General features: G+C 41.7%; 2 protein-coding genes and 1 long non-coding RNA gene across 4 annotated transcripts; 1 reads left to right on the top strand and 2 right to left on the bottom strand.

Moving 5' to 3' along the window:
* The first annotated feature begins 623 nt into the window (after window positions 1-623).
* Window positions 624-34,154, top strand: LOC134213445 (transmembrane protein 184C). Its single transcript, XM_062692504.1, has 5 exons — window positions 624-1,342; window positions 30,891-30,927; window positions 31,005-31,282; window positions 31,346-31,552; window positions 31,953-34,154. The coding sequence occupies exons 1-5, from the start codon at window positions 1,077-1,079 to the stop codon at window positions 32,917-32,919; spliced, it is 1,755 nt and encodes a 584-aa protein (XP_062548488.1). The 5' UTR covers window positions 624-1,076; the 3' UTR covers window positions 32,920-34,154.
* Window positions 18,439-23,582, bottom strand: LOC134217758 (uncharacterized). Its single transcript, XR_009981153.1, has 3 exons — window positions 23,248-23,582; window positions 22,639-23,084; window positions 18,439-18,743 (listed from the first exon to the last, which is right to left on the bottom strand). It is a non-coding gene; the product is annotated as an uncharacterized LOC134217758 (long non-coding RNA).
* Window positions 34,155-43,116: 8,962 nt separating the features above from the next.
* Window positions 43,117-56,939, bottom strand: LOC134217757 (phosphorylated adapter RNA export protein). 2 transcript variants are annotated; one of them, XM_062696565.1, is made up of 7 exons: window positions 56,552-56,939; window positions 44,681-45,306; window positions 44,463-44,572; window positions 44,310-44,401; window positions 43,982-44,246; window positions 43,635-43,736; window positions 43,117-43,577 (listed from the first exon to the last, which is right to left on the bottom strand). In XM_062696565.1, exons 1-7 carry the CDS (start codon window positions 56,633-56,635, stop codon window positions 43,435-43,437), a joined length of 1,422 nt encoding a protein of 473 aa, XP_062552549.1. In that variant the 5' UTR covers window positions 56,636-56,939; the 3' UTR covers window positions 43,117-43,434. The 2 variants fall into 2 exon arrangements, with proteins under 2 accessions (XP_062552549.1, XP_062552550.1); XM_062696566.1 differs by having other exon boundaries at window positions 44,463-44,560; window positions 56,552-56,938.
* Between the last annotated feature and the right edge of the window lie 4,009 nt (window positions 56,940-60,948).

The raw sequence follows: 60,948 nt of genomic DNA, 5'->3' as shown, positions 1-60,948 counted from the left end.
TGATTCAAGCGTCGATGGGCGTGTGGCCTATACATGGGGTGGGTGTTACACTTTTTTTTAACAAACTGAAAATATTTCATAAGATTGTCGTATGAAATGCATTCCATTAGATAATCGTATGAAAATCAATACATTTTCTTGTGGCGAAATTTCAAAAGAGAAACGTATGATGTTCTTACGACCAGTATCCTCAGTGTGCCGGCCTCTCGTCCCCGACGTCCATGGTTCGGACCCAGGCTGCCGCACTGTACTTTTTTTAAATGAAAATAATCATTCATAAGGCAACATATTGAAATTCATACCGATTCCTTGTGGCAAATTTTCATAAGGGGTTTGATTGAAAATCATACGACCATTTTCCTCAGTGAATTAAATTATGTTTTAATATTTTAATAATAATTTTTAAATAGACGTCCTGATCCCTCGCATGCCGGGTGAAATAAAAAAAAACACCCAGCTCTTTTTGTTTTCGCACTGCCAAATAAATACTTTCCGTGTATTCGATCTCATAGTTTTCGACCTTTAGGATAATTCCTTTTGTTGTTTTGATGGTGAGAGAACCTGTCATTTTCATTGCGCCGAGAGAGGAAGCAAAAAGTCATACTCTTGAAAACAAAATAATTGCATCGCAAAAAAAAACAAACAAGTTTGATCAGAATCGTCGAACGTATCTGATGCGAATGCATTTTAATTTAACAAAAAAAAAGCAATCGAATAATATTGTGGTTTATTGTGTGCATTGTGTGTTACGTATAGCAAAGTTCATCAATTTCATTGCATTGTTAAAAAGTGAATGCATTTATTTGTGAAGTTCGTAAAGTGTAGTTTGGAAAATAAATTGGAACAACAGCCAACAGGAAAAGAGAAAATTTACAGCTGCGAAAAAAATATTTGGGTAGCAGCCGTGTGAAAAAAATACAAAACAAATGCCCTTAGAAGAAAATGAAAGTTACGCGAGAATGGCGATCAATTGAATGCGAAGACAGGTTCCTTCAAGAAATGATAATTTAAGGACGTTCTCAAAGTAATAATCAAATTACCACAAAAAATAAAACAAGTGCGTTCGAGGGGGAGGAATGTGTTCACCGACTGTGCTGCAGGGTTGCTGCTCCCAATGGCGTACCTGGATCCGGCCATTTCTGACCGCCGTGTACGTCTTGTTTGTGATCATCGTAGTGCCGCTGCTGATCGTCAACTCTGTCAAAGATGGCTTCTCCCGGAAAGATCAGCTCATTCTCATCGGAGGGCTGTTTGTCCTTTCGGCCATACCCATTTCTATACGGCAAATTACACAACATATTGTACATTTTACGAAGCCAATCCTGCAGAAACCCATCGTCAGGTACGTAAAAATATCAGTCTTTTGCTGACGTGATTTGTTGTGCATGAGACAGTTCGACTTGTTTGCTTTTAAAACAGGCGTATCAAGGTTCACGAACATGGAAGTGCAGTTAAAATGTTATGATGAAACTGGAAAACTGAAAATCAAAATCCAATATATCCGATGAAATGGCATTTCGTAACCGTTTTGTACATACATATTTGCAGCAATTGATTTTGTTCGATAAGAGTTATCTAAAGAATGACCTAATATATCACCTTCCTACACCTATGCTGGTTTCGATATAGATGCCCATTGCTTTTGGTTTGTTACGGTGGTGGCAAAGGTTAAATGCGATATTAGAATTTGATATGCATTCGCTTCAACTGAGGAATGGAATAATAAATTTTTATTGATAGTCAATGCCATTGTGCCGAATTATTTTATTCTTTTCTTGGCATTACTTGAAGACGTTGAAGACAGTCCTGATTTCTAAACAGCAAACTGTCTGCTCTTGTTTACTTACTAAAGTAAACTCTTTCGGCGGTTCGCACTGATAAGGCTTCACTCACCAACTCAGACAAGTATACACACCCTCAGCTATTGTGAATTATTCTTGTTTTTCATGTCTTATATGATCAATTGCAACAATAGACGTAATAAACTATTTATTACCTCCAATACTGCAAAATATTGCTTCAGTGAAGATATTGGCCATAGTTTCCATCGTGTGTCAAATGTAAATTTGTAATTTGTAATTTATTAGTAATAACGTAAACCTGGTACTTATAAACTATTTTTCAGGTCAAGGAAGATGTATGACGCTGTACTTTGGCTGCCGTACCAAGTTCGTGTCTTTGCAAATTGTTACGATTTATTTTCTATGAGCAGGTCACATCATGTTTGTGGAAGTGATAATGATTATGAACCAAATGACTATATATCATCTACATGAGATAATGCTATTTTCTGTGGCTTATCAACTCCCACTGAAGCTAAGACACAGCCCTGCAAGGTCATTAGAACATTTATAATGTTAGCTGATAATTTATATTTATTGACTCGCATTGCATTATCTCATAAAAAAGATGGTATTTTATTTTTATGCTTTGCTTTGTCCGGTTGAACTGGATTGAAATATGAATCATACATGTTGTTATTGCTAGACATTAGGTCGATTCATCTGATTATTTCGTTTATTGTACAATCTCTTCGAAAAAGAGTAACAAAAATGCCAATCGACGCAACGCAACAAATTAAGCATATATGTAGCATATGCATTTTGTATGCTTTATGCATGCTTGTTACATATTGATCTATCAATACAGCAATATCCCGATTTTATCACCGCCCTGGTGGTTGGGGTGATAAAACAGGGTATGTGACAAAATTGTAAAAAAAATATTTTCAATTTTTTAATTCATTCCACAAATATGTATCATTTTATGCCTTGGAAAAGCCAAATACGTGAACGGTACCCGTTATTTCTTGTCGAAATTGGTTACAGAATATTTCCTAGGTACTCAAAAGTCGTTCGTAATAACAGGCATTGCAATTAATCCCATCATTCGATCTTCTGAGCAAAGATACTGATGATATGAAGGGATATCGATCTTAGTTATCTATCTGCTCAGTAAACAAAGTGCAAGGTGTGTTGTTAAATTCAACTTATCGTTTTTTGATGAGTTTGCTGATGTTGTCACAAGGATGTCGTGCTACACGATAAAAAGTTCATTTGCATCCACCATGCAACACATCAATCCATCGTAGGGTGGATTGTGATGGGCTGATGGTAAATAGCAGTACACGGAACCGCGAAACAACTTACTTTACGGTTCCTTTCACTCAAATCTGCCCTTGCGTGGAAGAAGTCAAAAATAAGTAAAATGCGAAAAAATCCGGTGAGTACTTTGCCTTTACTCCCGTGTTGAATTTTCACCCACTATGAAGTTTCACCAACTCAAATTTATGTTATTTTCACTCACTCGAGACTATGATGAAAACAACTCAAATTTAGCTTCTTCCACGGAGCAGCACACGTTGGGTCGATGCAGCTCTGTTTGTTTATAATATCATTCATGAGAGGGAGTGAGAAAACTACCTAATATTGAGTTAAAAATTTGAACTTCGTACTCAAAAATGAGTGCTTTAAACTTTTTTTTTAGGTTCTTTATTTTTTCTGTGTACAGAAAAAGAAGGCATCACATATTTTGACAGTTCGTTTGTTTTCACCGGAATAGAGAGCAGAATGAAAGTTGTTTCGCGCTAATAGAGCTTCAAATACTCGGTTGAATTCCACTATCCTTTATAAATTGAATAGTTACGACTTGCACCTACCTAACAAGGAGCGGAATACTTACATAAGGTAGGCAACTGTAACATTTCTTGCTAGTTTTAAAAATGTAACAAACATATTTTAGGGCTCTTATCACTGCAGAACTTCTTGAGAGTTTCATGCATTCCCAGCCGAGCAAAGATGCTTCGCCAGAGATTGTGATTCGCTCCGTTGCCACAACTTCAGGCCACTTCAAATGTGCGTCCACTCCGTTGAATAGACCAGCAAAATCAACGTGAACACGCTTCCATGAACTCATCGGTCTTGGCCACGGAACCGGTGCTGCTTTTGGTGGACATTTTGTTACGGAAGCACAACATTTACAGGCATTGACGTACTGGGCGTTTTGAAGCAACTGCTAGATGGGAGCTTATCAACTTTATGGCCATGGAGAAAGCATTGCAGAGGATGGCAGATATTCATCTTCAATTTCCACCACATCTCTACTACTCGAAAAGATGAACCAACAATGGGGACCCCATGTCCGTAAGCCCTACTTCCATTAGGAACACGAAGATTTAATGCCTGTACCATTTTAGCTACCTATTCGAAAAAAGAATTAATTGAAAAGCTTCAAGATATCTCCGAAACCAGTATGAGATTGTTCAAACGCTATAATCAGCTCATGTTATTTTTATGATTTAATGGAAATGGTAACTAACCCATATATATTTGAAATAAATATCAAAAAATCCATCGGTAATCTAACATCTATCTTTCCAAAAATATCGGCAGGAATTCTAGAAATTCTTTCGGCACTCGTTCCAACAATTCCTTGAGGATTTTTTTTGTAATACCGCCGTCGGGGGTGACTAGGGGGAATGGGTCAGCGCTCTCACCGACAATGTGGAGGTTGGATAACAAAATCGTTCTAAAAGGTCTCTTATAATTTAGTACTCTTGCCAGATACATTTAATCTATTCTACAAGCAAACTATGTAGTTGAAACAGTGATCCATTCTCACCCCCATTTGACCCATTGTCACCCCCGACGACGGTATCTTCGAAAAATCTGCTAATACTAAGGACACACCTGTGGTACTTGTGCCATAGTACAAGAGAACAAGAAAGTTATTCCAAGACTATCTTTGATAAAGACCGTGGTACTTATACCACCAGTGTGTCATTAGTATAAGATTACATTTGGAAAATCATCTCCGAAAATACTTTCAGAAACCATTACTCACAAAATCCATCGGTAATTTCTTTAAGAGTTTCTTCATAAATTCCTTCTGGAATCCTTATTGGCAATATAAGGAAAACTCCTTCCAATATTTTCTTTAAACTTGCTTTGAAAATAGTACCAATTATTTCTACGAAAATTCTTCCAGGATTTTTTACCATTACTTCTTCACGAATTCTTTCGAAAATTCATCAGGAATACCTCCGGAAGTTTCCAGTGACTCCTGCAAGAGCTCGTGTATGTATCCTCGAAAGAATTCTTGGAGCAAATCCCGAAGAAACTAATTGAAAAATGCTTGGAGGAAGCTGTGGAAAAATTCCTTCAAAAGATCCTTCGGAAACAACTCCGGGGGAAACTTAGAGAATTCCTCAGGAAGATCTTTAGGAAATTTAGCCAGGCAATCATTTGGAAAAACCTTCGGAAATTCCTCCGAGAGATCCTTAGAAAATTTTCATTACGAATTCCATTGAGCGTTTCTCCGGAAAATCATTCTGGAATTTCTTTTTAAATTCCTTAGGAAACTCCTCTGAAATATCCTCCGGGAGATCATTAGGTAATGTATCCTGAAGATCCTCAAAGCATTTCTCTGGGAGAATTCAGGAAGATCCTTTGGAAATTGACTCAAGGAATCTTTTCTTCGGAAAATCCTTCGGAAATTCCCCCAGGAAGTCTTTCTGGAAATTCTGTGGAAAATCTTTCACGAATTCCAGCGGGAGTTCTTCCTGTAATCATTTCGAAAATTCCTTGGAGAACTTCTTCGAGAATTTCTCTGGGATATCCTCCGGAAATTCTTCAGGGAATTCTTTCTAGGCATTCCGTGGGCAATTCGCTAAATTCCTCTGAGAGTTCAATCCGAATTTTTCCGGAAGATTCTTCAGGAATTCCTCAGAAACTATATCCAGCGATTTATCTGAAGGTTCCTCCAGGAATTCCTCCAGAATTTCTTTCAAGATTTCCTCAAGGAATTTCTCCGAAAGATCCTACAGGAATGTCTGCGAAAGTTTCTTTAGGAATACCTCAGGAAACTCCTTCAGGAATTCCCACGGAAGTTTCTTCAGGAATTCTTCCTCTAGTTTTTTAGAAGTTCATTTATTCCAGAAATTCCTCCACAAATTCCTCCGGAAGTTTCTCTGGAAAAAGTTCCTCCAGGAATTCCTCCGGAAAAAGTTTCTCCAGGAATTCCTCCGGAAAAAGTTCCCCCAGGAATTCCTCCGGAAAAAGTTCCTCCAGGAATTCCTCCGGAAAAAGTTCCTCCAGGAATTCCTCCGGAAAAAGTTCCTCCAGGAATTCCTCCGGAAGTTCCTCCAGGAATTCATCCAGAAAAAGTTCCTCCAGGAATTCCTCCGGAAAAAGTTCCACCAGGAATTCCTCCGGAAAAAGTTCCTCCAGGAATTCCTCCGGAAAAAGTTCCTCCAGGAATTCCTCCGGAAAAAGTTCCTCCAGGAATTCCTCCGGAAGTTCCTCCAGGAATTCATCCAGAAAAAGTTCCTCCAGGAATTCCTCCGGAAAAAGTTCCACCAGGAATTCCTCCGGAAAAAGTTCCTCCAGGAATTCCTCCGGAAAAAGTTCCTCCAGGAATTCCTCCGGAAAAAGTTCCTCCAGGAATTCCTCCGGAAAAAGTTCCTACAGGAATTCCTCCGGAAAAAGTTCCTCCAGGAATTCCTCCGGAAAAAGTTCCTCCAGGAATTCCTCCGGGAAAAGTTCCTCCAGGAATTCCTCCGGAAAAAGTTCCTCCAGGAATTCCTCCGGAAAAAGTTCCTCCAGGAATTCCTCCGGGAAAAGTTCCTTCAGGAATTCCTACGGAAGAAGTTCCTCCAGGAATTCCTCCGGAAAAAGTTCCTCCAGGAATTCCTCCGGAAAAAGTTCCTCCAGGAATTCCTCCGGAAAAAGTTCCTCCAGGAATTCCTCCGGAAAAAGTTCCTCCAGGAATTCCTCCGGAAAAAGTTCCTCCAGGAATTCCTCCGGAAAAAGTTCCTCCAGGAATTCCTCCGGAAAAAGTTCCTCCAGGAATTCCTCCGGCAGTTCCTCCAGGAGTTCCTCCGGAAGTTCCTCCAGGAGTTCCTCCGGAAGTTCCTCTACGAATTCCTCCGGAAGTTCCTCCAGGAATTCCTCCTGAAATTCTTCCAGAAATTCCTTCGGAAGTTCCACCAGGAATTCCTCCGGAAGTTCCTCCAGGAATTCCTCCGGAAGTTCCTCCAGGAATTCCTCCGGAAGTTCCTCCAGGAATTCCTCCGGAAGTTCCTCCAGGAATTCCTCCGGAAGTTCCTCCAGGAATTCCTCCGGAAGTTCCTCCAGGAATTCCTCCGGAAGTTTCTCCAGGAATTCCTCCGGAAGTTCCTCCAGGAATTCCTCCGGAAGTTCCTCCAGGAATTCCTCCGGAAGTTCCTCCAGGAATTCCTCCGGAAGTTCCTCCAGGAATTCCTCCGGAAGTTCCTCCAGGAATTCCTCCTGAAGTTCTTCCAGGAATTCCTCCTGAAGTTCCTCCAGGAATTAGTTCGGCAATTCCTCCAGGAATTCCTCCGGAAGTTCCTCCAAGAATTCCTCCGGAAGTTCCTCCAGGAATTCCTCCGGAAGTTCCTCCAGGAATTCCTCCGGAAGTTCTTTCAGGAATTCCTCCTGAAGTTCATCCAGGAATTAGTTCGGCAATTCCTCCAGGAATTCCTCCGGAAGTTCCTCCAAGAATTCCTCCGGAAGTTCCTCCAGGAATTCCTCCAGAAGTTCCTCCAGGAATTCCTCCGGAAGTTCTTTCAGGAATTCCTCCTGAAGTTCCTCCAGGAATTAGTTCGGCAATTCCTCCAGGAATTCCTCCGGAAGTTCCTCCAGGAATTCCTCCCGAAGTTTCTCCAGGAATTCCTCCGGAAGATCCTCCAGGAATTCCTCCGGAAGTTCCTCCAGGAATTCCTCCTAAAATTCTTCCAGGAATTCTCTCGGAAGTTCCTCCAGGAATTCCTCCGGAAGTTCCTCCAGGAATTCCTCCGGAAGTTCCTCCAGGAATTCCTCCGGAAGTTCCTCCAGGAGTTCCTCCGGAAGTTCCTCCAGGAGTTCCTCCGGAAGTTCCTCCAGGATTTCATCCGGAAGATCCTCCAGAAATTCTTCCGGAAGTTCCTCCAGGAATTCCTCCTGAAATTCTTCCAGGAATTCCTTCGGAAGTTCCTCCAGGAATTCCTCCGGAAGTTCCTCCAGGAATTCCTCCGGAAGTTCCTCCAGGAATTCCTCCCGAAGTTCCTCCAGGAATTCCTCCTGAAGTTCCTCCAGGAATTAGTTCGGCAGTTCCTCCAGGAATTCCTCCGGAAGTTCCTCCAAGAAATCCTCCGGAAGTTCCTCCAGGAATTCCTCTGGAAGTTCCTCCAGCAACTCCTCCGGAAGTTCCTCCAGCTATTGCTCCGGAAGGTCCTCAAGGAGTTCCTCCGGAAGTTCCTCAAGGAATTCCTCCGGAAGTTCCTCCAGGAATTCCTCCGGAAGTTCCTCCAGGAATTCCTCCGGAAGTTCCTCCAGGAATTCCTCCTGAAGTTTCTCCAGGAATTCCTCCGGAAGTTTCTCCAGGAATTCCTCCGGAAGTTCCTCCAGGAAATCCTCCGGAAGTTTCTCCAGGAATTTTTACGAAAGTTCCTCTAGGTATTCCTTCGGAAGTTCCTCCAGGAATTCCTCCGAAAGTTCTTCCAGAAATTCCTCTGGAAGTTCCTCTAGGAATTCCTCCGGAAGTTTCTTCAGGAATTCTTCCGGAAGTCCCTCCAGGGATTCCTCCGAAAATCGCTTCAGGAACTCCTCAGGTAATTCTTTCAGGAATTCCTCAGATTATTCTTTCAGGAATTCCTTGCTCCGAATTCCACCAGGAAATCTTCCGGAAATTCCTACAGGAATTCCTCCAGAAATTCCTCTGGAAATTCTTCAAGGAAATCATCCAGAAATTCCTCCAGGAAATCCTACGAAAATTCCTTTGGAAAATCCTCCGAAATTTCCTCCAAGAGTTCTTCTTAGAATTCGTCATGGAATTCCTCCTGAAATTCCTATGAGACTTTCTCCAGGAATTCCTCCAAGACCAAAGACATACTGTCACATATGCGTGCGCGAACGCGTCTTAGCACTCGTGAAGTGGAATATCAGCAAAAGGATTCCATTTGTCTTGGACGCGTTTGCTCACGCGACAGTATGTCATCGGTCCAAGACATTCTCCAGGAATTCTTCCGAAAATTGCTCCAGGATTTCCTTTGGGACTTCCTCCTGGAATTCCTTCGGGAATCCCTCATGGAATTCATTCTAGAATTCCTCAAGGAACTCGTTAGGAAATTCCTGGAGAACCTCTAAAAAAATCCCAGTAGAATATTTCCCGTTGGATTATCTGAAGAATTTCCAGATTTCCAGGACTTTGCCTTTACTCTGGAAATTTGACTGATCATTCGAATATTCCGTTGAGATGTCCTCCAAGAAATCCTTTGGAAATTCTTCTGAGAATTCCTCCAGGAACTACTCCGGGAATTCGTTAGGGAGTTCCTCTGAGAATTTCTTAGAGCATTCCTCAAGGAATTCCTCTAAGAATTCCTTCGGGAATTTTTCTGGGAAATCATCTGTGAATTCCTTCAGGAATTCCTGCGGAAATTCATCCAGGATTTCCACCGGGAATTCCTTCGAGAATTCCGTTAGAATTCCTTCAGGAATTTCTTCTGGAACATCTCCAGGAATTCCTCCTGAAAATACTCCGGGAATTCCTTCAGGAATTGCTCTGGGAATTCCTCCTTGAATTCCTTCAAGAATTCCTCTTGAAATTCCTCCGGAAATTACACGTTGAATTCCGCCATGAATTTTTTCTGCAATTCATCCGGAGATTCCTCCAGGAGTTTCTCCGGAAATTCCTCCTGGAATTGCTCTGGAAATTCCTACAGGAATTCCTCTGGAAATTCCTACAGGAATTCCTCCGAAAATTCCTCCAGGAATTCTTGCCTCCACCAGAAATTCCTCCAGGAATTCTTGCCTCCACCAGAAATTCCTCCAGGAATTCTTGCCTCCACCAGAAATTCCTCCGGGAGTTCCTTCGGGAATGCATATGTGAATTGCACCAGGAAATCCCCCGGAACTCCTCCCGGAATTTCTCCGGAAATTCCTCCAGGCATTAAGGCTGCCTTACACCTCAGGAAAATTTTCCGCCGGAATTTGATCCCCGTGTATTTTAAAGGGGGCCGGGATTTTTATTTTCCGTGCCCAAATCCCGAAAACATCGCATATGCAAAAATCCATTGGGAATAAATCCGCGGACCAAATTCCCGAGGTGTGAGGCTACCTTTAATCCGAAAATTTCCTCTTTCAGGAATTTCTCCGGAAATTCCTTCCTTCAGGAATTTCTCCGGAAAATCCTTCTCTAGAAATTGCTCCGGAAATTAATCCAGGAATTCCCCAAGAAATTCCCCCAGAAATTCTCCCCAGAATTCCTTCGGAAATTTCTCCGGGAGTTCCAATGGGAATTCCTACATGAATTCCAGAATTCCCGTGAAATTTCCGGAGGAATTCTCGAAGCAATTCCTGCAGGAATCCATGGGAAAATTCTTGAAAAAATTTCCGGAGAAACTATGGAGGAATTCTGAAGGAATTTCCGGGGAAATTCTTGGAGAAAATCCCGTGAAATTTCCTGGCGGAATTTTCGGAGAAATTTCCGAAGGAACTCCCGGAGGAATTCCCGAAGAAGTTCTTGGAGGAATTTCTGGAGGAATTCTTGTAGGTAAATCCTCCATACCTCTGCCATACAGGAATTCCTTCATGAATACCTCCGAGAATTTCTTACGAAATTCCCCCGGATATTCCTACGGGAATTCCTCCAGGAATTCCCTCTGGAATTTCTCCAGGAATTCTATTGGGAATTTCTCCTGGAATCTCTATGGTAGTTTATCCGGAGATTCCTTTGGGAAGTCCTCCATTATTCCTTTTAAAATTCCTCCGGGAATTCCTTTGCAATTCCTACAAGAATTCCTTAGATAAATCTTCCAGGAATTGCTTTGGAAAGTCGTATAGGAACTCCTTTGAGAATTCCTCCGGAAATTCCTTTGGGGATTCCTCCGGGAATTCTTTCGGGAATTCCTCCGAATAATTTTTCGAGAATTCCTTAGGGAATTTCTCCGAGAATTCCTTGGATAATTTCTTTGGGAATTTCATGGGGAATTCCTTGGGGAATGCCTCTTCAGCCGGGAAATCCTACGAAAATTCTATTGAGAATTCCTCCGGGTACTCTTGTTGGGGGGGGAGGGTATAATTCTTTCAAGAATTCCTAGGTAATTTTTCTCGGGAATTCCGTCTTGAGTTTTTGCTGGAATTCCTCCGAAAACTCTTTAGGGAATTTCTTACAGAGGATCTTCCGGAGGAATTGCTAGAGGAACTTCCGGACGAATTCCTAGATGAACTTCCGGAGGAATTGGTTAAGGTACTTCCGGTAGAATTCTTAGAAGAACTTCCAGAGGAATTCATAAAGGAACTTCCGGAAGAATTCCTTGAGGAACTTTCGGAGGAATTGCTGAAGAAACTTCCGGAGGAATTACTAGAGGAACTTCCAGAGGAATTGCTAGAGGAACTTCCGGACGAATTCCTAGATGAACTTCCGGAGGAATTGGTTAAGGTACTTCCGGTAGAATTCTTAGAAGAACTTCCAGAGGAATTCATAAAGGAACTTCCGGAAGAATTTCTTGAGGAACTTTCGGAGGAATTGCTGAAGAAACTTCCGGAGGAATTGCTAGAGGAACTTCCAGAGGAATTCCCAGAGGAACTTCCGGAGGAATTTCTGGAGGAACTTCCGGAGGAATACCTGGAGGAACTTCCAGAGGAATTCCTGGAGGAACTTCCGAAGGAATTCCTGGAGGAACTTCCAGAGGAATTCCTGGAGGAACCTCCGGAGGAATTCTTGGAGGAACTTCCGGAGGAATTCCTGGAGGAACTTCCGGAGGAATTCCTGGAGGAACTTCCGGAGGAATTCCTGGAGGAACTTCCGGAGGAATTCCTGGAGGAACTTCCGGAGGAATTCCTGGAGGAACTTCCGGAGGAATTCCTGGAGGAACTTCCGGAGGAATTCCTGGAGGAACTTCCGGAGGAATTCCTGGAGGAACTTCCGGAGGAATTCCTGGAGGAACTTCCGGAGGAATTCCTGGAGGAACTTCCGGAGGAATTCCTGGAGGAACTTCCGGAGGAATTCCTGGAGGAACTTCCGGAGGAATTGGTTAAGGTACTTCCGGAAGAATTGGTTAAGGTACTTCCGGAAGAATTCCTAGAAGAACTTCCAGAGGAATTCATAGAGGAACTTCCGGAAGAGTTTATTGAGGAACTTCTGGAGGATTTCCTAGAGGAACTTCCGGAGGAATTCCAGGACGAACTTTCGGACAAATTCCTAGAGGAATTTCCTCAGGAATTCGTAGAGGAACTTCTGGAGGAATTCCTAGAGGAGCTTCCGGACGATTTCCTAGAGGAACTTCCGGAGGAATCCCTAGAGGAACTTCCGGAGGAATTCCTGGAGGAACTTCCGGAGGAATTCCTGGAGGAACTTCCGGAGGAATTCCTGGAGGAACTTCCGGAGGAATTCCTGGAGGAACTTCCGGAGGAATTCCTGGAGAAACTTCCGGAGGAATTCCTGGAGGAACTTCCGGAGGAATTCCTGGAGGAACTTCCGGAGGAATTCCTGGAGGAACTTCCGGAGGAATTCCTGGAGGAACTTCCGGAGGAATTCCTGGAGGAACTTCCGGAGGAATTTCTGGAGGAACTTCCGAAGGAATTCCTGGAGGAACTTCCGGAGGAATTCCTGGAGGAATTTCCGGAGGAATTCCTGGAGGAATTTCCGGAGGAATTCCTGGAGGAACTTCCGGAGGAATTCCTGGAGGAACTTCCGGAGGGATTCCTGGAGGAACTTCCGGAGGGATTCCTGGAGGAACTTCCGGAGGGATTCCTGGAGGAACTTCCGGAGGAATTCCTGGACGAACTTCCGGAGGAATTCCTGGAGAAACTTCTGGAGGAATTCTTAGAGGAACTTCCGGAGGAATTCCTGGACGAACTTTCGGAGAAATTCCTAGACTAATTTCCGGAGGAATTCGTAGAGGAACTTCCGGATGATTTCCTGGAGGAACTTCCGGAGGAATTCCTGGAGGAACTTCCGGAGGAATTCCTGGAGGAACTTCCGGAGGAATTCCTGGAGGAACTTCCGGAGGAATTCCTGGAGGAACTTCCGGAGGAATTCCTGGAAAAACTTCCGGAGGAATTCGTAGAGGAACTTCCGGAGGAACTTCCGCATGAATTCCTGGAGGAACTTCCGGAAGAATTCCTGGAGGAACTTCCGGAGGAATTCCTGGAGGAACTTCCGGACGATTTCCAGGAGAAACTTCCGGGCGAATTCCTGGAGGAATTTCCGGAGGAATTTCTGGAAGAATTTCCGGAGGAATTTCTGGAGGAACTTCCGGAGGTATTTCTAGAGGAACTTCCGGACGAACTCCTGGAGGAACTTCCAGATGAATTTCTGGAGGAACTTCCGGGCGAATTCCTGAAGGAATTTCCGGAGGACTTCCTAGAAGAATGTGGGTTTCGTGGCCGTGCGGTTAGCGACGTCATTCGCCCAGGAGCATGTGCTATGGAGTGCCGGTTCGATTCCCTCCCCGGTAAGGAGGAAACTTTCCGTGATACGGAAAATCTTTCACTGGTTTACTGGGTGTAATGTGTCATGTCCTTTGTCTCATGCTAGGTGTTAAGTATTCAGTCTGTACGACCTTTGGTCGAAGATGGTGTCCCTGTCTTTATTGAGAAGAAATAAAAAAAATCGTTGATGAACTTCCGGAAGAATTTCCACAGGATTTCCCGGTGGTACTTCCAGAGGAAATCTCAAAGAAATTCAAAAAGGTATACCCAGAGAAACTTCAAAAAGAATTTTCGGGCGGATTTCTGGAGGAATTTCCAATGGAATTCCCGAGCAAATTCCCAAGTGAGTTTACGAAGCAATTCTCCAGCGTATTCCAAGAAAGGTTGCAAAGCGTATATTCCCAAAGAAATATTTTTGGAGAATTTTCCTGAGGAATTCACAAATGAACCACCAGAGGAACAGGAAGTCGCAGAGGAATTCCCAAAGGATTTCACGAAGGAATTCCCATAGGATTTCCCGGAGGAATTCCCGAAAGGAGCTCCCGAAGAACTTCTATGAAGAATTCTTGAAGGAATATAAATTCCTGAACGACTTCTCGTAGGAAATCCTTATGGTATCAACGAAGGAGCTCCAGGATGAACTTCCAAAGGAATTCCCAAAATAATTTCCGAAGAACTTTTTGGAAGAATTTCTGAAGCAATTCTCGGGAAAAATTTCCAATGAAATTTGCGGATGAATGAATTGTCGGAATAATTCCCGGATGGATTCCTGGAGAATTTCCCGGAAACAGTTCAGGAACGAATTCCCGAAGAACATCCCAACGTGATGTGAGGAATATTCGAGTGAATTTTTGGGATTCCCGAAAGTATTCTTAAAGGAATTACCAAAGGAAACCTCGGAAAAATTTCCGAAAAAAATTCTTAAGGATTTCCCGGAGGAGATCCTGAAAGATCCGGAAGAAATTTACGGAGGAATTTGTGAAGAAATTCCCGGAGGATTTGCCGATGAAATTCTCGGTGAAACTACCAAAGGTTTCAGTCTGCCGGTGGAATTCACAGATAACAACCCTCTTTCTTAAAAAGGAATTGCTGAATAACCTCTCCGCAGGATTTTTTAGTGGAATTTCCTGAAGTATTTCCGCAGAAATTCCTGAACGTCCTGATAAACTTTCAGAGCATAGTTCCAGTAGAATTCCAGTACGAACACCAGATGCCATCATGAATCAACATCATTAATCGACCTAGAATAACAATTAAGGATTAAAATATAATTTATTTTCATGAAATATCATCTTTGAATATCAACGCTTGGAACAGTTTTGAATAATTTACTGCAAATGAAATTTTTTTTGACATCTTAGATGTCAACAAACCGAGTTTTTATGCAGCAAAATCTGTGCAACATATCGCGTGAACCAATTTTGTCACGGATGAACCGTACGAAACAAAATATGACAGATCTACTCATCAAAATCAGTCATCAAAGGCGATTGTTGAATTTAACAACACAGCTGCAATGTTCGTCATGGAGAAACATTTTTTCACTGCTTTTGTTGTAGCAACGCCCTCGCAACGTGAACAAACCCCGAACAGCGCTGGCTATCAGGTGCTATCAGGATCATCATCAAATGCTCAAATGATAATATCTTTCCAGAGTGCCTGTAATAAACGACAGGCGGTGAAAATTATTACATGAAAATCAATGTTGTTAGTAGTATTACTTACGAAAATAAAAAGAATGACAAATTTTTTTGGGGTGACAAAATCGGGCCGAAAGCGTGATAAAATCGGGTCGAAAACTGATAAAATCGGGGGCCCTGTCCACGGATGATGAGGTCAACGTTGATAAGTCAAGTGTCTGCATATTGTTAAAATTGTGAAATAATTTGTTCTTTTATAGTACACATTGCTAGTATTATTAGTACACATTAGTACACACTATAAGCAGTACTGAAGTACGTATTTTAATCCCGGTAACATTTCAATTTAACAGAAACGCGTCGAGTATTTTTTGCCAATATATAGAAAATAATTAAACACTTGATATATCATACCTCCATGCAAATACTTAGAGAAGGTGTCGCATGATCTAACAACATCTTCTTGAGTATATGCTGCGGAGGTTCCGGCAGGGTCTAGTACCAGTCTTAACTAACAAAATACTAACACAAAAGACTGGGAAGCAAACGATCATCCATTGCACCAATTGTAGTTCATAGTTCAGTATAGTAGTGAAAGTAGATACTGTAGATTTACTAATTTTGCATTATATACGGTGATTGTATTCGTTATTTCTTCTCAGTAATCTTTGTTATTTTACTCTTACTTTTACTGCATGGATCAACGTATAAACAAACCTGTTTCGCTCTTCATTTTTTTTGGGTTAGGAAAAAATAATACATACTCCAATGTAAAGAAAGATTGAAGGACATAGGAGACGTGACTAAGTGTATTCTGAAAGACAAATAAAATTAGTTGACTACCTTATAACACAGTAAATGACCGATAGGGAATGAACTCATGATCAGCGCTAGACGGTAAAACAAGAGATAGAGTCACGATTAACTGAGACCTTAGCCACCTATGTACATGAGAATAGACCATATGATGCTTTCATCCACTATCCTTTTCTCTACATGACTAATAGTTTGACCACCTTGTTAAGTCAATAAAAAACGAACTGATCCGGTTAACAGTTGAAATAGAAGAGAGCATCTTTATTACTTTTATACAACAGCAAACCTCTTGTGGTTATATACAATTTCCTCTTATGTACTTACTAGGGATCCTACATTCAGAGATATGCGAAAGCAGCCATCTTGAGCCAATCGAGCATTGAGAACTGTCAAAATCTGAGCCAAATGAACATTGTTATTGTTGCAGATCGAAAGGTATTGCGATTTTGGTGAAATAGATTTTATGAAAAGTTTTATCGAATAAACAATTTGTTTTGCTTTCGTAAGTGAAAGTAGTCTAGTTGATGCCTTATATCGTGTTCATTCGTATTGCTCTTTAATTCTAGCGAAAATGCACTGCTAGAGGATAGACAAAATAATCAAAAAGTGTCTTCGAATGTAAAGTCATGTGCAAGCCTAAACATTTTTCACTGCGGCAAGTGCTGGCAGCGTTTGTTTACGAAAGTAACAGCGTTGCTAAATCGTTTGGAAAAGTATTCGCACATCTCTTAATATAGGATCCCTAGTACTTACTATCAGAAGGATGACAGCTGTCATCTTTAACAGATCGATACAAGGGATAGGAATTGGGACACACTGAATATAATATATTCCTAATTGAGTATATGACAACTCCTCCCTTATTTAGTTCATACTTATATCACTATCTAATAATATCGATTTGATAATATAAACAAACGACTGTATTCGTATATATTTAGATCATGTTGTATTTTATACCTATAATTCTCGATTGCATTTAGTAGCTGAACTCAATACCTTTTGACGTAAACTACGTCTAAGGGAAGACTCGGATACAGGGTGACAAATGAAAATTTCCAAATTCGAGACCGTCACGAAATCATGTAAGATTTTGAACTTGAATAGCGCCTTTATCTTCCGATGGATTTTTGAGATTTATATATCAATCGACTCGGAAATTCTCTACCAATTTGTCAATTATATTGAAACTTTGGGTTATGAACGTTAAAATAGGGTATCGGATCATTTTGTCAGCACCCTCTTTTCTTGTCCGCAAGAGTATCGTTTCGGCCGTCGCCGTTCAGTGCGGTTGGCTTTTGGACTCTGCTTTTTGTGCGGTGTTTCGCACAAAAAGTAGAACAATGGAGCCGGACACATTTTATAAAAATATTTTTATCAGCCTTATAATATTTTGTCCAATTAAATGCGCGCCTGAATCAGAAGGAAGTGTGAATTCACTTAAGATATTTTTGCAATACGTGGGTGCAATCATGCGGTACTTATTGTACACGACAAAAGCTTCGGAACGCATACGTTCTTGAAACGGGCTATATGAGTTACAATAGAGCTATCACCTTCTTGCTCCCTGAATCAATGATAATATTAAAATGGTTGCACGAATATTTTATCCATAGTGACACTCAGCGTTGGTAGAATCAGACTCAAATTTGAATCATCGAGGTTCCATGCACGAGCTAACTCGCCTGCGATTCTGTAGGGGGAGCATCGCGCTTGAGTTTCACGGCCAGAATCGCATCGCTTCGCTCACTCACCGAAAAATGATTTCGTTCTAAAAAGCGACAAAACGCAATCGAGGCGTATGTTTTGTTTATATATGCAATTATTGGCCATTGTTTTAGACGAAAAACAGATAATTCAATGCATTCAACAATGAAGAACACGTAAATATCATGCAATGATGCAAATTGCGATTCGAATCATGAGCAAATCTCTGGGCCATGATTCTGATGGGATTTTACTCACGCATGGTTTGAATCGCCGATGAGATTTGAGATTTTGAGATTTTACCAACACTGGTGACACTGCCAGATAGTGGGAGTTAGATTGTAATAACACACACACCCTCTTTTCCCGTCCTCAACGTTTACTACTCGCGCGCATCACAACCAAATTTATTGGGTTTTGGTACATGATATACATTTTATGATTTCTAGTGATGCAAGAAAAACAAGATATGCCTATGATTGGAATGTTTCTGAATAATAAATGTTGCAAACGGAAAAGAGGATGCTCATTGCTCCCCTAGGGCTTCTTCTATTGAAATATTTCATCAAATGCTTCAAAACCCAAATGTAGGCAATTCGGATCCAAGAAAGGCATCATTACCACTAAGGAATAATTTTGGGTTTTCATAGTAAATTTTTTAAACAATTGTCGTATCCAACAATTTTCATATCTTAAGATACGCTAGTTTTGTTCGAAACCACTGACATAAGTAATCAAATAAATTTTCTAAAAATATTCATGCATGATGGCACTACAATCCTCAATGAACAAAACTGCCTTACGTAGTTTACGTTGGGCGGTTGTACAAAAATTCATTATGGCTAGATTTCTGTTTCTTTCTATTCGAACGCCTCAACACAAATGGCGCCTTCGAACTTCCTGATGGAAAAACTTCAACACATTCCTGCAACGCTCCCGGGTGTAGTTCATTTCTGGCGGGTGGTGGAGCCTCGACGTCAAACCCGTGGAACGGTTCATCATCCTCAGAATCGACAAATTTTCGCTTGTGTGTCCGTACTGTTGTCTCATCTCCTCCCACATGAAACGAAACATTTCGCCTTCGTTCATTGGTTTTGACTAGCTTTATCTGCCCCCTGTGGGCCGTTAGGAGATGGGCTCCGATGGCAATCTGTAAAACATTTGTGGAAACTCTTTTAGTAAACTTAGCCTCCACCCATCTTTGCGTTTCAGAAATGTTCGGATTCCTATAGTAAACCTTGTCGCCTGGTACTAACTTTTCAAATGGGTCTGTCTGAAGTTCACCAAAATTTTTTCCTACAGCATTTTGAACTGGTGAATATTCCAGTTGATTTTTAAATGACTTATGTGGATTCAACAAGTCTAATAATAGTTTTGGTTTATAACCCAATACCTTATCAGAAGGTGTAACTCCAGACTCAAGGCAAGTATTCCTATAGTTGAACAGAAAATAATCAATTTTGTCCTGTAGATTTAGTGAAAGCATTTTAGGATCTATCAAAAACTTTTTCAAAATTTCTTTTGTAACTCCCACCAGTCTCTCCGCCTGCCCATTACTCTGAGGGTGATAGGGCGGACTTTTAAGGACCCTTATACCTTGCTTCTCCAAATATGAAATGAAAACACTGGAGTTGAAAGGTGGCCCATTATCGGTCACCACCATATCAGGTAATCCATATCTAGCGAAAATGCCAGCTAATTTCCTCAAAACTCTATCTGCACTTGTACCTGAATCCATTATTTCAACTTCCAACCACTTGGAACAACTGTCCACAATCAATAACAAAGTGTGTCCTTTAAAATAAAAAAAATCAGCATGGATCCTGCTAAATGGTCTCGATGTAGGTATCCATTTATTTGTTTCTTTAGCTCCTGGAATATTAGTCATCTTCAAACAAATCTCACAGTGGTTAACGAAATCTTCTACATCTCGGTTGATCCCAAACCAATAAACAGTCTTCCTGGCCATTTGTTTCATTTTAATTATGCCGTTATGATTAGAATGTAAAAGATTCAAAACTTTCCTCTGAAGACTAGCTGGTACCACCACTCGTTCTTGAAATAATAAACATCCGTTTACTTCCTCCAAATCATGCTTCTGAGCAAAAACGTTTCGGTAGCAATTTTGTACTTTTTTCGGCCAGCCATTCTCAATGTATAAGAGTATTTGCTGTAAAAATGAATCATTTTTGGTTTCTTTCGCTACAAGCATATAGTCTACAGGACATTCATCAGTCAAATTCAATGATTTTACATAGTTACTTTCTAGATCACACAATACCTCATTCTTCAATGGAAACCTTGAACAAAAGTCAGCATTTCCTTGTTTCTCTGCTGGTCTATATTCTATGTCATAATCATATATTGCTAAATCCATAACGTATCTCTGAAGCCTCGTGACGTAAATAGAGTTTCGCCCAGATTTACCCAAAATACCTAAAAGCGGCTTATGGTCCGTATAGATGGTGAACTTCTGCCCATACAAAAATTTATGAAACTTCTTTATCGTAGAGACAACAGCCAGTGCCTCTAAATGTAATATTGGATAAACTTTTTGTGCATTGTTTAATGAAAACGATGTGAACCAAATCGGCTGTTCTTTTCCATTAATTATATGCGAAATTACTCCCCCCAAACCATAAGAAGAAGCATCCGTGCTAACAACGATAGGTTTCTTAGGATCATAGTAGGTAAGTAAATTTGCTGACAGTAATTTCTCTTTAGATTCTCGAAAAGCTTTTTCACATACGGAACTCCATTCATACCTAACATTCTTTTTCAACAGTCCATATAAGGGATACAACGTCCTGGAAAGGTTTGGAAGAAATTTGTTATAATAATTTAGTAGTCCCAAATAAGCTTTCAGTTCGTTCACATTTTCAGGTTGTTTTGCAGCTTTTATAGTAGAAACCTTTTCAGGATTTGGTGAAAGACCTTTGTTTGAAATGATGTGTCCCAAAAACGGCAATTCATTTACGAAAAATTTGCACTTTTTATAATTCACTTTAATATTGGCCTTTGATAGCCGGTTTACAACCTCTTCGAGTTTACTCAAACATTCTTCTGCAGTTCTCCCTGCAATTAACACATGATCCAAGTAAATAAACACAAAATCAATTCCTTTCAAAATGTCTTCCATGATCTGTTGGAAAATTGCGGCGCTTGATGATGCCCCTTGGGGGAGTCTATTGTACGTAAACAAACCCTTAATCGTATTAATAACGACAAACTTTTTGGATTTTTTTGAAAGCTCCAACTGTGTGTATGCCGTAGTCAAATCCAAAGCACAAAAAACACTACAACCAGCTAAAGAGGCAAACACGTCTTGTGCTGTAGGCAGAGGATATGTGTTCGGTATCAGTACTTTGTTCAATGATACCTTACAATCTATAACAAACCTAATTTCATTGTCTTTTTAGGTACAATTACCACAGGAGAAGCTCATCAACTTGTCTTAATATGCGTTATTATTCCGTTATTTTCCAGTTCTTGTAAAAGGTCTAATACTTTATCCCTCAACCTGTACGGTACATTGTATGCCTTTTTAAATATCGGATTATGTTCCCTGAGCACCAAATCTGCTTCATAGCCGTTAATTGGCCTGGTAAAATCTTTGTTAAAAACAACGTCATATTTTGTTCTCAAGCCATCAACTATTTTGTCAAAATTATTTCCATATGTTACCTTATTAATTAATAAGGTCCGAGAAAACATTCTTCTCCAATCTCTACAAAATACGTCCAACCAATCTCGTCCAATCAACGGTATAAACTTATGTTCTGTGTCAATCACTATGAGTTCTAGTTTCGCACTTTCCGAATTCAGTACAACATCGACCATTATCGACCCATACACTTTCAAATTTGACCCATTCACAACCACTAGCTTTTTCTGATTATTTCGTACATAGATATTGTTGAAATTTCTTAAATAATCGGCTTTGCTTAACACTGACACAGAGGAACCGCTGTCAACCTCCATTCTTAGTGGTCTACCTTCGACATAAACTTCCAATAGACAAGGTTCACTAACTCTACTAATCGATTTTATCATCATGCAAGGGTAGTAATCACCTGAATCCACGTCGCTATCGTAGTCCATTCTCAATCTTTTAAAATATTCATGCGGATCCTCCAGACTTGCTGTATCTCCTACAAATTTAACCGGATGTTTTTGCTGGTTGAGGTATTTGTAACAACTTTTTTGAATATGTCCTCTAGCGTTACAAAAATGGCAGATAAAATTTGCATACCGTCCTTTTGTCTGTGATCTAGATCTAGAACGATATCCGCCATTCTGATATTGGGTGCGTCTATCCTCATTTCGATACCTTTCTCTGCCCTTCTTTCGAAATCCTTATCGCCATAACCCTTTCTTTCTTCCCTTGTGTCCTTCCAACCCAATCTGTGCTTTACCGAATTCACTCCATGGTTTCTGTTAATCGCTTGCGAACTACTTGCTGTTACTTCTTTTGTTTTCAAAATACGTTCTGCCACTTTTAACGTCAGATTCTCTTCGCCTAAAAGCTTTTGCTGCAAATCCTTGTCATGCACACCATAAACCAATTGATCCCTAATTGCTGAATCCCTAAACTCACCGAAATCACATGTCTCAGCTAGTAATTTCACGTCTAATAGAAAATTTTCATTCGTCTCACTTGGCCCTTGAACTCTACATCTAAACTTGTAACGCATCACTATATCCGATTCTACTTTATCGTATCTCTCTTTTAATTTTTTTATAATGTCCGCATAAGAAACAGTTCTAAGGTCCGTTGCAGGATAAAGACGTTTCAATTCTTGGAACACCGTTATCCCACACAAACTAAGAAAAATATCTTTTTTCTTACCCTCCGCAATGTCGTTACTAGAGAAGATATATTCCATCTGCTCGACATAATGCGAGAACGAAGTTCCTTGGACATAAGGATCAATTGAACCAATTAGTCCCATAGTGCACAATTAGTTTACGACTTGAAATTTAAAACGAAATGCAATCAAATGGCGTCTATTTGCAAAAGGAAAAGGAACAATATAATCACGTACCTTTGTCTAGCAAACTGCTGCTTGCCAAACCCTCCTATTGTTGCCGGTCTCGCCTCGGATCCGATCGATTCCCGCGCCTTCGATCCAATCGATTCCTGCGCCGCTGGTTGTCCGCTTACGCTTAAGTTACCGTCTCCTCCAACGCTCGTGTTTAACCTCTTGGTCGGTCGATGTTCCCAAAACGAATCGATCCCGATACGCACCGATGTGCCACGTATCCTCTCAGCTATCCTTCACTGTCATCCGAACTATTAAGATTTCCGCACCGATGAATGCCTTTAATACTTTCCACCTCTGTTCTCGGAATATCGACTAACTGGCCTAGCGTTATTGCTCAGAGGCTCTTTGGCTTGCTTCCGTTACAGCCTGTACCAGGGAATCAACTCAACCTGGCTCGCTTTCAAATGCCCAAACAAAAGAACGTAACTAGCGTCACTTTCGACCGACTACAAATGAAAACAAGAGAATAGAAACTTTTACTACAAATTCACAAAGCAAGCATTCTTTGTCAAACAAAACAATCACTAAACAATTGACTTCTTTCAACACTTTTCAATTTCAAGCTCTCAGCTCCGATACTGCCTTTCCAAAAAAATGGTCACCAATTACCTTTAATCCGAATATAATCCGCCTCCGTATACCCTTGCTACCGTCCGACACAAGCTAACCCGGAGCAGCCAACAACTTCTGTACGTTTTTATCACTTTCACACGCGAATAACTACTTTTTTACTCTCGTCGCCACTGTTAAGTCAATAAAAAACGAACTGATCCGGTTAACAGTTGAAATAGAAGAGAGCATCTTTATTACTTTTATACAACAGCAAACCTCTTGTGGTTATATACAATTTCCTCTTATGTACTTACTATCAGAAGGATGACAGCTGTCATCTTTAACAGATCGATACAAGGGATAGGAATTGGGACACACTGAATATAATATATTCCTAATTGAGTATATGACACACCTAAGCAAAGATTTTAAATATATTATATTTGACCTAAGGTAGTGAGGAGGATCAATCAATGTCTTTTTGAGCCCATCATCGAATGGAAGCTCACGAAATGGTTTGAAATCTTTACTGACTGATTCTAGTTCCGAGACGATGATGATGCTATGCAAGGCCGTCATAAGTCCACAAAGATAGTATTAGGCGTTTTCTTGGAACATGGTTCAAAATATGTAGTTGTTAAAATAGCAGGCTCATTTTTTTTTTAAGATTGTTTGGTGAACGGTTCTGAACTGTGGCCAGTTTTGGCTTTTCGATTCAGTTTCGACTGCTTTCACTAGATAATTTTCAAAACTTTGGACGATTATTGATATTCATCAAATTGTAATACGATATTTTAGTTTCAAAATAAGTTTTCATGAAAGGTGTTTATTTGAAATATAGTCAGCAATTCAAATTTAACGAGGTGTATCGTGTAGATTGTACGACATTTCGCGGTAAAACATTCCGCGGTTAACCATTTCGCGGTGTACTAGTTCGCGGTCTACCATTTCGCGTTCAGTATCATATCGCGGTATAACATTTCGCGGTTTATATTATTTGGCGGTATACCATTCCGCGGTTAGTACTATTCCGCGGTGAAACTTTTCGCGGTCAATACCAATTTGCAGGTTTAATTTTACTAATGTTACAAGTAGTTCAATAATGTGTTCTTTAGCTTTGTGAAGCCTCAAAATTCACCTAACTATTATGTTGAATCATTGAGTTTACACCAGACTCATATAAATTCAAATCCCAACAAAAAATATGTTTTTAAGCAAAACATATTTGCAAAGACGACTACCGCCCCCGGGGTGACAATGGGTCTAGGGGTGAGAATGGGTCAACGCTTTCACCGGCAGTCAGGAGGTCGAAGAGCAAAATCGTTTGAAAAGGTCTCTTATATTTTAATTTTCTTGCCCTCAGATGCATTCAATCCAATCTACAGGTATTCTAAGAGGTTGAAACAGTGACCCATTCTCACCCCCATTTGACCCATTGTCACCCCCGATGACGGTATGTAAAGAATGCGAAACAACACACTTTGCCTTATACCGGGCAAATGCAAACATTTAAAGAAAACGAAACCACAATTTTTTTGTTATACCGGGCAAATGCAAACATTTGAAAGAAAGCAAAACAACACACTTTGTCTTATACCGGGCAAATGCAAATATTTAAAGAAGGCAAAACATCACAATTTGCCTTATACCGGGCAAATGCGAACATTTAAAGAAGACAGCACATGATATTTAGCCTAATACCGGCTAACATTTAAGGAAGATACATTTTGCCTCATGAATAATTGTCAGTCATTCCATCTTCTGAGTTCTACCAGAATACCATAGCCTTTTAAGGTATTAAGACAGCGACCTTTACCTTATGATATAGTGTATCTTGATGACAAAGTTCACACATCTAATATTGACAATGATGTATATGTCTTTTGGAGATAACATATAATAATGCGTAAAAGAAAAGAGAAAAATACTTGAAAGGGAAACGCAATGAAAGAAACGGCCATATAAAGAAGAGAAAATTAAGAGTTGGTAGAAAAGATCGGTAAACTCTTAAAAATACAAAAAAAGTTAAAAAGATAAGCTAAACTTGAATACCGCGAAACGGAGCACCGCGAAATTGTAAACCGCGAAATAATATATACCGCGAAACGGAATACCGCCAAATTGTATAAACCGCGAAACAGATTACCGCCAAATGATACAGACCGCGAAATGGTACACCGCGAAATGGTTTACCGCGGAATGTCGGACAACCATCGTGTATACCTATACCATATACACATCAACATAATTGTATTTTATGTGACCAAAAGATCCAACGAGTAGTACATATTTTTAATGATGTTATTCATATAAATCAATGCTTCATAATCGTAAAATTCATTCATTTAGCTATGAAATAGACGCAATGAAGCATTACCATACCATTGATAACTGAATCATGGACCAGACTTTAAAGACTTGAATTTTGAAGCGCGGAATAGAACATGACCATTTGACTACTGAAATTTATGATATCAGACAGTACTGTAAAGGATATGACGTCATAATCTTGATCAACCGCCAAAATAATGGAAGCTCTCAGATTAATATGTCGCTTTATTGCAATAGTACTTAAATTAATTTATTGTATATTTACGATACCATTTAAATTATTCCATGTTGAAACAAAGTCCACTAGTATGATCCCATCACATTACATCAAAGTGTTATGGCTCGGCTGCGGTGGTGGGCGCGGTGACAGAGAACATTGTCTTTGAACGGTTTTGACAGAGAATATTGTCTATCCGGAATAAATTTATACCGCTTTTTATACCGAAGTTGGATTTTTCTCCAGATACAGGCAACTTTCCCAACTTCGGAAGTAGTGCACTGGATTCGCCTAAAGATGCGCTAAACAACGCATCAATTAGTTTGACAAATAAAACTTCGGAAGAAAGTTCGGTTCGGAAGTCCCGACTTCCGAATTCTAACTTGGTGCTACGCCGACAATACAGAATTACTGTCAAGATGCGCCGTTGCGTTAATCGCTGTAGAACGGCCTTTACTTGGAGATGGCATCAGTACCACCCGTTGTCAACATAGACTACTATTCGGTATTGAATGTCGGCTCCAAGAAAACATTAAATCAACTTTACATGTTAATTATTCGGAAAACATTCATGCGCGTGATGAGCTTTCATTATTATTATTATTTGTTTTTAAACTGACAGACTGCGGGAAGGGAAATGTATCGGTATGATCACAATACGAACCCAGACCGCAGTGACCTAGTGAGCAACATAGCTTGAGTTGTCTCACAAAACAGATAGAGATCATTGAACAAAAAGCAAAATTCAAAGTGTACTCTTTGTTTATCAACAATCGACGAATGGCCCTCCCGTGTATCTAAGGCGATAGAAAGAAACAGAAAAGCATGCGCTGCTGCTCTGCCTTATACTCGTTCTTGAGTAAAGCTTGACTTCCACCGCTAGGTTCGCTAGCGTTTCAAAATCAGGGGAGGACCACATTTCAAGGCAATGATGCCTATATGTTATGTGGTTGTCTGCTAGTATTGTGTATCACATGGAGAGCCCAGCCGAGATACCAGTCTATTAAGACTACAACTGGTCAACTCTCGAAAAAAAAAAACATAGATCTTACACATTTAAGGTGTTAAACAAGATTAGTTTTACAAAGTCAGGCATCCATAAAGCGAAATATCAGAGGCGTCGCGTGATCAATTCTTCAACCTGTGCACTGTTAAAAATATAAACGATTCATCTTCCAGCGCTTTCTATCAAATTTTTGCCCTTTGTGTTTCGTCTGTCTGCTTCTTAGGTACCTCCCATTTTTCATATTAAACTTAAACTTAAACTTAATTTAAAAGAGACAATTCGTAAATTTAAAATTTATCATCAAGAGAAACTTTATGCTTTCCAATACATATAACAAACGACAGTCGTCCGATTTTCGCGGTGTGAACGATGAATGGTTCTCCCAACAGCTGATGCAACTCGTGGTTCATTCGCCTCCTCCACGTACCGCCCGCCATCTGCACCCTACCATAGATGGTACGCAGCACTTTCGTTTCGAAAACTCCGAGTGCGCGTTGATCCTCCACGAGCATCGTCCAGGTCTCGTGTCCGCAGAGGACTACCGGTCTAATGAGCGTTTTGTAGATTGTCAGTTTGGTACGGCGGCGAACTCTATTCGATCGGAGCGTCTTGCGGAGTCCAAAGTATGTACGATTTCCAGCCACTATACTGCCGTTCTACGCATAATTGTCCCATGTTACCTTTGATGAAAAAATCCAAACTCGAGTCAATTTGTCCCACCAATTTATAAAATCAATTCGATCTTCAAATTTAACAAATATTTTTGGGATGTTATGAGCGTAGGCAACACTTTTCCAGGACATAAAACGAATCCCTACTTATTTAAACGGTTTTCAGCCTCTATTATTATCAGACAACAACTTCATTTTTTCAGTGGGACAAATTGACTCGAGTTTGAGATTTTTCATCAAGGGTAACATGGGACAATTATGCGTAGAAGGGCAGTATACGTCTCCGAATTTCTCTGCTGGTATCATTTTCGGCAGTCACCAGTGAGCCCAAGTACATAAATTCTTCTACCACCTCGATTTCGTCACCACCGATGCCAACTCGCGGTGGGTGGCTCACATTTTCTTCTTTTGAACCTCTTCCTATCATGTACTTCGTCTTCGACGTGTTGATGACTAGTCCGATGCGCTTGGCTTCCCTCTTCAGTCTGATGTAGGCTTCCTCCATCTTCTCAAAGTTACGTGCCATAATATCTATGTCGTTGGCGAAGCCAAATAGCTGGACGGACTTATTGAAAATTGTACTGCTTTTCGTATTACCCCTTCCAAAGGGTGTCAGGCCATTAGGACGAAGGCCGTTAGGCCGAAGGCCATTTGGCCGAAGGTCATTAGGCCGAACGGTCATTAGGCCGAATGGCCATTAGGCCGAATTAGCAAAAAAAAGCATAAAGTGAAAAATGAGAGGTTGTTTCTTCACCTTACCCCTTCTTCCTTTCCCCTTCTTGTATCTACCTTCTTCTTTCTTTTTTCTTCTTTCCTCTTTCTTCCTTCTTCCTTAATCTTCTTCCTTCTCCCTTCTTTCTTCTTTCTTCTTCATTCTTTCTTCTTCCTTCTTCTTTCTTCCTTCTTCCTTCTTCCATCTTCCTTCTCTCTTATTCCTTATTTCTTCTTCCATCTTTTTTCTTCCTTCTACCTTCTTCCTTCTTTCTCCTTCTTTCTTCATTATCCTTTCTTCCTTCCTTTCTTCCTTCTTCCTACTTCCTTCTTCCTTTTTCCTTCTTCCTTCTTCCTTCTTCTTTCTTCCTTCTTCCTTCTTCATTCTTCTTTTTTTCTTCTTCCTTCTTCTTTCCTACTTCTTTCTTCCTTCTTCCTCCTTCTTTCTTCATTCTCCCTTCTTCCTTTCTTCCTTCTTCCTACTTCCTTCTTCCTTTTTCATTCTTCCTTCTTCCTTCTTCTTTATCCCTTCTTCCTTCTTCTTTCTTCTTTCTTTCTACTTTCTTCTTCCTTCTTCCTTCTTCCTTTTTCCTTCTTACTTCTTCCTTCTTTTATCTCCCTTCGTTCTTCTTTTCTTCTTTCTTTTTCCTTCTTCCTTCTTTCTTCTTCCTTCTTCATTATTCCTTAATTATTCCTTCTTCTTTCTTCCTTCTTCCTTCTTCTTTCTTCTTCCATCTTCTTTCTTCCTTCTTCTTTTTTTCTTCTTTCTTCTTCCTTCTTTATTTCTTCTTCTGTCTTCCTTCTTCTTCCTTCCTTCTTTCTTCTTTCTTCTTTTCTTCTTCCTTCTTCCTTCTTCCTTCTTCTTTTTTCCATCTTCCTTCTTCATTCTTCCTTCTTCTTTCTTACTTCTTCCTCCTTTTTCCTTTTTTCTTCTTCCTTCTTACTTCTCCCTTATTTTTCTTTTCTCCTTCTTCCGTTCTACTTCTTCCTCACTTCGTACTTAAATAGCTCTCCTGGTAGTTGGTCAACCCCAGGGGCTTTGTTGTTCTTCAGCCGGCCGATCTCCTCCTGGATTTCCTGGAGATCCGGGGCCGGAAGTCGCATGTCCTGCGCGCGTGCTCCTAGGTTCATTACCATACCGCCACCGTTGTCTTCCATATCGCCATTTAGGTGCTCTTTGTAGTGCTGCCGCCACCTCACGGATCACCTCACGCTCGTTTGTAAGAAGGTTCCCGTTTATGTACTTACACATATCGGGCTGAGGCACGTGACCCTTACGCGAACGGTTTAACTTTTCATAGAACTTTCGTGCGTTATTAGCACGGTACAGTTCCTCCGTCTCTTCACGGTCCCGATCTTCCAGCTGGCGCTTTTTCCTCCGGAAAATCGACTTTTTTCTGTTCCGCGCCCATTTGTATCGTGCCTCGTTCGCCCTCGTTCGCCCTCCCCGGCCATCTTCAAGAGATACTGCGACTAGCTGCTCTTCCGTTGGGAGTGACACTTCCAGCTGCTGCGCGTAGTCTTGGGCTAGTCTACCGTCTTGTAGCCGCCCAATGTTGAGCCTCGGCGGACGACTCCGACGCGTGTTGTACACCGTCGAAAGTTTTGAGCGCAGCGTCCCACCTAACACCAGGACTTGGGCTTGTGCGCTTTGAGCGGCACACGGTCGCTTTGGCGGAGCCTACTTGCGGATACATGCAGCTCTTTATAGAGGTTTAACAGGGCCCACTGTCAAACCACACCACATCCTAGGCAGGCGCCACAACTCGCAGATGGCCTGGGGAGGGGTCGTCGAGCCCTTGGACATAGTCCCTGCTGCTCACACTGGTAGAAACTTCTAATTGGTATAAACTTGTAAAAATTTTCAATTACTGTAATAACTCGTCGCGCACGCTGTAGTTTGAAACCATGGTGATTTTTTGTACTGGAGTCGATTGGAAAGGAGCGATTTTTCTAACACTACGTTATCATTGCAATAGAATTCTGAGAACAGCTCACCGTTTCCGCTCATATTTTCGAGACCATGGCGTCAACATCCTTTAGTCTTAGTTCGTCCATTTAGATCCAGATGTCACCCTTTGTAACTTTATCCACGAAGCCATTCTCTCCACTGTTAATATTCTTCATGCCCTGAAACTCGACAACATCGGAGGATTATTGGGGTATAACAATGGATTCAAGGTTTCTAGCCTATGACCTCGGCTGATATGGAGGCGACCGCAGACGCCTCCTATAGTGACTTTTAGCTTTAGTACTGATCGGGATAATACTAACTCGTCTTTTGAATAGTGGAATAACCAAGACCTAAGACGATTTTCTCTATTAAATATAATTCAGTGCGATTGAATTCGCATTCTATACCGTCCCGCCCAGACAGTTACTGGGGGGCATATAGTGCGATCCTCTCGTTTAATAAACAATGTGCACTCGCTTGGCTGTGGGTATACAATAGTAAAGCACATGTGGAGATTGGACAAATCAAGCATCCGAAAGATATTCAATTTGCAAAAAAGAGAGCTAACCGCGGTGGAGGTTGGTACTCGGATTCTGATGGCTTTTCCGCAAACGTGACCTTTAAGTGGTCTTGTTGTGTAGGGGTTATCACGCCTATCTAGAGAGTAGGAGGTTGAGGGTTCGAGTCCCTCCAAGACACGTGGATTCTTTTTCGCAAATTTCATATCAATTTGTCCATTTCGAAACATATGCTGTGCATATGCACAGCCAAGATATTTAACAAAAAATATAATTCTTGTTTTTTTTTCAGAATACTTTGGATGGTGCCCATTTATGCCCTCAATGCGGTAAGAACTAGTCCGAACTGACTATCCATAAAATGACAATTTCTTTATCCGATCTAACCTCTTTCATTCTATTTCAGTGGTTATGTCTGCTGTACCCCCAGCATGCCATCTACATGGACAGTATTCGCGAGTGCTATGAAGCTTACGTGATCTACAACTTTATGAAGTATTTACTCAACTATCTCAACCTAGAGATGGATCTCGAGCGAATGTTGGAGTACAAGCCACCGGTGAAGCACTTCTTCCCACTGTGCTGCATGTCTCCGTGGCCCACCGGCCGCGAATTTGTGCACAACTGCAAGCACGGAATCCTGCAGTATACGGTGGTGCGACCGATCACGACGTTTGTGGCCTAGTAAGTTATCTCGGTCGATTCTGTGGGTATGAGTTTCGAAAAACAACTGTTTGTGTATTTCAGCATTTGTGAGGTGAACGGTGTTTATGGAGAGGGTCTTTTTGAGACCGATGTAGCATTTCCGTACATTTTGTTCATCAACAATTGTTCGCAATTCATTGCCATGTACTGCCTGGTGCTGTTCTACAGAGCCAATAGTGACGAGTTAAGACCGATGAAACCGATTCCAAAATTTCTCTGCATCAAGGCGGTGGTATTCTTTTCTTTTTTGTAAGTATTTTTTTTGAATAACATATTCCAGTAGGATAAAAGATATTGATTATTTTTATATTCCATATTTCATCTATATTTTTGATTGATTTGTTTTTTAAATCTTCCATTTTTATTCTACAAGTCAGGCATAAGCAAAAATTTAAACTTTTTCACTTCATCCCAAATTTTGTATGAGCTGTGTTCCTGCATTTTGTTTTTTCCTAAACATTTTGGTACTAGGTGCATAGTTTGTTGTTTTTTTTTAATTCTATCTCATCCAATGATACAGTTTGCTTAGCCAACAATCATTTGAAATCCGTACTTTGGTTTATTTTTTTCTCACTTCTATCAATTTTTACATTCAAAACTGCGAAATGGGTTGTTACGGTTTTACAGAAGTTCTCTTTTTACATTTCAGCCAAGGTGTAGTCATCAATATCTTGGTGTATTTCCGCTTTATCAACAACATTTTCGGCTCGGAAGAGAACGATGATCCTCGTTTGCTGTCATCGAAGTTGCAGAACTTCCTAATCTGCATAGAAATGTTCCTTGCTGCGTTAGCGCATCACTACAGTTTCTCGCATAAGCCTTATGAACGGAACATTCCTGTTGGATCCTTAGGAGTGGGAATCGGGGGCAGTATCAACGGAGGCAGCAATGGATCGTGGTACAATGCTCTACTGAATATGCTGGACATATCAGACGTCCACCAGGACGTGAGTGAGCATCTCGGTGTGGTAGGCAGTTCGTTAAGCAGACGATTACGCGGCAGAACGACGTATCATATGCCAAGGGGTGGCTCTGGAATCTGTGATAACATGGGAGGGGGATCCGAGCGGCAATATTTGGTGCCTCCGGCAGGTAGTTCTAATAACATTAGCGGAAATAACTGCTATCAGAGTGGACTGAGCAACTCCGGTAATCAGCTGTATTCCAACATTCCTAAATCAGCGCAAAACCATTATGGTGCACTGGAGAGTGGAATAAGCATTGTAAGGAAAAAGTCTGGCAATGAATTGGATGCTCCTAACGAGGGTGCTCCCAAGGTGCCGAACATATTCAACCAATTTCGGAATTCCAAAAATCTTGATCTCACGTTGGGAAAGAGTCCCAGTCTTGACAATTTGAACTCGATCAAAAGCGAAACGACCACTTCGAGTAGCTCGAACCAGAAAGCTTTAGCGACCAATAGTAGCACCCTTAGCGGACGGACGGCGGTAACCAGTACAACGAACAATACGACAACTTCGACGTCGGAAGTGAACCTACGGAAATCGGAGAGCAGTAACAGCGATTGGCTTAGCACTCCTGACGAGGATCTGGGTATCGACGTAAAGGGTTTGAGTAAGGATCGTATCAACTACAATCCAGATTGGAAAGCATAGGCGTGAAACATTGTGAACGAATAATCTCGTACTGCGATCAAGCTGGCCAAGCTTCAAATAGACTAATTCATGTGGAGTCAGATGATTGGAGGATCTTGAGTGTGCTTTGTGTGTGCGTGTTTTTTTGTATAACTCAGATGAAATTACTTATGTATGATATTTACACTGTTATATTATTTACATATGCTAGGTTATTTATCCAAAACAAAAATATTATTTTTCGATATCAGACGTTCCAAAATTTACTCATGAGCCTATAGTTCGAAGAAGAAGGTCGAAACATGAATTGAGAATATTTTGATGTGTATCTTAAAAAGAAGAGCATTGTTCAAACACTGATGGAACTCGGTGTTCGATGGTATTATTAAGATAATACATATTGTATAAAGAAGCGGTTGTTGCACGTGATTTCTGAAAATCTTATTGCTCTTATCCACATTGCATTGATGCCTACGTTAATAATTGTATGGATAACAAGTTGACCCGGCAGAAGTTGTCCTGCATAGTAGGGGAAAAAGGGCGCATGCAAAGTTTCCACACGAATCTTAACTTTAGGTTTTCACGATTTACTGAACTTTACTCGTGATTTTCGCATGAGAAAATATCATATAAACTCGTTGGAGATAATAAGGAACCCATCTGCTGTAGGAATGAAGAAAATCCATCCAGCAGTTTCCGAGTTATGTGGATACGAACACAGACCAACTTATTTTTATTACATAGAGAAAAAGAAAATAGAAGAAAAAGAAGACAGAATAAAACTTCAGTTTAATTTTTATGTGCGATGGTGTAAAGGTGTCACGTTTTTCGGACCATAAAAAGCGTCTTTTTGTGCTGTATAGAAGAGATAAATTGACCATCATATGCAACAAACGATCAGAATGATCAATAGCAGCCTTTCTTTGAAGCGTCAAAGCGAAACTCATAATTACCAAACACTAATTACTAATGTGCATGCGCCGTATTCTAGTTCACGTCCGAATATGTTGCATTTGAAAACGAAAGATAAATGGTGTTCTCGTGTTTGCTAGCAATGTGGAATGGGGAAATATTCGGACGCATCGTATTCGAAATAAAGGATAGTACTCATCGTTTTGACCTTCACTCGATCTCACATTAGGACTTTTATGTTACCTGTCTTTAAGTTAGTTAACCGAAAAATTACTATCGACTTATTTAAAACAAGAATGCAACATATGTAAAGCAATCAAATTAATATATTATATGATGCGTAACCGACAAATCCTATGAATGCTTCAGTTTGTATCACACTTCCTTCATTCTTTGAAATCGTTATTGCGAAGTGGCGCTATTATAAACGGAAACCTCTGATGCTGTTCAGTGTCACCGTTGTCAACGATTCTTCTGGCCGTCCGCCGCCCTTCCAAAGTCTTCGTATCATTACATCCACTACACCGACGACAAAATCATACGTCCAGGTGGTGAATGATAAGTTAACAACACATAAGATTTTCCACGATGTCCGAATTCCTCACTCTCGCGAGAAAAATGTTTGGTCGCCTTGCAAACTGGTTCACGGAAAGAAATTGGATTTTTTTATCCGAACTTCATGTAGCAGCTGCCTATTTTCCTGGGATAAGAAGGCGATTAATCAAGACAAGACAAGAAGTAATAAACCTTTCTTCATAGTAGGTGATCTGAACGCACCCGCCGTTACTGGAACTGCACTAAAGCGAATAAAGCCGGAACACTGCTATACCAGGAGACAGCTAATCGTAACTTTTTCATTCACTTCCCTGACTCCTACACGTACCACCCAACTGGACGTGGATATCCAACAACCTTGGACTTAGTGTACTTTCAAATAATTAACTTGCTTTGATATTACTATGACTAAGCCGATAACATTAAAGGTCATTTAATCAGATCACCTTCCAATCACATCACACAGACAAAGGCAGACAGACAGACAGACGGGGCCGAGTCGACTATCGACGTTACGTTCTGTAGCCCTGGCCAAACAAGTAGTTCGAACTGGAGGGTAGATGATGGCTACACTCACAGCGTCCACCTGGCGGTTTGCTACAGTATCGACTATACAACCAGCATTCAGTGGACGAAAGAAGGGGCAAGACCTAGCCCTCGTATGTGGAAGTCATCGTACTTCGACGACTAGGTGTTTAAGGAAGCGCTCCACCGCGAGCACAATACTCTCGGCCTGAGCGGCGAGCAGCTGGTAACAGTACTCTCGCGTGCATGCGATGCCACCATGCCTAGGAAGTCCACCCTAGGAATGGGAGGCCACCGGCTTACTGGTAGACTCCAGCAATTGCGAACCTGCGCCGCGCCTGCCTACGGGCACGGAGGCGGATGCAGCAAGCAGGGGCCAGGGTGGCCGACGAGGGAAGAGTAACCGTGGTGGAACTTGCGTGGATTGCACAGTCCCTTAGTGTAGGTAAGGCGCCAGGACCGGATGGTATTCCGCACCTGGCCATTAAAGCGGCCATTGCTGAGGCTCGACGAGGCCTGGACGAGGGAGTCTTCCCATGGAAAAGGCAGAGCTTGGTCTTATTCCCAAAGGCGGGAAAACTACCGGGGGATCCGTCGGCATATAGACCAATATGTCTTCTTGATACGGCGGGGAAGGTGCTCGAGAAGATCATCCTAAACAGGTTGTTGATACCCACGGAGGGTGCGGATGGTCTATCGAGTAACCAGCTTGGCTTCCGAAAGGGTAATCCGCGGAAATAGCTATCCAGCGTAAGAGGAGGGGAGTTCGCTATTGTGCAGTAGTGACTCTCGACGTGAGGAATGCATTTAATAGTGCCAGTTGGGCAGCTATTGCAGATGCGCTCCTGCGTCTTGGAATTCCCGGGTACCTGTAGAAAATTCTTGGAAGCTACTTCCAGAATCGAGTACTGGTATACAACACGGAGGCGTTCCATACTGGGTCCGGTGTTATGGAACGTCATGTACGACGGTGTCTTGAGGTTGAAGTTCCCGGTGGGCGTGGTAATCGTCGGCTTCGCTGACGATATCACGCTGGAGGTCTACGGCGAGTCGATCGAAAAGGTGGAGTTGACTGAAGCCCACTCGATCGCAATTGTGGAGGAGTGGGTGAGTTCCAGGAAGTAAGAACTGGCTCACCACAAGACCGAGGTGGTTGTTGTTAACAACCGAAAGTCGGAGCAACAAGCGGTGATAAGGGCAGGTAACTGCGCGGTCACATCTGACCGCTTCATCAAACTTCGTGATCGACGATAAGCTCACCTTTGGTAGCCACGTCAATTACGCCTGCAAGCGTGCCTCCACCGCTATAGTGGCATTGTCCCGGATGATGTCCAATAGCTCTGCGGTTTATGCCAGCAAGGGCATGCTTCTGGCTAGTGTCGCTCTGTCCATACTGAGGTATGGGGGGGCAGCTTGGGACACGGCCCTGCGTATTAAGTGCTAAAGAACGAAGTTAGAAAGTACGTATAGGCTCATGTGCCTAAGAATGGCGAGCGCGTACCGTACCGTGTCGCACGATGCACTTTGCGTCATCACCAGTATGGTGCATATTGACATCGTTATCGATGAAGACGTAGAGTGCTTCGAAGTGCGCGGCACGAGAGGCATCCGTAGGACTGCCAGGTTGGCCCCAATGGTCAAATGGCAGCGTGCGTGGGACAGTTCCACTAAGGGTAGATGGACACATAGGTTGATATCGGAGATAGGTACGTGGGTCAATGGGAAATCACTTTCCCAGGTCCTTACAGGCCATGGTTGCTTCAGACAGTACCTACACCGAGTCGGACAATCGGCCTCGACCGAGTGTCTGGTGTGCGCAGGTTTAGAGGAAACGGCGGAACACGTGTTGTTCGAGTGCCCACGTTATCGCAAAATGCGTGACCACATGTGGTCTGGACAGTACCCCGGCCGGACAACCTAGTCCGGAGGATGTGTAAAGATGAAGTTGGCTGGAACGCCCGTTTTATCGGCTATCGTCCATATAGTCTCGGAGCTACACAGAAGGTGGCGCGTGGACTCGAGGAATGGCTAGTTCAGGTGCAAATAAGAGGTGGTCCAAGGGTTCGTAGTCAGCTTCATGGGTCATACCGGTGCCCTGTGGTCGAACTCGATCCTTTTATCGAATAAGTGGCCGCGCGAAGAACAACATGGTATCGTCGCTTTCGCGTCGGTCAACCGGGTAGGTTCCTAGCCCGAGGACGGAAAGGGGTCCTCGTCAAGGCTGGGGCAGGCGTAGGCACCGCGTCGGCAAGTCCTTTTGTGTGTTGGTGAATAGGCCCTATCGTAGAGAGGTCAGTTTGGGGTGCACACGGCATCATCATTTTTGATACCAGCCGTACAGAGGGAAGCAGGCGCGAAGTCGACCCTTCCCACCTTCCGAGGACATAGGGCGTGGTAAGGCCACCTGGAAAACCGGCAATGCGCTGGCACGATACCATGGTGTTCTTCTAAAAAAGCGAGTCACGATGTTCGATGCAGAAAGGACACGCAGCTAACTTCAAGGGTGCGTTGTGCACTGGCCCTCCTTTGAAGCATTACTTTCTGGTTGTACCGAAGAGACGATGGGCTTGGCGGCAATGAAAACGGTTGAGCGGGTCGGGGATGTAGTCCTGCCTCCCTCGTTTGCTGTTGGAGGTGGTCCCTAACCCCGCATTTCCTGGACGGAAGAAAAAAAAAAAACATACAGACAGACAGACATTCCATTCTTTGAATATGGCGTACAATGTTGTTGTTTTAATTTCTTTTAATTCATGGCAACAAAGCGGAAGTATCGACGGGCTATTTTTCGACATAAAAGCCATACAAACACAAAAGGCTCGATGTTCTGAATGAATGAATCACCCAAAATGAGCAGCTGAATTCGGGAATACCGCCCAGAAACTGGGTACCAAAAACAGAAGTACCGAAAACGATGTTGGGTAGAGTGTCATTATACCGCGGATGACATGCGTTTCACTCTCCTGTTCTGGACGATGACGACATGACCAAACAGCTGAAACGTTCTCTCATGTACTATCATATATCGTTGACAGACATGTCCCTCTTAGCCTTACTTACAATATGTTTTTTGTACCTTATATATGAAAATATTTTTGTTTGACCTACATATACTTTTTGTCTTGTCTTGTCTTGTCTTAGCACATGCACAGCCAGTATTGAAAAGCATCCTGGAAATGTCGGTTGTATTCCCGAGCATTTTCTTGTCTGCATTAATATTTGCAGCATATCATAAATATGACACAAGTATTAAAACGGCCAGGCCCACCGTGCAGGCTTGAATTTGGGAGATAATCCATAACTCCTCGGCAATCAGATTATTTAGTAATAAATAACATGATCAACGAAGAGTTTTGAATCTACGAAAGGAAGAAACGGGGACAGCCTACCAACCGTTTCACATTCAGGGGGAAATATGATTGACGAATCGTTGGGAGTGACTTGCTAAGAAGATTAATGTACACTCCATGGGTCCTTGACGTCTTGGGATGGGACACAGTTTTTAGTCTAGTGCCCTGGCTTATATACTGATGGGCAAAAGTATTCGTATGAATTCATACAGATTACTATGAAAACATGACAAGGCTTATATGTCCATCAGTGTACATATCAGCCTAGGTTCAAGCGCCATTACTCGCCCTCTGGAACGAGAAAGAATAGAAACAAAAGCGATGAAAACGATCTAAAACCCATAAGACGTTAAAAATATAAAACTTTTACTTACAACATATGTTTCGTGCCTGGAATCATTGTCTCGATAATCATCGTCGTAACAAAATTTGCTTTTAACACACATTTTTGTCACAGAATTTATGGTTTCATAACAAAATTACAGTATTTTGAATATTGGAGACATGAACGTCCACGGAAGATCAAACAGGCATTACCCAACTAACATTTAATATCAATGTAAATGTTATTTCAACTCGTTTATACGGCTTCAAGCTGAATATATGTGCTATACATATGATCAAGAACTTCTATTCAATTCCTTTACCAGCAAATCTGGCGAATCTATTCAGCTGTTTTTGACGTGCCGGCACAACTATTTTACAGCATGTTACACATTTTTTCTCAATCTTTACTAAACCATTTAGTAATATAATTCGCTTCAATGGCGCTTATTCAGATGTTTTGAATCTGTTAAATAAGTTTTATACAGCCACTGAATTCAACTTCATTAAATATTATTTGAGAGGAGAGTAAATTCCGGAGTTTATTTAATGTTTTTTTTATGAAAACTGCAATATCAATTTTGTTGCTACCTAGATTCGAACTCCTGATCTCCTGATTCAATGGCCGCTGCTTTGTCATCACCGTCACTTTGACATATGTAAATAACAAAGAAAATTATGGATGTGCTTCTTCGCATACCCTATAGGTTATTTTGCTAACGCTATTTTCGGATTCATGCTGTATAAACGTTAGAAAGAGGCCTACATGCTGCTTTTAGCACATAAGCTTAAAAATTATGCTTTCAGCATTATTTCAACCATTATTCATACATTTATCAGCATGTTCTGTTGGCTAACTTTTATGCATCATCAATTGCTGAAATTGTTTTTAGGCAACATTTTCTCGATCTGTATAGATGCTACTCTACTGCTAATCGTTTAACAGTAGCCGTCAACAGAAATATCGCTTCTAAATGGCTTGTTTTCTTACACTATCTGCTAGCATTAATGACAGCGCTTTGTCAGTTGCTAAAAGAGCAGGTGAATACCTTTGTAGCTGCATTACAGAAATCAATAGCTCATACACAGCTCCGGCAACAAAAATCAAATGTAAACATTGCGGTTTTGACGTTCCATACTGATAAGCTATTAAAAGAAGCAGTATAAGGTTTACTTAAACGTTGTGTAATCTCCAAAGATACAGAAGTTGCCTGGAAGCTTCGTTAGTTCATTTATAGCGCCATTACGCTATATTGTTAGTGCTATAACAACAGCGAAAACGTTTTCATTTTGAATGGTACTCACCATAATATGGGAAGTTGCTAACAAGCAACTCAATTACATACATGAGCTCTTAACCGATGAGCTTTGTTGCTAATTCAGACAGAGCTGTTTTATGAATATATGAAAGCTGCATAAACGATAAAAGATGAAATATATTCGGTACAAACTGACTAGCTGATAGATATTTGGGTACTAGTCGAGTTGAAGTTTAAGGGATTATTTGCGGAGGCTTTTCTTTTATTCAGCATTGGCTGCTTTTATTCAAATATTATACAGCCAAAGGCTAGAAGTTGAAGCTTTTAGCACCAAAATTGTTAGTTGGGTATTTTGCTCGTACCGTGTACCGTTTACCACGTAACGCGTGCATTAAAAATATATTTGTCAAAATAGGGCATATGGCAATAGAGGGAAGTCTGGCTTTTTTTCCAAACCAACAGAAAAAAAACGAATTGTATAGATTTTATTTTTACTATGGGGAGAATGAAATCCATGAAATCCCATAAGTAATTAGTGGACGGATTTACGTGTCGCGTTGCGTAAATACGTCCACCAATTACGTTTGGAATTTCATGGATTTACATGAAATCAATCCACCTACCTTGCTGGATATGCCGTAAGCCTAATAGGAGTAGACTTACTTACCACCACGTGTAGAGTATCCTTACCGATATGCCGAAACAAACTAAAAGTCGTACGTAATTGCTCGAACGCGTCCTCTGCGATATACTCTTGGCCTATATCATCCATAAAATGAAGCACCGGTGCACACTCCTTTCTCTCCCGAAAACTTGGTTTGCACGATTCTTGGTCCAGCTATCCAGTATTGATCGTCTATTGCCATTCTGCGTGCGAAGGGCGACAACGAAGTGTGTTTGGGAAAATCTTCAAATTAGATCTTAGATCTTCAAATTCGCTCATATTTTTCAAACGGCTCCTCACTTCTTGTATGGAATTAATATGTAACAGTTCAATTATTTTTAGAATGTCAGCGCAGCGCAAAATCCAAACCGTCCGATGCTGCTGCCTACTACGATCCTTCGTTTGACCTACATATACTTTTTAACAATTAATTCAATAATCCCCCGCCTTGTTTAACATTCATTTCTACCTTGACTTTTCAAGAGCCCAAAAAAGTCTTAAGTTGATTGCTTTTGCTAGAGAAAACTAAATAGATGCAGAATTTCTTTAGTCGTTGGCGTTGGTGATGTGTTGGTTATAGGGGATCAATACTCTAGCGGCTCAGCGATCGGTGTTAGTGTTGTCAGTTCGTTTCTCCGCTTTTCTTCTTGTTGATGATTGCTTGTATTGTCCTCGCCTTATATCCGCTGATCTTCTCTGTTTCCAAAATGTGTTGTAGCTTTTCCGTTTTCCTTCTTCGCTTTCCTTTTCCTTAAGGACGTTGTTTATTGGAAGCGGAATCCTTGATAGATCCTTCCGGTTGATGATGCTGAAAATGTCGTCAACGTATCTCCACCAATTCACGAGTCGTACTCCTTGTCCCCCAAATTCGCCATGAATAGTTCGCACAAAAACAATGATAGCGGATTTCCCATCGGTGCACTCTTCGTCTGTTTGTAGAAGGTTCTACGGAATGTGAAGTAGTTTTCCGTCATGCATAGCCTTGCCAGTTTTAGGTACATCTTCACCTTTCCTCGCCATGCTGTTTCCGCCCTTTGTATAAACAGCCAATCCTCCACATGATTCAGAGCGTTTTTCACTGGAACGCATATTGGGAACAATGCCGCTATTTCCAATGATACCATTGCTGGCGTAATTTGAAAAAGTGACGTATTCACCCTTTTCCAAAAATAGTGTTAACGAGTACTACTCATCGCGCTCTTCACGCAAAACTGAAAGTATGGTCTTTTTAGGGAGAATGGGACTACCCACAGAAAGAGTAAAATTTTTCCTGTTTTTATGCATATAAGTTAATCATTTGTGAATAAAAGTTAGTCATAATTGTGCATAATATATATTCCTTTTTGTGTGTAGCCCTATTCTTGAAACGAAAAAGCGTACTTTGAAGTCATATTTGAATATTGTAGATCCAGTTGAAAACCGAACTGAGCTTTCGCAACAATCGCATTTTCTCCCATTTCTGGATGTCGCAACTGCATCGCGAGCAGTGCGCATCTATGTCATAGCCGTGCGCCATCCTGCGCACCACCCGCGATGCAGTTGCGACACTTGGAAATGGGAGAAAATGTGATTGTCGCGAAAGCTCAGTTCGGTTTTCAACTGAACTTTCAAAAAAAAAGATTTTGAAAACTCAACAATATCAAATAACAGAATATATATATGTATATACAATACATTTTTTTTAATTCAAGAAGGTTCGAAAAAAAATTGTCTCTGGGGAGGGGGGGGGGGGTGGTTTATGTCCAAAACCACCCCCGTGGCTACGCCACTGGTTAAGTCTTTTGTGTGTAAACGTTTTTAGCAGTGTTTAACAGAAAAATGGAAAACATGCATGTTGTAAATAAGTCAAAGAATCGATTGAGCGAATATTTTTTTTTGACGGAAAGGTCAATTTACCTTCCTTTTCCAAATGCACGTTGTTTATTAAAAGCGAAATTCTGGATAGATTCTTTCGGTTGATGATGCTGAAAATGTCGTCAACGTATCTGCACAATTTTTCGGGTAGTACTCCTTGTCCTCCAAATTCGCCATGAATAGTTTGCACAAAACCGGTGATAGGGGATTTCCCATCGGTGCAACTTTCTTTTGTTTGCAGAAGCTTCCACGGAATGTGAAGTACCTCTTCGTCATGCATAGCCTTGCCAGCTTAGGTACATCTTCTACTTCGCCATGCTATTTCCGCCCTTCGTATAAGCAGCCAATCCTCCAGAAGATTCAGAGCGTCTTTCACTGGAACGCTTATTGGGGAACAATGCCGCTACGTCGAATGGTATCATTACTGGCGTAATTTAAAAAAAGTGACGTATACGCCATTTTCCAAAAATGGTGTTAACGAGTACTACTCATCGTGCTCTTTAACAGAAAAATGGAAAACACGCATGTTGTAATTTGGCGCTTAAATCACTTTATCAGATTACGGCAGATATGACCATTTGGCCAGGTTTTGGGTAGAGGAGCCCACCAATGAAACTATCTCCCGCATCTCCTTTCTGAGTAATGGATCTTTGGTAATTATTTAATCCTTTATAAGTTTATACCTAAGCATTAACCGTAACAAAAGAGTAGAAGTAAGCACCGTAGTAGAATGTCATCAACAAAAATGGCTTTCGAAGTAATTTTTCTAATCCAGGTGTGGTTTTACAAAATATATTTCCTAAAAGCTACACATTGTTGTGTTCATTGTATTAAACATTGTGTCTTATAGTTCTAAGTGTAGTGTGATGACATTCCGTAAATGTCCACACCGCGCACTCGTCCATGACTCGTTCTTGCCGCTTGAAGATGCATCAAAAATCTAATCAACAATTCTGTTGCTGTTAGCCAAAACAAAAAAAAAATGACTGTACATAGTAAATTTAGTGTTCCTCCGCAGTATTATTCACTCCCTCCAAATAATGCCATGACCCAGCATGGCGCAATTCTCGTCATCCATTCAGTGCGTGGTGGGACGCTAGAACAAGTCCATATCGTCACACGTCATTTCGAGATAATCATCGTCATAACTCTGCAACTCCGGAGGCTCCTGGGCCGGCGGTTGTAGTGCCAAATTTTCCGATTCCGCCTCGAGGAGTTCATCCTTGGAATCCACGAGAGCTGTTTTAAAAGGAATTTGTTTATGAAAGCAATATTAACAGGAACGTGACAAGATACCTTTTTCTGGACTTGTGACATTCACATGAACATTTTGTGGTTCGAAATCAGGACTTCCTTCCCGATGGTCATCACCTACCGGGGATGGTGGGGGATTTGACACTGAAAAAAAAAATCGTGTTGGTAATTTTGTTTAGGAAAATATTCTGGGTGCTTGTCGATGAGCTCATTAATGTTTCATCAAATTCTGAATTAATTTTAACAAAGGAATCTTTTAGATAATGAATATTACTTTAGGAAATAATTTAAATCAGTCCCATTCCTTACAAAAGTCGTATTATTGGATAATGAACTTGAAACCTACATTCTGAGAATGTCTCATGGCACGCTTATTTCTACTAACTTACATGTGCTGTGAGTTTCGGCTTTGAGATGTGAAAGCAGCAGATCGCTACGGGTTGGCAGTTCGTTCTCGGCCGCCTGTCTATTGAGGGTCTTCTTCAGTTCTTCGACCTTCTTCTCGCGATTGACGGCCTGTGAAATTTTGCGCTCCTTAACGGCTGTCTTTTTCTCCTCAAGGAAGATAGCCTTTTTGTCGTCCTTGTCGATTTCTTCGTTGTGCTTGAGCAGAAACAGGAACACACCCCCCGGTGTCCGACGACGGGCACCGTTCTGCAATAAAGATGAAATATTTAAGAAACTGTTGACTTCATTGAGTGTGGATTTCTTAAATACCATAATCAGCATGCCACCATCGGCTTCGATTTTCTGCGTTTCTTTGAACAACTTTGCTGGGATATCTTTTCCAAGAACATTCACTACACGTACTACAATAAATTGAACAAAATAAATATGACGATTCCATCACCAATCAGTTTACGAACTTACACATCAGTTCATCCTTTTCCTCGCACAATTTGTTGGCCAGTTCGGTTGCGAACGTTTCATTTGGACAGTCTACTGGCACGTTCAGATCTACGATGTGCCTGGAAGCAAATCTAACGCGTAAATTATTTGATCGTTATGAGACTATTCTAGAGTGCAAAAGCGGATCCTCCCCGCCACCACGGCATCAGTGCAATAAATAATCACTTTTTAAATCTTACCTTGCTGCACTCTGGAAGCTGTCGTTACTGTTACTATCGCTACTGTTTCGCTTGCCGAGTCTCAGTTTAACGCTCTTCTTTTCTCTGTCTCTGCCTCCATTGCCTCCAAATGACATCGATCGAAACCGTTTGCCTCCTCCGTACCCATCGGAGTCGTCCGAATTAGACTGTCGTCGTTTTAAAACCCTCTGGAATGCGTTGCCTCCGTTCATCCTGTACTTCAGATTGTAATCATACGATTCTACATCTCGATTCCGCATGCCGTTCAAAGTCACGTCACATCCTCGCATTGTTTCCATCAGTGTGTCCTCCTGAAGACTCTCCGTCCAGATGTTATACTTGTTCGGTAGCGAAGAATGGCTGGTCTGCGGTTGGGGGATCTTTTCCAGTGGTGGTTTTATCCGGAGCTTCTTGTCATTGTTTCCCCTCATCCGTTTTCCAAAGCTCGCACCATCTTCGTCGCTGTCGTCCGAAGTGGCCTCCGACTCGTTCAGATCGTCCTGGTCTGAAAGGTTATCCAGTGGCGTAGTTCGCGGTTGGCTGACGCTGGCTCCTCCGGCAAATTCCGTCTTGGTCAACTCCGGTCTCTGCAATGGGATATAACCGTCCTCGCTGTCGTCTGTTACCTATGAAGATGATGCGAATAAATTAGTTTCCGCTGGAAATGGTCAATTCACAGGTGCCGGACTGGCGCTTCCATAGCGGGTGCAGAATAGATTATAGTTTTCTGGGATAGGTTTATGACTCCATGACTCCCTAGATATTACGAGATTGTTAGGGCAAAATAAGCGTTAATCGTTACCCCTTTCTTTCCCATGGTAGCTGTGGAGCTTCATCAAATTTTGCACCTTTCAAGCTTCATCGAATTGTTTCAACAACAAAAAGCAATATTTGTCACATCTTTATGATTTCGTTAGACTGCTTATATAATATTTTTTGAGTAAAAATAGTGTAAGTATTAAAAACAAGCAAGTAACTATTTATTGAAAATCAAAAACATTTTTTTAAATTTTCAACTAATTTTCCAAAAAACTTTTGTTCTAGCATGTTTCTCAAAAGTGATTCCTTCCCAATGAATCTTTGAAAAAAGTCGTGAAAAAGAAAAGGTTAATTTTCTTTTTCCGGGTATTGATCGAAATGGGCATTGATTACATTAAAAAACATTGTTTGAATTAAACTCAAGTGGTTAGAGACGAACTTGTTATTTTAATAAAAAATCACTCGAGTGGCAGTGTGTTCGGGTTTGAACGTGACGACCAACTGACAAAAAGCTCACGCAACCTCTACTAGATCAGTGCATTTGCTGATGAAGAATCTCACTCGATGTGAATTTTTACTACACGTACATGTATGGAAGCATTGGTTCGGGAAATAGATTGTGAGTGCTCTGATGGACTAATGAGAGCTGGACTTAAAATTTTGGGCACTTTCAAACTGCTGAGCAAGTTTTTGAGCCTTCTCGCCATTATAACATTTTATTTCCCTCTTTAATCGCTTGAATTGGCTTTCGAGTTTTTTTTTAAGATAAATGAATACTAGGAGGAGAAAACGAGACAACGATACAAAAACCATGCCGATCACGCAGAAAGTCCTGCATGAAGGTTTGGTCTTTAGGATCGTCGGTTCCATTTATTTTTCAAAAGAATAGCTGAATTGGGATTACCAGACAGTATGACGGTTGGATGGCACAGGTAAAGCGTACTATTGGTACTTCGCGTACCTGAAGGAATAAAATAGACCCCATCTCGCAGTCCTTAGCATCTTACCCAGCAACTCCTATCCCTACCTCCTCGTGGTGCTGGCCGGGATACGAGCAACCTTAGGGAAGATCGGGTAACCAACCCCGGAGGGAACTATGGTCGTATGCTGATAGGGAAAGGGGGGGTTGCTCCTCTCCGGAGGTGCAAATCTTACTGAGCGTCTGTTCTCCATGTCAGGATCGGCTCACAACAGCGTCTGTTCTCCATGTTAAGGGCGGCTGATCATCGTCCGAGTGCCAGCGAGGGACTCTAAGTGAAACTGTGCACCATGGTCCACCGGGAATAAGGAGGAATGGTCCTCCGGAAAATAAGGGGGATTGGTGTCCGGCCCTGCAAGCCAGCCTTTAACCGATTCAATACGGATTTTTTTTTTCGTCGTATTTCAACATAAATTTTGGACATACTGTTTCAAAAACGGATGCAAACCACAAGAAAGTAAAAATATGGGGGAAAATAATTTTATTGAGATCTTTTAGGGCTTCCAAACCCCTCTTGAGTACAGAACTAGATGATCTACATAAACGACAAAGCGTTTTACGGGGCCTCAATCCTAATATGAAGTTGGAAATGGTACTTGATACATAATTAAACTATTTTTTGTCAAATCGCAGTGTTACCAGAACATCAACGGTACTCCAAACTATCCAGATCTTGGAGGTCTTCAAGACGAACCGAGTGATTGATAGGTTCCTGAGCTTGTGTGTTAGTTGTAGAAACCCCACGGGACATAATTACATCAGTATTTAAAAAATCAACTTTTCCAGAATAGCTATGGTTCTCCAAACCATTCTTGAGTTCAGATCTAGGAGGTCTACAACACCAACGGAGTGATTCATTGAGTCCTGAGCTTGTATGATAGTTGGAGCAACCCCACGGGACATCATTACATCAGTATACACAAATTACAACATTCTTAGAGTACTCGCGGTACGCCAAACTATCCTTGAGTACAGATCTTAATATTCAAATCGATCAACATGAAGATCTTTGATGTCCTTACTAGTTTTATGAGTTGGAATAACTCCAAGTGACATTACAGACACACCACAGAATTCGATCAATATCTACGACACTCCAAACCATCCTTGAGTACAGATATTGATCATAATCTGTGGTGTGTCTGTAATGGTGTTACGAGGTACCTTGGAGCTCATAAAACTCATAAAACTAGTAAGGACATCAAAGATCTTCATGTTGATCGATTTGAATATTAAGATCTGTACTCAATGATAGTTTGGAGTGTCGTAAATATTGATCGAATTATGTGGTGTGTCTGTAACGGTGTTACGAGGTACCTTGGAGCTATTCCAACACATAAAACTAGTGAGGACATCGAAGATCTTAATGTTGATCGATTTGAATATGAGGATCTGTACTCAAGGATAGTTTGGAGTGTCGTAGATGACGAGCGAAGTATGTAGTGTGTCTGTAATGGTGTTATGAGGTACTTAGGAGCTATTCCAACTCATAAAAATAGTTGAGACATCAAAGATCTTCATGTTGATCGATTTAAACATTAAGATCTGTACTCAAGGATGGTTTGGAGTGTCGTAGATATTGATCATAATCTGTGGTGTGTCTGTAATGGTGTTATGAGGTACCTTGGAGCTATTCCAACTCAAAAAACTAGTGATGACATCGAAGATCTTCATGTTGATCGATTTGAACATTAAGATCTGTACTCAAGGATGGTTTGGAGTGCCGTAGATATTGATCGAATTCTGTGATGTGTCTGTAATGGTGTTACGAGGTACATTGGAGCTATTCCAACTCATAAAACTAGTGAGGACATCGAAGATCTCCATGTTGATCGATTTGAATAATAAGATCTGTACTCAAGGATAGTTTGGAGAGTCGTAGATGTCGAGTGAAGTTTGTAATGTGTCTGTAATGGTTTTACGAGGTACTGTGGAGCTATTCCAACTCATAACTCTTGTTGACGATTTGAATATTAAGATCTGAATTCAAGGACTGTTTGGAGTATCGTAGATATTGAAAAAGATCGGTTATACCGCTGGGCAGGCGCAGAATTTTATCATTAAGCATTACAATTTCAATTTTTAACAAGAATATGTTAAAGTATGGTGTTGATTATCATGAACATCAAAATTACAACTCAAGAATAGTTTGGATGCTCTAGATCATCGTAGTGTCCGTAACCTGATCTGTGCAATATTTTTTCTCGATGGAGCAGTTAATTTTGAACATTTTTGCTGAAGAAAGCAAGGCTCTATCTCTTAAAACTGATTTTTGACAGCTGATTTTCGTCTTGGGTCATATATGACCCATTCGTATTGAATCGGTTAAAAAACATACGCAACGAACAATCAACAAGAGAGTACGGACCGGAACCATCTGCGAAGAAAAGGGACTAGCGAATGGAAACTCGTTTCAAACTTCATCGGGAGGTAACTTCGTCGAGGTGACTCTAATGGCTTTACGGGTTCCTCTGGTTCCGCGCATTTCGAAACTCTTCTCGCCTTCCCGTATGACTGACTAGTCCAATGGGTAACATACACGCAATCACACAGGCTGCATCCAGTAATACCGTGCGGAAGGCACTTATCACTCTGAGGCACGCTAGCCTGTGTACACTCTCCAGCTTCTGCAGGTTACGTTCGACGCTAAGCGCCGAGGCCCAAGCTGGGCCGCCGTATCTAAGGATAGATACGGCAACCCCAGCTAATAACCTGCGTCTGCTGGAGCGCACCCTTGAGCTATTGGACATCATCCTGGATAATGCCGCAATAGCTGTCGAAGCTCTCCTGCAGACGTAATCTACGTGACTGCCGAAGTTTAGTCTATCGTCGATCAGCACCCCGAGGAGCTTCACCTCCCGCTTGGAAATGATCTCACAGTCGTCCACGCGAACCTCAACCAACTCCGTTTTATGATGAGCTAGCCCCAGCTGCCTTGAGCTCATCCATTCCTCTACTATAGCGATCGCGTGGGCCGCGGTCAGTTCCACCTCAACAATCGACTTTCCGTAAACCTCCAGCGTTATGTCGTCAGCGAAGCCAACGATCTTAACACCGGGGGGAACTTCAGTCTTAAAACACTGTCGTAAAGGGTGTACGGAATCAAATTGCACCACTTTCAAAAGTCGATAACATTTCACCTACTGTGCTGATTACAACGAAATTTTGTGAAAGACGGCTTCAGCATGTGTTATTCACACTGCGTGAATTTCATTAAGAAACTTCCTGAAGTTTCGAAAATACAGCCGAAGGAACAGGACGTGTGAAAATAAATCTTGCGCATTCACCTCCATATTCCACATCTTATAAAAAGATGTTAGTAATCCAATTTTTTGCGTTTGACCCCGATATCACCAGAATTGCGGCAGATTGAAAGATACTGGTCTGGAATGAAAACACGAGCTTCGGAAGCCTCCAAAATTGATTATTACGGAACATAAAATGTTAATTTGGCCTTTCGCGTCAACATTTCGTATTGGTTTCTAACTCCAACGTTAACATTTTCGTTTATCCGACTAATACAGGTAAACTTTTCAAAAAACTTTCTGTTTTGTCGCTTCTATAGTAAACAACCAAAATCAAAAAAAAATAAGAAAAGCGCTGAAATCTAATTTTGGACTGATATTTGTCAGATTTTGAGAGAGCATCAATCTCATTGTTCAGGCCGGTTCACACTGCAGCACTTTTTTGATTTTTTGTTTTCGATTTTTGTAATAGTTAGAAGCGTCAAAAAATATGGTTTCTTTGGGAAAGTTGACTTTAATTAAGTTAAATAATCGACTGCGACAATAAAATTAGTTAATTTTTTTGTTGGGATAGATTGCAGGATGAAAAATGTTAGTCAGGGTCATGTACAAAATCTTATGAGTTCATTTAAGAAAAAAGTTTCAGCATTTGGATGTATTTAAGAATTACAGTGAAACAGTGATACATAGTCAAAGCTTCTATATTATATCACAGAGAACAGACGTTGAAGCTGCACTCGCCATGTTGTTATAACTTTCCACTGTTCATTTTGAAATAATTTTGGAATGTCGCCGTTATCCCGTGCATAATCAGCGCTAGCATCATCAAAAAATGCCACTGTGCTCTAGTGTCGTTATGCATGCAAGAGCATACCAGCGCCATCGTGTTGTCAAAATGAGATTGTGAGTTGCAATGTCGACGTCGATGGCGTTGAGGTTCGGTGTGTTTCTTTACACATGTTTTGCAAAAAAAAAATGGTTCGAGCCTCCATGTCTGTTCTCTGTGATTGTATTTCAGTCCCTGAAAATTTCATGACAATCGGTTGATAGACTAATTTTTGGCGATTAGTTCAAAGTGGTGCAATTTGATTCCGCACACACTTTACATAGTGTTCCATAGCACCGGGCCAAGGATAGATCCCTGAGGGACTCCTGCGGTGATAGAAGCACTACCCGAGCAGGAGAAATTGGCTCAATAATACCTTATTCTGTTATTGATACCATACTCTGTTATGAACTAGCCCTGCATAAGAGGTAAAATACCAAAGGAATAATACCAAAAACTAATATGCATAATACTTAAGCCAGAACATACTCAGTTATTAAATTGAATTTCAATACCAAATGCATAACCAATTATTATTCGTTTTGTATTGAAGTACCTAAGCATGTTATGCCTTAAGTATTCTGCATATAAGTTTTTGGTATTATTTTTTTGGTATTTTACCTCTTATGCAAGGCTAACTCATACCAATTTCTGTTATCGACGTTGTCGCTCCTGCTCGGGTACCCTCCCCTTCATCGGTCTCGTATAAGAGTACACGATTGTACAGGCCCACCGGAATGCCCAACAGGAGGAACGAGAGCGCGATTGCATCCCACCTTGCGCTGTTGAATGCATTCTTGACGTCGAGCGTCACAATCGCACATAATCGAGTTCCCCTCCGCTTGCGTTGTATCGCTACTTCCGCAGTTTTCACTACCGAGTTGATAGCATCCACCGTGAACCTACCCTTACGAAACCCAAACTGATTGCTTGACAGGCCGTTCGTACCTTCAGTGTACGGGGTCAGCCTGTTGAGGATAATCCTCTCAAGCAACTTTCCTGTGGTGTCCAGTAGGCAGATTGGTCTGTACGCCGATAGGTCACCTGGTGGTTTCTCGGGCTTCGGTAACAGCACCAGTTTCTGTCTCTTCCACCTATCGGGGAAACTGCGCTCGTCGAGGCATCTCTGCATGGCTGTCCTGAACATGTCAGGGTTAGCTATGATCGCTGTCTGCAGAGCGAGGTTTGGCACTCCGTCAAGCCCCGGAGCTTTGTTCGTATCAAGGGTTCGGGCCACCGCAAGCAACTCTTCGTTCGTCACCGCTGCCACTTCAGCACTCGCGTTCTGCGATGCTGGAGGTGGCCAAGGACTTGTGGCATGGGACGAGAAAAGAACCTCGACAATGCGATTCAACCTTTCCGGCGACCGTTCGGGAGGCGCCAGTCCCCCTCTGGTCTTCGCCATTTCCTGTAGGCATCGCCTCAGGGATTAGAATTGACGTTCAGGCATAGGTTGTCAAAACACTTCCTCTTACTACTACTGATGGCCTTGTTAAGGGCCAACTTCGCAGCTTTGAACGTCAAGCGGCGTTCATCCCTTAGCTGCTCAGAGCGAGCTCTCTGCATCCTTCGCCTAGCCCCGACGTAGAGTGCAGACAGATTATGGAGGAGAAGGACGCAGCGCGGGCGGTTGCGCTGCAGCAAGGTACCCGGCAGAACGTGGAACGTTATAGACAGAAGCGGAGACAGCAGACCCGCCTTTTTCAGGAGAAGAATCACCGCCTGGAAGAAGTGGAGTGTGAGGAGATGGAACAGCTGTAGCGTTCTCAAGAAACACGCAAGTTCTATCAGAAGCCAAATATAGTATATTAACAATATAGCTCACTTAATGAATCTCCATACATTAGGCAACGGACAGCATAATCACACCATCTTGCGTCACAAAGGGTAACTAACGCCTGAAAACGATGGCCAAGGGGTGCTATAATTGCAAAATTTACACTTATTTTACAATGTTTAACTATTTGAATTACATTTTTTTTAATTTTATTTTCAAACTAAGGTATCAAAATGGGTTTAAAGGATAATTTCTAGCATATTATTTCGACATGTTAAACTGCATATTGCATTTTACTTTTAAACACCCCTCGGAAGGTCTCTTTATTACATTGCTTGCCCTTTGTGACACCGCGTCGCTACTGTGTTGTCCGTTGGAATCAGCCAAAGTGAACTATATTGTTAATATAGTATATTTGCAGAAGCTCAACGCATTCCGCAAAGGCTTCGTGCCGCGAGCCGAAATGTGCCGGGATAAGGATGGGAGCATCTTGACGGACGAACGTGTGATGATCGAAAGGTGGAAGCAGCACTACGAGCAACATTTGAATGGCGCTGAGAGTACAGGCAGTAAAAGTCAAGGCAGCGGAGGAAATTACGTTAGTTCAGCGGACGATGGTAGCCAAGCAGCCCCCACCTTGAGGGAAGTTAAGGATGCCATCCAACAGCTAAAGACCAATAAAGCAGCCGGTAAGGATGGTATCGGAGCTGAGCTCATCAAGATGGGCCCGGAAAAGCTAGCCACTTGCCTGCACAAACTGAGTCAGAATCTGGGAAATTGAACAGCTACCGGAGGAGTGAAAGGAAGGGATTATAGGCCCCATCAACAAGAAAGGCTACAAGCTGGAGTGTCTGTCACCATGTGCAAACTGTGTAAAGATTCCGAGCGAACACACCAGTTCGTTCGAATCGCGCCGGGGTCTAAGACAAGGTGATGGACTTTCGTGCCTGTTGTTCAACATTGCGCTAGAAGGTGTCATGTGGAAAGCCGGGGTTCGATTTTCAACAGATCCAGTCAATTTATTTGCTTCGCGGATGACATGGACATTGTCGGCCGGATATTTATAAAGGTGGCAGAACTGTACACTCGCCTGATACGTGAAGCAACAAAAGTTGGACTGGTGGTGAATGCATCAAAGACAAAGTACATGCTAGTGGACGCCCGCCTAGCAAGAAGTGTTACGATAGACGGGAATACCTTCGAGGTGGTCGAGGAACTCGTCTACCTTGGATCCTTCCTAACGGCTGATAACAATGTTAGTCGTGGCGCATCATCTGTGGAAGTCGGGCCTACTACAGGCTCCAAAAGAAACGGCGGTCAAAACAGATTCACCACTGCACCAAATGTGTCAAGTACAAGACGCTGGTAAGACCGGTAGTCCTCTACGGACATGAAACATGGACAATGCTCGAGGAGGACTATATAGCAAGCACTCGGAGTATTCGAGAGACGGGTGCTTAGGACCATCTTTGGCGGTGTGTGGCGGCGAAGAATGAATCACGAGCTCGCCCAACTCTACGGCGAACACAGTATCCAGAAGGTAGCTAAAGCCGGAAGGGTACGATGGGCAGGACATGTTGCAAGCATCTTCTTCTTTTTCTTCTTCTTGGCATTACATCCCCACACTGGGACAGAGCCGCCTCGCAGCTTAGTGTTCATTAAGCACTTCCACAGTTATTAACTGCGAGGTTTCTAAGCCAAGTTACCATTTTTGCATTCGTATATCATGAGGCTAACATGATGATACTTTTATGCCCAGGGAAGTCGAGACAATTTTCAATCAGAAAATTGCCTAGACCGGCACCGGGAATCGAACCCAGCCACCCTCAGCATGGTATTGCTTTGTAACCACGCGTCTTACCGCACGGCTAAGGAGGGCCCCTTGTTGCAAGAATGCCGGACAGCAACCCTGCAAAGATGGTGTTCGTTTCCGATCCGGCAGGTACGAAACGGCGTGGAGCGCTGCGAGCGAGGTGCAAAACGACTTGGCGAGCGTGGTGCGCATTCGAGGATGGAGAGATGTGGCCTCGAACGCCTCGAACCGTGTATCGTGGCGTCAGATGTAAACTAAATAAATGAAATGAAATAAAAGTTTCCTCGCAAAGGTAAATTTGTTTTTTTTTTCATAACGCTACATCACCAATATTGATCAATCGATTTAATATTTTGTTAATGACTTAATTGATTAAAAAGCTACAAGCGTGATTGTTGATTCTGGTGCAAGATACAATCAACCTTTATCACACCAAACAGTAAATCTTCGGAAATCTACCGCATATTGCCTCATTAATAAAAAGGAACGAAGATGAATCCGTCAATGCAGTTACGCCCCTATGATTTTCAAAAAGTTCAAGCTCCTTCATACAGGTCTTAGAAGCTTTCCTCAGGACCGCCAGAAATTTGTATGGCGAAAATGAATGAAAATGGTGAGTTTGTAGAATCCGGAGCAATAGCGTTGGGTGACGATATATATATATTTTTTTCAACGGATGACAATTTACCCAAATCATGGCGAAAAGGGAAGACATCTGGTTGGAAAAGGAGGACATGGAAAATATGAGCAAAATACAAAACTTCCTGTGTTTGGAACACTGATTTATTTTTCGTTTTCTATTTGATTCTCATCATCGGGACATCGGACAACAACTCAAAATCGTGCAGTCAACGGCGAGCTGTGTGAGCATATGTTATTACGCAACTCTGACTTCTGAGCATTGAACGGAAAAAGAAATGCGATTATAATGAACATTCCATTAGTAACGTACAGGTTTACAAGCGTGTCGTGAAAACGTTCAATTTTTCTTTAAATTATTACAAACCCTCACTAACAAATACATCGGATTTTTTAGCACATATATGAAGAAAAAAGCTTTGTCTAGCGTGCTGAGAAGGAAAATTTATTAATTTTTTTTTATGTAACAAATGCAAAACTAGCCTAGATATTAGCAAAAGAGAGCGTAATGAAAAAATATCTCTCATTTGGACATACTATATTTTTATGCTAGCATTAGTCAAATTATACTAGAATTAGTATTTGGTTTAAACGGAATCCCAATACTTCGAACAGGGATGTGGCTAAAAAGTTGAATCATGTCTCCTTCAGAAAGCGAAGGACCGGGAGGGACTGCATATGTACAAAGTGCAGAAGGCTCCAATCGTGACGAGCGGCAAAATACGGTGGGAAAGTCACCGGCCCGGAGACTGTACGCTAAGGTGGCTCAAAAAACACTTTTTCAAAGAAAATTATTTTACGCAATTAGTGGAATGTCTTGTCACTATACCATTTAATTCCACCTTTAACAAATATGTGTTTCGACCTCAACAATAAGGCGTCTTCAGTGTGTTGTACTTGCCTCGACTTGCTTTAAATATTAAATAGCATGTTAACATAAAACTGAATATGGTTTCATGTTCTACGTTTTGTTTGCTGATATTTCACCTATACGTAAATCCGGGCGAAGCCTTTAAATCCTCATGTAAATCCGCGTAGTAGTAACAATACCAAATAAGTATTTTTGAAACCATTTATTTTATATTTTTCAAAATTATGTTATTACCTAGTCGAAATCTCTCGGGGAATATTTTTAAATATAACACATATTTGGAAAGAATATGTTTGAATCAAAACTATCGGATCAAAAGAAATAAAATCTATTGTAGATAAAATCAGGTGCATCACGAAATCAAAAAAACTATACATTTTAAGAAAAAAAAAAGTTATGATTTTTGGATTTAATATCGGGTTTTGCAATTTTTTCCTGACTTCAATCTAAATTACCTGACATTCTAGGTTCAAATAAAAAATCCCTAGCTTCCCCAGACAGTTGCGATTAGAAGACATATAAATAAGTTATAAATCAATATTTATCGAAATGATAATAAGAAATTGACGGACATGCCAACAAAAAGTTGGTACATATTTTACTTTATACAAAATTACTTTTAAACCGAAAAAGGCCAATACGCATTATTCTGAGCAATCGCTTTCAATCAAATGATGAAGCTCCTCAGGACCTTCCAGGCATTTGCGCCAATGTTCCTGGAATTGTCTCATTGTCGTCTGCCACTACAAGGACGAACAAACAACGCAGTTTCACGTGAACCGGTCATTGACATTAAATGAGAGCATGATGGCACAGTAGGTAGGTAGTAGGTGCAGCACTACCAATATTAATTTGATCGAGAAAAAAAAACCTCCGAGTAATTCGACTTCCTAACAGAAGAGCACGAAATTACATGATTGGGTACCCTTCGCGCGCCACTTCAATTGCGATCGTCAACTCACCTCACCCTCCTCCAGATCCAGATCCTGCGAGGTCGCCGTCGTCGGGCCAGTGAATTTAATCGCTTCGTGCTCCATGCTCGTCATTCTGACAATCACGGACGACGGACTGCAGCAGCTCTGTCTCCTCCACCAATCGAAATGCACTTTTCCAACAGATTCCAATGGAGCACTTTTTCAAGACGGGTTTGAACCGAATCGTACTACGTCAGTTACCAGGCCATCGGGGGCATCGTCACTTTGAACAATTTTTACAAATTAATGTATTTTAGTGCTTTGAAATCAAATTTAAACGATTTCAAAATTTAACTTGCCACTTTCTTTCATTTCACTGCTGCACTTTTTCAGTTTTTGAGTCTCTCGGCTGCATCTCCGAGGATGGCCGTCAGTTTGACGTTTCTGCACAAAGTGAGTTGCTCGCGTAGTGAGTGCCATTAAATATTAGGGTGTTCCCTCGATTTTCCTCGATGAGACCAGAATGAGACGAGGGGTACAAGTGGTACAAGATTGATTTTGATTGCCATAGTTTTAGGAGGTTTTAAGGTAGCCTCACACCTCGGGAATTTGGTCCGCGGAATTTTTCCCCATGTATTTTTGCATATGCGATGTTTTCGGGATTTGAGCACGGAAAATCAAAATCCCGGCCCCATTTAAAATGCACGGGGATCAAAATCCGGCGGAAATTTTTCCCGAGGTGTAAGGTGGCCTTTAGCACCGACGAACCGACGTGTCACTGGCGCTCTCTGATTGTCTCACACATTTTAACGGCCATTCGCTTTTGCGGGCGATCGCTCCTGTCAAATGAGCTAAGACACAACTCCGCTGTAATGTTAATACAAAAGATATTTTAGTTACCAGATAAAGATTTTCGCTGTCGTCGCTGTCCGGAACATCTTTTGCTGGCGAGGATAGGGGAGCTAAATGTCAAAGAAGGAAAATCCATACGATTTGACAGCATGGTACCCAACATGTTCCGGACAGCAGAACAAAGGGAACCGAAGCGACAAACTGATGTTAGTTCAACTAGTGAATGTTTGTTGGGAAGGTTCCCGCACAGACAAACAGACATAACACTCGTCAAATTTCCATCGTTCACTGATTTACTGGTCAATTCAAATAATCATTAGTTGGCCAATCGATCACTCGTGGCGCGCGCATCGTTTTTGCTCTAGTTTGATGTTTCATTACTACCGCCATCTGGTTCCTGATTTGCCCAACTAACTGAAATCAATAGAACGACGATGAATTTGATGAGTAAATGTTCAATGTGTTATGTCTGTTTGTCTGTGGTTCCCGTATCTGCATGGGTTTGTGTCTATAGGGAGCACATCAGCCTTAAAGACAGCTTAGGGGACCCTTGAACTTCTTGAAGAATAGACCTACGGATCAACCAGCGTAACGATGGGCTTTTCACGTGTCTAGTCCATAGAAGCACGTTTGGTGCTTAATAATCGTGTTCAAGGTTTGTAGATTATCCAAAAACTCCTTGCACGGATAAAAATAAATAAGCTAATTAGCTTAAACTTTAATCTAAAACCATATTCGGTCTATCCACTCATTGTAATGATTAATTAGAAAATAAGCAATCAAATATTAAATTGCATTTAATCTTTATGAAGATTTCTTAAAAAGTATCTATGAATGATTAAATTGAGTATAAGCATGGAATGTTCTATTTTTTGACGTTAATGTGTTTTATTTATTTTTCTATGTTTAAACCCAAGCGAAAAATAAGGAAAGTGCAAAACAGCATTTATTTGACTCGTAACTATCACTTTTGATGGTCATATTTGAAGGCCCTTTTTTGCCTAGCGCATTCAAGGGTGGACATGGTTACGGCGGCAGAATGTTTGGAATGTTCACTGTCGGTAGCCCCGGTACAGCGTCCCGAGGAATCCTCGTCAGCTGCGTACATACACATATAGGCTGCGTCTAGGCAAATACATAAATATGACAAATCGGCCAAGCAATGCCACAATGTCTTTATCCATAGTTGCGATGGCTGGAAATCCGTGGCAAAATTGTTGGCGATGATGCTGATGCTTATTTGGTGGCCGCCGGAAACAATACCATATTGCACATTATAGGTTGGAGGTTATGAATTATGACGTTCTTCATTAAATCCCAACTCTACCGGATTCTTCTGCGAATTCCAATCTGCAAATTCAAAAAACATTTTGAAATTTATTGTTGTGTTTTAAAATATGGTGAAACTTACCGCTACGTATATGATCCGAAAGTTCAGCGGACGATGGAAGCCAACCAGCCCCCACCTTGAGGGAAGTTAAGGATGCCATTCAACAGCTAAAGACCAACAAAGCCGGTGTAAGGATGGTATCGGAGCTGAGCTCATCAAGATGGGCCCGGAAAAGCTGGCCACTTGCCTGCACAAACTGATAGTCAGAATCTGGGAAACCGAACAGCTACCGGAGGAGTGGAAGGAAGGGGTTATATGCCCCATCTACAAGAAAGGCGACAAACTGGAGTGTGAGAACTTTCGAGCGATCACCATCCTTAATGCCGCCTACAAAGTGATATCCCAGATCATCTTTCGTCGTCTGTCACCATTAGTGAACGAGTTTGTGGGAAGTTATCAAGCCGGCTTCGTTGACGGCCGCTCGACAACGGACCAGATCTTTACTGTACGGCAAATCGTTCAAAAATGCCGTGAATACCAGGTCCCAACGCACCATCTGTTCGTTGATTTCAAGGCGGCATACGACAGTATGAACCGCGTAGAGCTATGGAAAATTATGGACGAGAACAGCTTCCCTGGGAAGCTTACCAGACTGATCAAAGCAACGGTGGATGGTGTGCAAAACTGTGTGAAGATTTCGGGCGAACACTCCAGTTCGTTCGAATCGCGCCGGGGACTAAGACAAGGTGATGGACTTTCGTGCCTGTTGTTCAACATTGCGCTAGAAGGTGTTATGCGGAGAGCCGGGTGTAACAGCCGGGGTACGATTTTCAACAGATCCAGTCAATTTATTTGCTTCGCGGATGACATGGACATTGTCGGCCGAACATTTGCAAAGGTGGCAGAACTGTACACCCGCCTGAAACGTGAAGCAACAAAAGTTGGACTGGTGGTGAATGCGTCAAAGAGAAAGTACATGCTTGTGGGCGGAACCGAGCGCGACAGGGCCCGCCTGGGAAGCAGTGTTACGATAGACGGGGATACCTTCGAGGTGGTCGAGGAATTCGTCTACCTCGGATCCTTGCTAACGGCTGATAACAACGTCAGTCGTGAAATACGAAGGCGCATCATCTGTGGAAGTCGGGCCTACTACGGTCTCCAGAAGAAACTGCGGTCGAAAAAGATTCGCCACCGCACCAAATGTGTCATGTACAAGACGCTTATAAGACCGGTTGTCCTCTACGGACATGAAACATGGACAATGCTCGAGGAGGACTTGCAAGCACTCGGAGTATTCGAGAGACGGGTGCTTAGGACCATCTTTGGCGGTGTGCAAGAAGACGGTCTGTGGCGGCGAAGAATGAACCATGAGCTCGCCCAACTCTACGGCGAACCCAGTATCCAGAAGGTAGCTAAAGCCGGAAGGGTACGATGGGCAGGACATGTTGCAAGAATGCCGGACAGCAACCCTGCAAAGATGGTGTTCGCTTCCGATCCGGCAGGTACGAGACGGCGTGGAGCGCAACGAGCGAGATGGGCAGACCAGGTGCAGAACGACTTGGCGAGCGTGGGGCGTATCCGAGGATGGAGAGATGCGGCCTCGAACCGTGCATTGTGGCGTCAAATTGTTGATTCAGTGTTATCTGTTTAGATGTTAACTAAATAAATGAAATGAATGATCCGAAATAGATCGATGCATTTTTTTCGCGATTTTATGGCGATGAAAAAGGAGGAAAAAGTTCGAAGCGGGAGCAACACGTTCTGCTTAGGAAAAAAACAAAGTTCGAATTTGACAGTTATTGATATGCTGGTCAAGGATTATTTTTACAATAATCCTGAATAGATTAAATTTGAATATTTATAAGTTTATTTTTTAAGCTTTGTAATGAATTTAGTCGAAAAAATCATGAGACGAATTATAAAAAAATCTAAATAGCTTATTCATATTTATCCGGAGTATGGACCAACGGATCAACCAGCGTAACGATGTACTTTTCAGGTACGTCTTCAGCGGTTCTCAACCTGCGGTACATGTACCACTGGGGGTACTTTCGTTGGTCCCATGGGGGTACATCGGACAAAAATGCGTAATGGCGGATGTATTACAATTCCAATAAAAACTTATTGATAAAGCTTTGGTATTTGTTTAACTTTTGATTCTTGAAATTTGAGTTGCATATAATATGCATCGCGATCAGCAAACCAAAGTACACCCGATTCTGTTTTTACACGGATTTTTTTTACACGGCCGTGTAAAAAAAAT

Source organism: Armigeres subalbatus, chromosome 2 (genome assembly GCF_024139115.2).
Source record: "Armigeres subalbatus isolate Guangzhou_Male chromosome 2, GZ_Asu_2, whole genome shotgun sequence".
NCBI classification, from domain to species: Eukaryota; Metazoa; Arthropoda; class Insecta; order Diptera; family Culicidae; genus Armigeres; species Armigeres subalbatus.
This window is presented reverse-complemented; position numbering and strand designations above follow the sequence as displayed.

Coding starts and splice junctions, on each gene's coding strand:
- LOC134213445 (XM_062692504.1), top strand. CDS start 1,077: ATGTGTTCACCGACTGTGCTGCAGGGTTGCTGCTCCCAATGGCGTACC. Junction 30,928..31,004: donor CCATTTATGCCCTCAATGCG/GTAAGAACTAGT, acceptor ATTCTATTTCAG/TGGTTATGTCTGCTGTACCC. Junction 31,283..31,345: donor ATCACGACGTTTGTGGCCTA/GTAAGTTATCTC, acceptor TGTGTATTTCAG/CATTTGTGAGGTGAACGGTG.
- LOC134217757 (XM_062696565.1), bottom strand. CDS start 56,635: ATGACGAGCATGGAGCACGAAGCGATTAAATTCACTGGCCCGACGACG. Junction 45,307..56,551: donor TGGATCTGGAGGAGGGTGAG/GTGAGTTGACGA, acceptor TCATCTTCATAG/GTAACAGACGACAGCGAGGA. Junction 43,578..43,634: donor TGTCACAAGTCCAGAAAAAG/GTATCTTGTCAC, acceptor CTTTTAAAACAG/CTCTCGTGGATTCCAAGGAT.